Here is a 72,089-nt window from a genome sequence, read left to right as displayed (position 1 = left end):
GGGCTCAGATCACGATCTCATAGTTGGTGAGACTGAACCCCACATTGGGATCCGCTCTGACAGTGTGGAGTTTGCCTGGGATTCTGTCTCTCTCTCCCTCTCTCTGCCCTCCCACTTACATTCTCTCTTTCCCTCTTTCTCTTTCAAAATAAATAAATGTAAAAAAAAAAAAGGGAAAGAAATTTTGGCTATATTTCAATGTAGTATAGACAAGGTACAGAGATGACAGTTTCAGTTTGGGAACAGATTAAGGCTCTGAAGCAGACATGTTTGCAGCCAGGGAAAGACCCACACATGGAATTGGAAATAAATATAATCACAGCGACGATGGAGACACGGATAATAAAAGCTACTGTTTCGGGGGCAGGTTATATGTGTGAAGGACCACACTGAGAGCATCACATTTTCAGTCCTCCTCACCAGCCCTGTAAGGTAGGTGCTATTATGGTTACCTTAATTTACAGATGGGGAAAAGGACTCACAAAGTGAACATAACTTGTTCAAGAGAGTGCTGCTGATAAGCAAAAAAGCAGGGATTTGAACCTCTACACCCGTTTCCAATGGAAGATTTGCTGACAGGCCACTTCAGGACCTTGGACAGGTCACATCACTGGGGACCTTGGTTTCCCAACAGGCACAAAGAAGAGTCTGGGATGGTCATTGTCCCTTCCACCCATGATAAATAAAACTGTAGGGTTTCTTACAGTTTTTTGACACAACTTAGGTGGGAGGCCACCAAGCTTAAAATGTTTTGGTTATCCAAGTCCAGAGTAATCATTAGGTGTCAGGAAACAATCCATTACTAAAAATTGGGGTTTTCCTCACTGTATAGGAAAGCAGGTAGAGTGCGATGTTATTTTCCAGTATAGAAAGCCTCCCTTTGGAGTCAAGAAAGCAGCCCAGATCTTTGTGAATACCATCATTTCAGGAAGAAACCAGAAATTGACTTAAGTCCCAGGCTTAAGCTACACTTGAAATATCTCCTTTACTAATTCATATCCACACTGGTTTGGGGTGAATTTACAAGCTTTGTTTCTGAGCTTGAGGTAAGTTATAAATGGGTCAGCGGCTTCCAGAAACAAATCATGGACTCCTTCTTGCTTTTATTTGTTCCTAAATGCATCTGTGTTGCCTTCTCACTTGTATTTCTCTCGTTTTCAGAACATGACTTTCAGAATTGCTGAGAGCAATCACTGGCCTCCCTCTCACATGGAGAAATCAAAAGCAAATACAAACTGCTCTCTCAGCTCACTTCCAAATCTAAGCAGACCCAACTGCTGTTACATATTGCTTTGTACACTAAGATGCAGTGTCTCTTTGAATGTAATAAGCAAGGAAAACCTCCAAGTGGTTTGCTATTGCTGAAACATTACTGAGCTGGCAAAATTCATAAACTAATACTGCAAAGTAGCCCTTGGCACATGCTATTTTCAGCAATTTGTACTCTCTGTCACTATTTCCTCTTTCATGCCATCTGTAAAGCACACCCCGGCTTCCTTCTCAACAAGAAATGTGTCTTTCTAGAAGGTTGATCAGAAAAAAAATAAAAAGCACTTCCTGGACTGGTTAATTGTTGCAGAGGAAGCGCCCACTTTCACACCTGAGAGTCGGTAGTTTGGGGGTCTATAGGGCAGATATGGGAGATTGATATAAAAAATGGAAGCTGTCACATGCCAGCCAGGAAGACTAAATATTTCTCATCTTCATTAGAAGTGATCATGTTTAAATCCCCATTGCCTGATTAATTAGGATAAAGAGAAGAAGTATTAGTGTCATTAAATGAAAATCTCTCTGGTTATTGAAGGATAAACTTGAACCATACGTGCACGATGGCTGCATGTAGGGCATAGACTGGGAGCCTGGAGACCCAGGTCCTTCCACTTACCAGCTATGTAACATGGGAAAGTCCATGCCTCCCTCCCTTGGTCTGGTGTGATCAAATCAGAATGTTAAAAAGGTCTTTTTGGCTTAGAAGTGCTTTGGTTTGTGAAAAGGAGTATACATTTCTTCAGTAGATATATACTAAGCTTCTACTGTGTGCTGGGCACTGAAAAAGACTCCCGATATCACAGAGCTTATGTTCAAGTAGAGGACTTGAACCAGATAGCTTCAGGTGGGTGTAAGTGCCATGAAACATCAGAAGAACTTCTAAAAGAAAGTAATTGGCATGGGTTAGGACAGTAGTTAGTCATACATTGAGTAACAAAGCCTATTTATCAAGAGAAGTGGTTTTTAATGCAGATGGTAGTACAACCCCCCACTATTTTGGAATTTTGTGAAGGAGTTTGGTATTTTACTTATAGCGTATCAGTGCCAGATCATTGACATATGGAAATACAAGTTATTTTATTAGACATTACCTTTTTTAATTCTCTTGCATATTATGCCTTGAACATTCATTGTTTCCAAAACTGTGCAAGATTATACATTATTTATGAGTTTCACTTCAGGATTATAAAAGGGAAGTTAGATATTATTTTTAATAAGAGGGGGCACTGGGTCTGATAGAATTAAAAACCACTGATCTTAGCCATTCTGACAGGTGTGAGGTGATAGCTCATTGTCATTCTGATTTGCATTTCCCTGATGATGAGTGATATTGAGCATCTTTTCATGTGTCTCTTGGCCATCTGGATGCCTTCTTTGGAGAAATTTCTGTTCGTGTCTTCTGCCCACTTTTTAATTGGGTTATTTAGGTTTTTTTGGTGTTAAGTTGTATAAGTTCTTTATATATTTAGGATACTAACCCTTTATTGGATTTGTCATTTGCAAATATCTTCTTCTGTGGTTAATTTTGTTGATTGTTTTCTTTGCTGTCAACCCCTTTATTTTGATATAGTCCCAAGAGTTTATTTTTGCTTTTGTTTCCCTTGCCACAGGAGACTTACCTAGAAAGATGTTGCTATGGAAATTTACAAAACAAAACAAATGGAGCAAAGGAAAAAAGAGAGAGAGACAGAGAGACAGACAGACAGACACAAACTAAGAAATGGACTCTTAAGTACACACTGATGGTCACCAGAGAGGAGGTAGATGGGTGAAATAGGTGAAGGGGGTTAAGAATACACTTATGATGAGATTGAGTAATATACAGAATCGTTGGATTACTATATTGTACATCTGAAGCTAACATAACACTGTGTGTTAACTATACCAGAATTAAAACAAAAAAACTTAAGAAAAACAAATACACACAAAAAACCATTGATCTAGAACCCTCATAACCAGAAGCATAGCCAGGGGCATTCTTGTGCAATGGTCTATTTCTAGGCAAAGATGAAGACAATAAATTTCTACAGGGAATTATGGGCACATATTTAAAAAAGAGCAGTTTTGAGATGATCGTCTTCCCTGATAGGTACAGGCCTCTCTCACATTTTCCTACATCACGTGTATCACAGACACTATTCCATGTGTCCAAAATAACCCTTTACATGCTAAGATAGAACACCCTCTGGGTGCCTAGGTGGCTCAGTCAGTTAAGCATCTGACTCTGGATTTCGGCTCAGGTCATGATCTCACGGTTCTCTCTCTCCGTCTCTCTCGGCCCCTCCTCTTTTGCTTTCACTCTCTCTCAAAAAAAATAAACAAACATTAAAAAAAGAACCCACCTCACTATTTGCATGGCTACTTCTATTCTTATACTAACCAGCCTGGAGAACCATCATGAATAACCACACTTACACAGGTGATTGGTCCAAAGGCCTGAAGTAATTAGGGCTGATACAGGTTCATTCTCAAGATTCTTCAAAGGGAACTGAGTAGGAAATCAAGCATTCCGGAAGAGGAGTAGGGGTCACAAGGTTCAAGAACTATTGACAGCCATGTTTTCCTGCACAGAGAGGAAGCCTCTTTGAAAGGAAAGATCGAAGGTTACACGCAGAGAGGTATATTCATTCATATTCATCCAATCAATGACATTTTTCACACTACTATATAGTAGACATTTTGATCATTCTGGAGGGACGTGATGCCTACAGTAGGCTAAATAAAGGCCCCTCGCTTCACTGAAAAAAAAAAGTTATCCATACTCAAGTCAGCTGAACCCTGTGAATGTGTTACCTTATATGGCAAAAAGGACTTGGTAGATGTGATTATGTTAAAAATCTTGTGACACCTAGGGGCACCTGAGTGGTTCAGTCAGTTAAGCATCTGACTTCGGCCCAAGTCATGATCTTGCACTCCATGAGTTCAAGCCCCGTGTCGGGCTCTATGGTAACAGCTCAGAGCCTGGAGCCTACTTCAGATTTCATGTCTCCCTCTCTCTCTGTCCCTCCCCCACTCGCACTCTCTCTCAAAAATAAACAAACATTAAAAAAATTTTTGTTTAATCTTATGACAGGAAGATTATCCTGGATTATTCAAATGTATCCAATGCAATCACAGAAGCTCTTAGCAGAAACAGACCAGAGTTTCAGAGTCAGAAAGGCAGATCTGAAGACTCTACCTTCAAAGCTCCCTGCCTGGAAAATGGAGAAAGCACCACCAGCCAAGGAATCTGGGAGGCCTCTAGAGGGTGGGACAGGCAAGGAAACTACTATGAAGGGGCCTCAGAAGGGACACTGCCCACCAACGCCTTCACGGTAGCCCCATCCCCATGGAGACTCATTTCAGACTTAGAACCTCCAGAGCCATAAGAGAGTAAGTTAGTGTTGTTGGAAGCCACTGTGTTTGTGGTCCTTTGTTAACGCAGCCTTAGGACACTACTACAAATCCCTGTCCTGGAATCACTTCCCTTCTAGGACATTTGCAAACAAGTGACAACTTGTCTTGTGAAGTCCAGAGAAAGGCAAGCTGAAATGAGAGACCCAGACAGTGGAAGCCCCTGGTTACAGCCATTCCCCAGGCCCAGCTACTTCCCTACAGCCACGCACCAACATCCCCAGTACCTTCCATAAATCCAAGTGTCGAGATCCTATCCCTACCAAACAAAATAACCCTGCCTAATATAATCTGCATTTATGGTCCTATAGGGGCTCTGATGCTTGCTGTGTAAACCTGCAGGCAGTTTCTCAAGAAAGTCTTAATGATGTTTACCATAACTAGACTGTTCTTACTGGAAAATATGCTTCTCCAGCGTAGAAACACTTTCAGCAACAACGACAATTTGCTGTGAATTCCTCATTAGACAAGTAGTTCCACTAAGGAATCGCGTGATGCCTTGGGCAAGCCACTTCATCAAAATTCTACTGTTTTCATGCTTTCTGGTTCATCTCTCATGTTCAGTGAACACCTACTATGTACCAGGCCAGGGGAAGACAACAAGGAACAAAGCCCAAATCCCTGCCCAGACTTCAAAAGAGAGATTTCACTGAAAGAAGCGATTGTAAGACAGTATGAGAACCACACTGACCATCAATGCTTGTGACCACATTCTCCGCGCTAGCCAATGTTCAAAGCGATAAAAATGCCTTACGTGTTGAAATGGTCACAGATACGCTCTGTAGGAGGGAACACCGTGACAACTATATTACCAAGGAGGAAACTGAGGCAGGGTAAGAAATATGCCCAGCGGGCCACTGACAACTGATGGCATCAGGTTTGCTTGGCATCTGGGCTCCAGAACCTGGATTAATGACTCTAGTCCGCTGTCTTTGGGGAAAAAGGATGTCGAGCTGCAGACGCATAAGATAAGAAGCAGCTTGGGAGGCAAAATTACCGGAAGAGGAGACAACTGGTTTGAGTGTTTCTGGATGATTAAGAATTAATCAGGTGGGTAGAGGCTGGAGTTTCAGGCAGAGGAAAGCTACAGGGAGTGACTGTGGACTGAGGCTGAACGGGATTTTTCCGTTAAGCAACGGAGCTAGAGGAACAGGCAGACTCCCGGCTCTGAAGAGTCTGGATTCCTGGCTGAGCAAAGCCACTTCTGCCCTTCCCCTTCAGACCTTTGTCCGTGGCCCACTGATGGCTTCACTGTTGCTAAGCATTTTCTCAGCACCTGGGTCCTAGCAGGTGTCTCATTATCCCCACCCACAATGGAACTCTGTGTGCATCTCTGCCTTCTTCACCCAGCTAGCTGCTTGCTGTGGAAGCACCATCTCTTTGGCCACACGTTCTGAAAACCCAAGTGCACGGAACGAGTGCTGGTCCGAGATGTCAGATGCTGTTGTCCTGGGTATGATTTGACATTTTCCATCTTGGGTTCCATGTTCTCTTGCTGGCTCTGTCCATTCCCTCACCCATGCAGCCACTTAGTGAACACGTACTATGATACGATGCTGGAGTAATTGAGGACATGGAGGTGAATGAAACAGAAGCCTTGCTCTCAAATGGCTCATTGCCAAAGGGACAAGAGAGAACTATGATGATTGATAAACAGCATGATATGAGGGGCTGCAGGAGCGTGGATGAGGCTCATTGCTTTCAGCACGAGAGAGGGTATTGAGGGGGGTTCAGTGCCAGTTAATACGCTCCTGCCTCTGAGTCTCAAACCTACTTTTATACACCCTGCATTGTGCCACAGAAGCTGAGCAAACCACGTTTCTGTTTTGCTAAGTGGCTCCCGCTTAGGCTCTGCAAAGAGGGGTCCCAGAGGACCCCGCCAAGCTGGAGGAGGAAGCAGCGAGTTGCTCCTGCCTGTCAGGTTACCACTGTTTTCCTCTCTGCTTTCTGTTTCTATCTGCATCATCCCAGCTTGGCTCCCGTGATCTGGCTGCAGCGGTATGTTCCAGTAGCAGCCAATGAGTCCGCTTTTCAGTTTCTCCAAAGGTTCACAGAACTGGCCTCATTATACTCCCTCAGAGACTCAAACCCCAGTTGGCCAGCGGCCCCCTCCTCGGATTAGAGTGCTGCCTCTCTTCTGAGCTCAGAGATTCAGCACCAGCCAGACGGTGCCCTCAGAGGTCTGAGTCCCAGCTGGGCAGGACTCCTTCAAGCCTTTAAAATTTAATAATTCCAACCTCTCTTCTTTGTTCCTCCAGCCCTAGAGGTAGGAGCTGCTCTCCACCTGTGATAGCTCTGTGTTCTTCTGGCCTTTTTAGTTCAATACCTAGTTAATAATTCTTTATATTAAATTCCCTCTGTTAAGATAACTGGTGTGAATTCTGTCTCCCGACCAGACCCTACTGATAGAACCTCTGAAAGCAGTCTGGCTGACCAGAGTTCTAAGGGTAAGGAGACACCCCAAATAAGGAGAGGAGTTCAAGCCAACGCTTCACAGAGAGAGGGAAAATCATGTGTACAACAGGACCTGACCTGCCGCTCAGGTCCAGAAGGATTTTACCTCAAGTGGACCATCCTGCCTTCAAACAGCAAGGGCTCCCCAGTCCTCTTGCATTTGGCACATGAGAAAAATGGTAATATTCACACAACACCCTGGGTTAAATGGAGAATGCTGCTCTTCTTCAGAGGTGACTGTCCTATGGGCTGTAGTGCCCCCTGGGACCCAGGCCTCCCTCGGTCCTGAGGGGATTTCTATCTCTACACCCTAGATGGGGAATCCTGCAGCAGACAGAACATCTCAGAGTGGAAACCCTACCAGGAGCAGTGTGAGTGTGTGAATGTGCGCGTGCACCTGGGTAACATCAAGCATAGGACAACTTTGTAGCCTTAGGATCAGAGACTGAGAACCCCAAAAGAAACTTTGGGATAACTATACACATGCTCTCCCTTTTGCCAAAGAAGAAAGTAGGTTTGGAAGAAGAAAGGAATCTACCCAAAGCCATAAGTCATTCAGTTTGTGCTACTTTGTTATGGCAACCTTAGGAAACCAATACTAAGCTATAATTTAAGAAGCAAAGCAAACAAACAAAAAATAAGACATAACAATGCAGTGCCTGGGTGGCTCAGTCTTTTAAGTGTCTGACTCTTGATGTTGGCTCAGGTCATGATCTCACAGTTCATGAGATTGAGCCCTAGGTCAGGCTCTGTGCTGGCAGTGCACTGCTTGAGATTCTCTCTCTCTCCCTCTCTCTCTGCCCCTCCTTGCTCGTTTTCTGTCTCTCCCTCTAATTAAACTTTAAAAAAAAATCAAGAAATAACAAGGGTTGATGCATCGTGGAGAAGTCGGAACCCTTGTTCCAACCCTTGTTGGCTGCCATGGAAAACTACCTGCCCGTACCTCACCAGGTAACACAGGATCACTGTATGATATAGCAACTCTATCCCTAGCTTTATACTCAAAGGAATTAAAAACAGGTACTCAAACAAAAACGTGGGCATGAATGTTTGCAGCTACAGTATTCAGTTACCAAGAGGTAGACACAACACATGGCCACCAGCCAATGGAAGGGATGCACACATGTGGTGTATACAGTCAATGAATAAAGTACTGGTATATACTGCATCCGTGGACGAACCTCGAAAATATTAAAGAAGCAAACACAAAAGGTCATATATGGTATGATTCATATCATGATATGCACTGTCCTGAATAGCTAAACGCATAGAGTCAGAAAGCAGATTAATGGTGCCAGGGGCTGATGGAGGGACAAAGGGAGAAATACTGCCTAATGGGTGTGGTGTTTCTTTTGGAGGTGAAAAAAGGTTTTGGATGGAGTTGCAGGTGATAGTTGCAAAACACTGTGAATGCACTAAAGGCTTCTGGATTTTGCACACTTAAATGGTTAATTTTATGTTCTAAGAGTTTTACCTCCATACCAGAAAGGAAAACAAAGCAAAAATAATGGCCTAGGTTAGCCAAAGGGAAACAGCACGATTAGATCTTGATTTTAGAAAGATAACAGGAAGATGGAATGGAGAAAGATTGGCAAGATTGCGGAAAAAAGACACAACTCCTATAATCTAAGCAAGAAATCGAGGTCTTAGAATGAAACTATGGCAGTGAGAACAGGGAGAAATAAATTGATTTAGAAGATGTTCCCACCAGAGAGAACCAATAGAAGTGTTACAATGTAGCAACTAACTCCTGGGGTTCAGTCTGTTGGGTAGTGAATCCTTCCCTGCCTGCTCTGTAGACCTAAGCCTTCATCTCCTTATGTGAAAGCCAGGTGGGATTGTTGTTACCAATACGTCTTCCTGTAGATTCCAAGCTTTCTAGCAAAGAAGTCAAGAGATTCCACAGGAGAGACCAATAATATGTCCCAAAGGAGCATAGGTTCACAAAGACAACCCAATCCAGGACAAAAAGTACCTCCAGAAGCATCAACAAGAGTGACTTCACTCTGCTTCACTCTGGAGATGCCAAGTTCTCTACCGCTTGCCCACTAGAGGGTAAATTAAGTCTGCAACTGATTCAGAGTCCTTAGGCAAGAATAAAATTAGCAGGGGCGACCTGAATCAGTTCACTGAATTAAGAGAAGGAACAATGTCCAGTTCCCATGGAAACGTCTGGGGATTTAAGGTAGTCTGCCCTCAAAGAACTGTCACGTCCATCAGCGGTGAAGCTGATAAAACACTGTTCCTCATCATTACACTATGTCACCAAATGTTGGTTGCCTGTTGACATTTTATTGAGGAGGTGAATGAGTGGTAGCCTCAGCCGGGGATGGACTGATGTGTGGTGTCCATGGTGTACCCAAGTGGAGAAGTACAGCTAGTGGTCAGGTGTAGGTGGGTTGGCTTATGGATTCAAGTATAAGGGAGTTGATGAGATAATCCAGGACAGAACCTATAGCAACAAGTGAGGTACATGCAGAAAGGAATCAGTGAAGGCAATCCGAGGGAGTTAGGAGGTCTAGCTGGATGAGTGAAGAAGAGGAACCAATGGAACATGGTGTCATGGAAACCACGAAAGGAGAGAAAGGAAAGCAAGAATGGGCCACCCTGATGCCTGCCTTCTCCTATACCTGGTGCCTTCCATCCTGTGCATTAGCAATGAAAACTGTGCAAAACAAGTCAAAGAAATTAAGAGGAAGAAATAAAATCATATCACATGGAAGTAGGAAAATGAAATAAATTATCAAGGGGGAACCACAGTTCCCTAAGTGCTGGCCACCCCTACCACACTGGTAACGACATTCCTTGCCATTCCTCAGTAGCTGCACAAAGTGAAAATTGCATCCAAAAAAAGTCATTTTATTGTTACTTCTTTTAATGGGAGAGAAGAAAACAGGAAAGAAAGAAAACATCCCCTTAGCCTCACCATATGCAGCCTTGTCTTATTTTTTCAGGGAAGAAGCCTGGGAAATTGGATTTTGAGTGTTGAGGACACAGTTCAAAAGTTTCCAAACCTGGCGTGCCCACTTTGCTGGAGAAGAATAATGGGGTCGGATTGCCCAGGCTGCTGGAGGGTCTCACTCCATTGAATTGAATCAACTTCAGACAACTGGATTTGAACTGTGACTTCAGAACAGGACGTGGAGAAGCACGGGGCTGTGTGAACTTTTCAGGCTCTCCACTCCTGACATATTTCCACAGAAGCCCTCTCAGCTGAAAGGCTCCAACTCCAGTGAGAATGCATTTTAATAATGGTTGCAGGCCCTCAGTGTCCACACAGTGGCTCTGTGCTGGCTTTAAGGGCACCCTTGCTGACATTCACTGTTTAAAATAAAAAATAGAGACAAAAGCGAAAGAGAGAAGCAAACAACAAAAAAAACAAAACAAAAAAACAAAAATGAAAAAAAAAAAACACCCTCAAAAAACAAACTCAGCATGCACGCGCATTCTATTGGAATTGGGTATAATCAATTCCAGGAATTCAGGAGTAGGTAGGGCTCTAGGCCATCCACTCAGGGGGTCTGGAGGTTTATATAAATGGGGAAATTGGTTCTGAGAAAATGAAGCGAGAAATTCCTTAAGCCATATTCGGAGCATATTGGGGTTTTGTGGTTGTTATTGTTCATTTGTTTGTTTTGTTTTCAATAATACTGCGAAAAAGAATTTATTTGGATTTTCTCCACTCATATGTTTTCAGGAACCACCTACAGGAAAATTGATTTATATGCTCTTTAGGGTTGAAAACAAAAAAACCCACAAAAATTGTAGAGATGATATTGGCTATGGCCCCTTTGGGGTTATTTATTTAGGAATTTTCTAACCAAGAGTGGTGAGAAAGTCGGCTGAACACACTGGAAAGAGCACAGCTGACCTTGAAGTTGGAAAGTGTCTGTACTTAGGATTTTTGCAAGTGGTTTCTCTCTCTCTCCCTAATTCTTCCCCTATTTGATGAGTCCAAGGCTAAACAGCCCTTTTTCAAAAAGTTTCCTTTGTCTCCAATTTAATTTCCTGGCATTTTCCTCTGACAGCTCGACATCTATCTATGTGTGATTGTTTGTTTATATCTGTCTTAAAATGTAAACAGTTCCTCTACCTGTTTTGATCTGCACTAAACCCCTATGCCTAGTACAGGCCTAATGTGTCTGATATGCATCTGTGGCTTTGGCAAGGTCTGACATTCATCACCTGTGGCTTTGGGAAACTCAAGTTACCTCCCTAGTCTCCAATCTGTAAAGTGTGTATAAGGCTGCTTAGCCCACAGGTGTGCCTCACACGGACTGGGTATGAAGGTGTCATTACCCACTGGAGTTGCCTTTATTTATTTTACATTTATTTATTTTGGGGAGAGATAAGTGGGAGAGGGGCAGGAAGAGGGGGACAGAGGATCCAAAGCAAGACGACAGGCTGACAGCAGGGAACCTAATGTGGGGCTCGAACCCATGAACCATGAGATCATGACCTGAGCCAAAGTTGGACGCTTTGATCCCCACCACCGAGATGTCCCTGGAGTTGCCTTTTAAAAGACTTTGTCATGTGTCTTTATATTATTTATTTTACTTCAGTTTTCCTGACTCACCTAAGGAATGCTTGCTTCTTATGTGGAAAACATAGAAAACAACAAAAGGCAAAATGAAACTCAGGAACGTTGTTCCTGATTCAGAGATAATCGCCTATGTTTTTAAGCCACTACATTTGTGACAGTTGGTTACAGACAGTGGGAAACTAATACCGGCCTCTTCAGTTGATCACAGTTTTGTCTTTGAGTTACAAAGATGATGGAAAAGGTGGCTAACAGAAGATGAACACGGTGTTACATAATATCTTGGAGGAACAGCAAACTGATTCAAGTCCAGGTTTGACTCCCTCCCTCCACGAATATTGCATTGGCGTCAGTGCAGAAAGGTCAAGATGTTATTTCTTCACATCAAAGTATTCCATTTCTGGGGTAGCATCCGGCAAGGGCCACAGAATGTAATTAGAGGTGACAGGTGTTTTTCCTCCTAAATGAAGTATTCCTATCTGATGTCAGCTGCTCCTAGGCTCGGTTTTCTATTCCAACTGGCCCTGCCCACCCCCACTACCTTTATCTGCATTCCGGACTCAGTAGACATATAAAAAAATTAAGAACCCTTTTGATCTTTGTCTCTCTCTTTTAAAAGTTTTTCTTTGTTCCCAGAACAGAGAGAGACCTAGATGGTGAGAGAGACAGAGGAAGAGACAGGCAATCGAGTTTTCACCATATTTTGCAGTTCAAGGTGTCAGGAACCATTACAAGAAGGTGCAAAGAATCTGTCCTCTCTGGAATATGTCACCTCCCTTTGAAAGATGGGTGTTCTGAGATAAGTGGCCTCTCGCCTCTGATTTCTTTTTTTTTTAATTTTTTTTTTAACATTTATTTATTTTTGAGACAGAGCATGAATGGGGGAGGGTCAGAGAGAAGGAGACACAGAATCTGAAACAGGCTCCAGGCTCTGAGCTGTCAGCACAGAGCCCAACGTGGGGCTCGAACTCATGGACCGCAAGATCATGACCTGAGGTGAAGTCGGCCGCTTAACCGACTGAGCCACCCAGGTGCCCCAACCTCTGATTTCTTTCAGAGATGGAGCTGCTCACTTGGGCTGAGCAAGGAGCATGAGCTGAAAGCCCTTTCTGTGCCAGAAGAAGCAAGAGCAAAACTCAACTCTGGCCATGCAAAGGAGAGGAACAGGGATCTTTGGGAAGACAGAAGGAGCTCTAGTGGTGTGCATCCTGCCCAGCTTCTGAGACTTGACGTAAACAGGGTCATTGTCATAATTACTATAAAGGGCAAAAAAGCTCAGTAAGGGTTTGGTTTTGATTTCTTTGTTTTCATTTTTTTTTTTTTAATTCCTGAGTATAGTTGACACAGAATGTTATATTATTTTCTGGTGCACCACATAGTGATTCAGCATCTCTACAGGTTATGCTGTGCTAACCACAGGGGTAGCTACCCCTGTCACCATGCAACGTCAATACAATATCATTGACTACATTCCCTGTGCTGTGCCTTTTAGTCCTATGACTTATTCTGTCCATCGCTGGGAACCTTGTATCTTTCTCTCTCCTTCACCTGTTTTACTCACTCTCCCAGCCCCTCCCCCCCTGCCAACCATCCCTTTGTTCTCTGTATTTATAAGTCTGATTCTGTTTTGTTTATTCATTTGATTTTTTAGATGCCACACATGAGTGAAACCATGTAGTATTTGTCTTTCTCTGACTTATTTCACTTAGTCTAATACCTTCTAGGTCCATCCATGTTGTCACAAATGGTGTGACCTCATCCTTTTTCATGGCTGTGTAATAGTTCATTGTGTGTATGCATGTGTGTGTATACATCTATCTATATCTATATATAGATATAGGTAGATGTCCATCAGTAGACGAATAGACAAGGAAGGGGTGTGTGTGTGTGTGTGTGTGTCTTCCTTGTCTATTCGTCTACTGATGGACATTGAGGTTGCTTCTGTATCTTGGTCATTGTAACCAATATTGCAATAAACACAGGGGCCCGTATCTTTCTGAATCTGTTTTCGTTTTCTGTGGGTAAATAATGAGTAGTGTAATTATTGGATAATATGGTAGAACAAAACTTTAAAAATACATGAAGATAAATTAAATTGAAAACACAGTGGTCCAGCATCTTTGGAATACAGCGAAAGTAGTGCATCTTTGTTTTTCTTATCTGATTGTGGAGCATGAGGAAAGAACAAGGAAGGGCATTCCTGTCTGGGAGAAAGGAGCAGCATTTACGATAAGGATGTCAACAAGGCCAGTGTTTCACTGGAGTTTTCTTGAGTTCTGAGCTCTGGCATGACATCACACGGGTAGAGTTAAGCATAGAGAGCCCAGTGGGCTGGCGAAATAACTGAACTTCTTGCACAGGGAACAAGAAGTCAAATAAATTATCTCTAAGAAGTCAAATAGTTTTTTTAATTAAAAGTTTTTTTAATGTTTATTTGTTTTTAGAGAGAGAGAGAGACAGTGTGAGTGGGGGAAGGGCAAAGAGAGGAAGACACAGCATCCAAAGCAGGATCCAGACTCCAAGCTTGTCAGCACAGAGCCCAACGTGGGGCTTGGGCCCACCAATGGTGAGTTCCTGACCTGAACCAAAGTCTGACGGACTGAGCCACCCAGGTACCCCTAAGAAGTAAATTTTAAAATGCCCAAACAGTTTCCAAATCCAAGCACGCTTTGAATGGTCCCCAGGGCAAGAGTTACTGGTGGGGAGTGGGGGTGGAATCTTGACCATTCTATTCCGGGCCTTGTAAATGCTCACCTAAAGGCAAGACCAGCTCTCAGCCTCCCTGTGCTTCCAGACTGCCACTGGGCTCCTGGGGCAGCAAATTTAAGAAGGAATCAATTCAGGAGCAGCAAAGTCCACTCCAAGCCCTGTCCATGAGAAGCCTTTTTAAAGGCTCAATAATGTACAAGTTTGAGAAACTTTCTAAGTTGCCTCCATCTTGTCTCTGCCCAAACCAACACAACCCTATGGCACAACAGGGAGACAGATGAAAGTTTCTCTAGGAAAGGAAGGTGTAAGGTGAATTGTTCTTCTTTTCTCTGAAAAGACTCACCTATCAAAATTCTATCACTGACTCCCCTAACGTCCATAAGCTAAATATAAAAAGCAAACACAAATACAAAACAAAACCAAAACTCCATAAAGAGAAACCCACTGTTCACCTTTTTTTTTTTTTCTTCACCTATATGCTTATTTACAGGAGTACAGAACTGGTGGGAGACTGAAGGATTTTTTTTTTTTTCTGTCCTAATTCAATTAGTTGGCAATAAAAAGAACAAAAGAAAGCCATTATGCAAATCTATGGCCATTCTAAGTCAGAAATTGGGGTCAGGAGGTGGAGGGTGGGAAGAATAAAGATTTGGAGAGTTTTTTTTTTTTTTTTTACTTGTCAGAGTTCAACTCTTGTTTTATGGTAATATTAATTTTTTGAATCATTATTGATATTCAAACTCAACATACGGGATCTTCAGTCTTATCTCCCACCTTCCAGCTGTACTGAGTAACACACTTCCTTAAAGGACACCTCTGCCTTTTTTTTTTTTTTTTTTTTCTTCCAGATCCAGACCCGGGATTGGCAAGCACTTTCTCCAAAGGGCCGGACAGTAAATATTTTAGGCTCTTGGGGCTGTATGAGCTCTACCACAGCTATCAACTTTGCGACAGGTTGTATGAAAGCCGCCGTGGTCCAGACCTGAGCGTGTGTGGCTGTGTCCTAATAAAACTTAATTTGTGGACACTGACATTTAAATTTTATGAAATGTTCATGGGTAATGAATGCTATTTGTATGTGTATTTCTTCCCACCCCATCCCTGCCCCAATCATTCTTAGGTCCTATAAAGTATGAAAACAGGCAGCAGGCAGAGTGCGCTGACACCTGCTGTATTCCGGTCCGGGGATCAGGACTGGCAGCATCTGGAAGATTTTTTAGGAAAATCATCATCTCGGCGCCCCTCCCTTCGCTTCCCCCCACCCAGATTTACAGGATCAGAACCAAGATTCCAAGTTATGTACATCAAAGGTTGAGGCGTATTGCTCAATACTCCCAATCTGACCTTACCAAGATCCCCGCCAGGAGGACCACCTTTCAGACCTTTCAGTGCCTACTCTGGCCACACCAGGAGGAGGTACTCTCACCGGCAGGAATGCATTCCCTCCTGACCATTCTAGACTTTCCTGCCTCCTCCCAACGCACCCCCTTCTTGCACTGCCTGCAGGGAATTGAGTAGATTACCAAGACTTGATAAAAATGGGCCAGCATCCCTGGACTCCAAATAAATTTAACTAGAACCCTGGGGAGGACAAACAGTTGTAGGTAGGAAAGAGAGAGAGAGAATGAGGAAGGGAGGGGCCGTTAGAGGAAAATGGCTCACCCTTGCTTTAAAATAGCATGTAACAACGAACCACATCTGGTTTTCATCAGCACTGAGAGCAGGTGTATGGTATGCCGTGAACAATCACCTCTGGCTGATGGAGTGGAATATGGCACATTATCAAGAATAAATGAGACAAAATATTCCAATTACAGACATCCTACTTCTCTCCGACTCACGCCAAGTGTTTGTCTCAATCATTCAAGCTACAAATTACCCCCACGGTAGAGGAGGACTGCCGAGCGAGCAAACACCGTGGCTTCTTCCTGGAAAAAAACGATGGATGATTTTCTTTTCCGTTGGAGGGTTTGCGTCTCGGGAAACGAGGTGGCTTGAGCAGTTTGTCTTTCCCCGCCAGGACATCCCATTGGGTGGGGACATCCCAGACGTGTCGAGGACGGGGGAGGCAGAGGACATGGACATCAACATAAAGCCGGCTCGAGAGTAACGCGGAAACTGCAATATTATCTAAGTTATTAGAGCTCAGAAACATCCAGGACCTAATTAGGACACAGGTTACATAAATGATGGTATATCAGAAAGAGATGAGGCAACCAAAATAAAGTCATGTTTTTAAAAGAATATTAAATCATATGGAGGAGAGGCTCACAGGATGATAAAAATAAACAGCACTAGTTTTCAATAAAATAACGACCAGTGATTGGATCCTTACCACACACCAGATGCGCTGCTAAACCCTGTCTCTACATCAAGGCCTAGAATTCACCACAGCCCTGGGAAGTAGATGGAATTTCCCTGAAATCTTGGAAGATCGCCTACCTGGCCCGAGGGCAAACAGCCCTTGGGTGGTGGGGGTGGGAATCAGACTCCAGCCGGATTCCAGCCGGATTCCAGCCTGATTCCAGCCGGATTCCAGAACTGGGGCCTTGAATCCCCTTGTTCGGGTCCCTATCTCGCTTTCAGTGAATTTACAGCAAACAGGAAAAGATGGGAACGGTGGTGGGTTTTGTTCTGTTTTTTTTGTTTTGTTTGTTTTTCTGGGTTGGCTAAAGTTTTCCCCCTCGGTTCTTCTACATTCCCACCATTATTTTCTACAAACACATTGTATCACGGACACAAATCTTTCATCATCTGAAAGACATTAACGAGAATTAAAAAAAAATAAATAATAAGCCTGGCATAAAATGTTTAATTTCTATCATTTTATATTTCCCAATCTTTGATTGTGAAAACGGTGATCTGTGATTTTAGTTGCAACAGTCTGATGAACTGAAAAATAATCGATGTACGTTATAATACATAAAATAAAATAAAATAAACCATGTTCCCGGCTGGAACCTTTGTCACCTTCACAAACAAGTAAAACAGGCCACATTTTGGGTGAAACTGCCAGAGGGGTCAGGTCTGGGACAGACCTGCCTCAAACAAGCACAGCACTGGTGAGCACTGTGCTAGGGACCTTTTCCTTTCCTCCCCACATGGGTCATGGGAAGGGAGATTAAATCGTGCTTTAATTTAACTACCAACAACAACAACAAAACACACACACTGCAACACAGATTCACCGAATGACCTAGCTGTATCACTCCTGGGGATATACTCAAGACAAATGAAAACACACATTTGTGCAAAAACTTCTACTGGGACACTAGGGCTAAATGTGACTCTATACGAAATGTCCAGAAACAGATCGATTAGTGGTTTCCAGGGGCTGGAGGTGAGGGGGAAAGGGAGTGAATGCTAATAGGTATGGATTGTCTGGGGGGGGGGGGCAGGTGATGAAAATGTTCCAAAATTGTGCTGACATTTGCACAATTCTGTGATTATATTAAATTACATATTAAGTTATTAATATTAAATTAAATCCATTTAAATGTATACTTTAAATAGGCCAATTGTATGCTATGTCAGTTCTATCTCAATAAAGCTGCTATAAAAAAAAAATCCATGGACATCTGGGTGGCTTAGTCGGTTAAGCATCCGACTCTTGATTTCAGCTCAGGTCGTCATCTCGTGGTTCATGGGTTCAAGCCCCGTATCGGGTACTGCGCTGACAATGCAGAGACTGCTTGGGATTCTCTCTCTCTCTCTCCAAATAACTAAAAAAAAAAAAAAAAAAAAAAAGAAAAAAGCCAAAGGCAAGGTCCATGGAATCTTGGGGACAATTTCTAAAAAATAGTCTGGTCTCAGTTTCCTATGGTAGGGTCCCTTCCTTCAAGAAAAATAGACACTAAGTTCATGTTTAGGAAGTGGTTTTTATTATTTCTTAGAGAGTTGGAAAGGATGCCAGAGAAATGTTTCAGAATGGAAACATGATAAAAGCAGAGATGTGGGTACTCAGAGTATCTGGAATCCTTCAAAGATGGGGAAGGGATGTGAACAGCACAGCTGGACAGTAGGAGAGTCTTGAGAAAGGAATAGGAATGAATAGGTCAGGTCTCAGAGAGCCTCGACTGTCAGGGGAAGAGATCTGTATCAGGGCAGAAATGGGAACAATGAAAGGTCAGGGGGCAGGATGGGGTTTCTAAATACAGAAAAGCGGTGGTAGCAACAATGCCTTGGAAGGAAATAGATACATTCCTTCCTGATTTCAGAAACTGTTTAAGGTTGCTCACAAGGATGGGCCAATTTCCTGGTGATACAGAAAACAGCACCAAGCCTTGTACAAGACCCAGAGGCCCAGACCTCCCTCTGCCCCTTTCCACCCTCTCTAGGGAATGCAGGAATCTGCTACAAGCCACAGCAGGCAGGAATTAAGAGTTGGGTACACACACACACACACACACACACACACACACACACACACACACACACCTATACCACATATACATACATATATATATATATATACACATATAGAAATACATGCTATGTGTATATCTACATATATATACACAGAAGATGCTATATACATATACTATATACGAAATTGACTTGATAATTGGCTGTTTCCATAGAGATAAAGAGGGCTTCAAGTTTCTTCTTCAGTTAAGTTTTGTTTGTTTTTTGTTAGTATTTAAAAATTTTCAAAAGCAGGATGCTTTTTTTACTCCAATGTTGTGAATGTCTGGAATAAAGCAAAAACTCCTTGAAAGATCCAAAGGAGAAAGAAATTGTCTAATATATATAAACACACAGAGACGCTATGAGTTGACAAAAATATGTCTGTGTGTGAACACCAGCTTCAGAATGCCCTCCCTTGAGGGCTCCTGGTTCCCGGAATCTGCCCTTGATTCTGCTGTGATTGAGGAATGATAGAAAAAATAGAAAGCATCTTGGTCACCAGACCCATCCTGCAGTGGCCAACTAACCGAGAATCCCAACAGCCTCACAACAAAACAGGACTTCTCACTCCTGTTCTTTGTCCCACAGGGTCAGCAGTGAGCTTCACTGGCTCAGAAATCAGACTCATGGAGGTTCTACCATCTCATGATGCCACCATTTCCACGTGGCTCCCACAGCTGCCACGGCAGCCGAGCAGAGCGCTTCAAGCACACGCACCGACTCCTACCCACCTACCTGCCTCTGCCCCAAGTGACCCACGTCACCTCTGCTGGTAGCCCACTGGCCACAATGAGTCACACGGCCCCAACCTACCCGCAGGGGTGGCAAGAAATGCAGAGGACACATGAGATACACGTGGCGGTGATCGTGGTCTCTGCCTCCTCCTACTGAGACAGTTACTATTAACTGAGTGCTTACTATGTGCCAGTCACTGCGCCTTGAACATGCTATTTGATTTAATCTTCCTGGGACTCTGAGAGCTAAGCAACTCTTCCTGCTTAGCTGGCGACCCCCATTAAATAATGGACCCTCCAAAGAAATGAGCAGGCTGAGATTTGGTGTCAGGTGCCTAGCTCCCCACCAACCGTCTTGCAGCTCCCCAGCCCTGGGGAGAGGCCAGTTTCCGGGTGACCTAGGAAATAGTGGCAAGCCTTGTACAAGACCCCGAGGCCCAGCCCTCCCTTGGCCCCTCGTCACCCTCTCTAGGGAAGGCAGGAGTCAGGCTGTCCTGTCCTCAGTGTCTTCCCTTCCGGCTGGACATCCAGGTTTGCCTCAAGAATGCAGCACTGGGCTGCTTCAGTGTTCTACTCGAGTACCATGCATTATTTAGTAGCAGAGTTTGAAAAACATTGAAATGACCCTTGTAAACACAGTTAAAACGTTTTCCTTTCAAAAGGCCCTGCTTCTCTCTGTAGCGGTGGGATTTCGGCACGCAGAAGCAGCTTTCTCTTTTTTCCTTTGGTGCCAGATAAATCTTAATTTCGTTTGGCATGTGGTAAATATTTAGTCTCACTCTTCCAGCGCTGAGAGACATTTATACAAGCTTTTGGGTTATTTGGAAATTGTCTTGATAATTGGGTATGTTTCCATAGAGATCAAGAGGGTTTCACATTTCTTCTTGAATTAAGTTCTGTTTTGCTTTTTGCTTTTTTTTTTTTTGTTTTTTTTTTTTTTCAGTGAGTATTTAAACATGATCAAAACTGGGATGCTTTTCTTACTCCAGTGTTTAAGTGCCTGCAATAAAGCAAAAACTCATCTAAAGGAGAGGTTGTCTAGATGGTGACATTCTTAAAACACCATTTCTTCTCTCCCTGTATCTATCATTCATCCTAAAAATAACAACATACATTTGTTAAACAAATATAGGGAACAATTTTGGAGTGCAGAGTGAGAACCGGAGTCCTTTTTTTTTTTTTTTTTTAAGTTTATTTATTTTTGAGAGAGAGACACAGCACGAGCAGGGGAGGGGGAGAGAAAGAGGGAGACACAGAATCTGAAGCAGGCTCCAGGCTCTGAGCTGTCAGCACAGAGCCCAACGCAGGCTCCAACTCACCAGCCACGAGATCACGACCTGAAATGGACGCTCAACAGACTGAGCCACCCAGGTGTCCCACGGAGTCCTTTTTTTCAAAGACTGCTTAGGGTTAGGATAGGCGACAAATTGGAGTGAGGGACATTTTTCTTCTGTTTGTTTCAAAACTTGCAGAGAAAGCTTCATGTGAACACAAGCAAGGCTCAAATTGATATAACAGAGATTTCCGGAATCGCGTAGAAGCCAGCGGAACAGTCAGATTACCTTCCATGCAGGAAGCATGAATATTATTTCAGGAAACCTTCACACATGGGAGCGTGAGGACCATCCTGGCAGTGAGGGATCACAGGAGAAGGAATATGCGCTATAGGCAGAGAGAAGGAAGTCTGTGAGGCTCTCTTTCCCTTTTGCTGTGCTGTGTGCCTTTGGACATGCTGGCTAACCTCTCTGTGCCTCCGTTGCCTTTTCCAAACAATGAAGAGTTGGTGATCGTACAAGTCTCTCACCTTTTTTGTCTTTTATCCTTCCTTTTTTTTTTTTTTTTTTTTTTTTTTTTTACTCAACTTATGTCACGTGTTTCTCTCGGTCCCAGCAGTGCCCATGGAAAGCAATTACAGAGGTTACATGGAGAGGAGTAAGCCCATGAACAGACAAACAAGAGAATAAAGATCATTTTGGGTAACGGTGGGTACTATGAAAAAGATAAAATAGGTTAACGGGGTTCTGACTGTTGGAGAGGGTTGTCACTGTGGATTCGACGGCTTGCGAAGACCTCTAGAAAGATGCAGTGTGTCAGCCGACAGCTGGGGGGGGTGCGAGGGGCCAGAGGTGCAAGGACCTGGGGAGAGGACACGTGGGGCGAGAGGAGTGCAGAGGGGCCCGGAGGTGGGCATCAGCTTGTGAGGCTGCTCCGCGGTGGCCATCGCCGATGCAGGCACGGAGCTGGGCCTGGAAGCCGGCTTTCCTGCCCTCCGTTCTTTCTGCTCTCCCAGTTGGTATCTCATTTCGAGGTATCTGCAGGCCCTATGGTGGGGGACTCTCCAGGGACAGCCGGCCCCCGGACACGCCCCAGCACGCTTGGCTCTGTCCATGGTTGGAGCTTCGGAGGACTCTGTGAGGGGCAAGAACGCTGCTTGCCTTCTCACTCAATGGGAAGGCAGGAAATTCTTCTTGCCAGCTGTTTTGGGACAAGACAGCCCCGTCCTTCCCCACTGGTGTATCAACGACACTGAGAACTACCAACACTTGTTTTTACAAAGTGTTACTTCCCAGGGATGTGAATGGAATCTGAGACTTTACTCTGAGCCCCTGGGCTGTACTCTTCTTTGGAGGGGCCTACAGCTTAGTGATGAGGGACATGGTCACTGAATGTGGAAGTCCTGGGTTCGAATCCTCATTCCTCTCCTTGTTACCTGGGTGCACCTGAGCCAGTAAATCAACTTCCCTGTGCCTCAGTTTTCTCCTGTTCAAAAGAGTATGCATTTCCCATACTCAGTTTTCAGTTCAGGGAGACAATGGGGGTAAAGTGCTTAGGGCAGTGCTTGGCATACAGTAAGTACTGGATAAGTACTATTGTTATCACTTTATTCATCCTAAGAAGCAATGGGGGTCCAAGACTTAATCTCTCTTTCCTTCCTTTCTTTTCCCCACCTCTTTTCTTTATAAAGATCCAGAGTCTATTATTACCGGTCTTCTGCCATCACCCATTCCCAGGCCCTATGTCCGACGTGGGGACTGCAGAAGCAATGTGGGGGGGCATGGGGTAGTGACATAAGATGCTGGGATGTATGACCACTCAGTTCCTACCTGTGTGTCCCTGAATCTTTCACTTGAAGGATTCTTTGAGCCTTAGTTCCTTCGTATACAAAGCGAGAGACTGATATCTGTGCCAAAAAATTTATGTGAAGCTTAAGCCATGTATTTATTAATTCACAGCCATATCCTCAGCACCTAAGCACAACACTTTACCCACAGCAGTCAACAACACAACCACCATCACCAAAAGAAATGATCAAGTCGTGATGTATCATAGTCCGGAGATGCAATCTAGGAGCAGAGGTGGGGGATGGGGGGGGGCAAAGGCTACTTTATTTGTCCATGAATGTGACATCCACCACTGCCCGTGATATTTCCATAATTCAAAAAGTTGACATTGTTTCCTTTTTTGACCCTATAAAGCATGTTATTTCTCCTTTTCCATCCCTTTATTTATTCACAAATACTGAGGTTTATCAGGTGCCAAACCGTGCTGAGATCACAACAATAAACGAACAGAGATAGAAACCTTCAGTCAAGGGGAGCAAATGGATATGAATGAAAGAATCATACATCGATGAATACAAGGTGTGGGGTGAGTATTGATCTGTATTTCCTTAATGACTAATGACATTGAGCATCAGTTTCCTGCACTTCTTAGCCATTGGTACATCTCCTTTGGAGAAATGTCTATCCAAGTCCTTTGCCCATCTTTAACTGAGGTTGTCTTTATGTTGTTGAGTCATAAGAGTTCTTTATATATTGTGGCTACCAGGCCTTTATCAGTTATAGGATTTGCAAACATTTTCTTCAGTTCTGTGGACTGTCTTACTACTCTCTTGATAGTGTCCTTGCAAAACAGTAAGTGAAAGGAACCAGACAAAAAATCCTATTATATGATTCCATCTATACAGAAATAAATAGGATAGGCACATTCATCAGGAAAGCAGATTTGTGACTGGTGGGGACCGCAGGAGGGGCGAACGTGGAGTGACTGCTTCGTGGACATGGGGTTTCCTTTTGGGGTCTGAGATTCTGGAACTAGACAGAGGTGATGCCTGCAGAACTTCATGAATGTACTAAATGCCACTGAACATTCACTTTAAAATGGTCAGAATGGTAAGATTTACATTATGCGTATTTTACCACAATAAAAACAGAGGGATGTAAGTCATGCTGACTAAAAGGAGACCCACTTCCCATGGTGAATGGACGAAGGTGGCCTTGAGTACAAGAGCTTGAGCAGTTAGCTCATTGTCATCTTGCTAAAGGGTCTGGCAGACAGAACAAGGACACTTGGTGGAGACGGTTGATGGTGCAGAGAGAAGATTCTGTGTGGAAGGGACAGCATGTGTAAAGACCCCCGGCCCTGCCCTGCTTGGTGCACTGCCAGCACACCGTGTTCAAGGCTCTCACCTTCCTGACAGCACTAACCCTTACGGTTGCAGGTGAAAACCCTACAACCACTGCTTTATTGCTGCTCCTCCAAAAGACAGTAATATGGGAAATGGGAACCTAGATATGAGCACTTAGTATCACCATTTACACTATCCATTCCTTTCTTTAAAAAAATTTTTTTTAGGTTTATTTTTGAGAGAGAGAAACAGCATAAGCAGGAGAGGAGCAGAGAGAGAGGGCGACACAGAATCCGAAGGAGGCTCCAGGCTCTGAGTTGTCAGCATAGAGCCCGACGCGGGGCTCAAACCCACAAACAGCAAGATCGTGACCTGAGCCAGAGTTGGAGGCTCAACCGACTGAGCCACCCAGGCATCCCTATACTATCCATGTTCTAAAATGAACACCCCCCCAAAATACTTTGGGGTTGTTATCCCCACTTTCAGCAACCAGCTGATTTTATTTCTGGTCCTTTCTCATTATGAAATACTTCAAACACAGCAAAGCGCACAGGACAGCAGAGAGCAATCACCCATGTACTAAACTCCAGCTTTAACAAATGCTTATAATGCCAGCTGTAAAGTGAAAAAGAACAGAGATTCGCTGACGCCAGCCAGTCAAGGTGTCACCTCTTCGGCATTGTCCAGTTGTAGGGACCTAAGCTGGGACTGAGCATCAGGAGTCGGTATCCTCATCTGTGAAATGGGGATGTTTTCTTAACTACTCATCTCACATAGTAGTTGGTGTGTCTACAAGTGGAGCAGGGGGTAAGGGGACAGCCAAGGAGATCCCAAGAAGCTTCCCCTGTATGGAAACCATAAAATGGTCTGCAAACAAAAGAGTCACTGATGTTTACAAGGTATTGAATACCCTCCTCCATGCTGCCCTTCTGCCCTCAGAAAGCAAATCTGATAATCCACTTTATTCAGCATCTGTGCAGATAAGTATTTGTTAGTTCCTTTAATGCTGATGATGGTCATTTGCTACGTAGACACCCTACTAGACCCTTCCCAGTGCAATCCCAGTGTGTGTGTGTGTGGGGGGGTAGTGCAGGCCAGTGATTTTATAATCACCCCCAAATTTCTTGAAGAAATAAAATGGATGAGGCCTCGTGTCCCCCACTCCTGAGCCAGATTCCAACCCATCCTGTGACAAGGTTTCCATTTTACTAATGGTGTGTGCCCCAGCGGATGCCCTCCATTGCCCAAAAATATGCAATCACTTAATTGCCATAGCAATCCTATTATATTACCATTATACAAAGTCTAGGAGGGAAGGCTCAGAACATGTTATTAGTGCTGAAAGGGACAATTTACTGGATTTCACTAAATGCCATCGCTTCCCAAAAAATGAATCAGAATTACTTGATTATGCACATCTTGCTTTAAATATCCTGATCAGAGAATGATGGGGAAGCAGCCATGCATGGTCTGAACTGCCTTCAGCAACCCTGGCTTTGTGGCAGCCATGGGGTGCAGAGTCTTGCCTGTGTGCACTCCAATGTGGAAGCTATAAGAGTGCCTACCATGTCCGGTGTTGGGGTACACTAAGCACATTTTCTTCTCATTACACACTCCTGGGTGGGGCGGTCATCAGCACACTTTAGTTCAAAAGAATGCTGAATTTGCAAATGGGTTCTGTATTCCAGAGGCACTGTCAGGAAAACACAGGCAGATCCCAACCTCTGAAAATTAAAATATCAAACCAACGGAAAGTAAACAGGGGGCATCAGTCTGAAGAGAGCGCAGATTAGTAAAAAAGGATCCAACACAAGCCTGGAAAGCCAGTGCTAAGCTCTGCGGGTCAGAATGTAATCTTTATATGTGAAAAATGTCCTTCACGTATGAAGATTATGTTCTGACCAGAGAGTCTCCAATACTACTTGGCAATGGCTCCACTTGTCCCTGCTTGGTGCCTGTTTTCCCATCGCTATAAATTGGAGCAGTGGTAACAATAAACTGTTTCTGAGGAGCAAAGCTGGGTTAGATATATATATAATGTATATAAATACACACACACACACACACACACACACACACACACACACACACACACACAGTCTTGTCCCCCACGCCTTCCTTCCCTGGCACTTGCCATGTGGTTTAGATTTTGCTGGACAGGTCTGTCTTAAAGTGCCATAAAGCAGAGTTAAAAGCCATTTAGGTCAATTGTGATTAACCCTTTGCCTGGAGCAGATGACAAAGAACTGAAAAGGCATGTGAACAGTATCAGGACTCAGGGTGCAGAAGCCTCCAGGGGCAGCAATGTCTCCAAGCAGACTAAGAAGAATTTGTACAAGCCTTTGATTCTCTCTGATTTTCTGAAAGCACAAAGAGGCTTCATATTTAATTTATAGCGTTATATAAGCCGCTCTGCGTGCGTGTGAATTTCCCAGCATAATCCTGACTCTGGTAGTTTGGATTTTGCATTACGGAGGCAACAACTATCCCAGGATCTGAATTCTCATCCTGGAGAGCTAAATCCGGGAGCGAAAGTGTAGCGGCAATTTTGCAGGGCTGGTGGCATTTCCCTTGCCTATAAAACCAATTTTAACTGCACAAAACCCTTAGCACATTGCATCTGGGAAATGCAGCGGCTGCACATTATCTGTTATGAATAACTGCCGTTGGAATGGAATGAAATGGAAACAAATCTGCATTTTATTTGCACTCTTTCTGCAATCCCCATGCCATCCAGACTGCAGTTACGGTTTGTGCTGCACGGCGGAAAGGGGCGAGCTTCGCCGGGAAGCATTTCCATACTTTGATTTTTAGCCACGCGATCATTTGAAACCACGACTCCTCTTCCCTGCCGCTGGCCACTGAGCATTATAATATAGATGGTTGGCTTCTATGGAAGAAAATACAACCCATGTCAAGTTTAATTTGACTCAGGCACACATCTAACCCTCCCCTTCTAATTCAGAGGCAATGAACCTGGGGTAAGAGCTGTCAGGCTGGCCTCTGGAACTGTGAATATTCCTTTGCCTAAGGAGCCATGAGAGTTACACTGGCTGATTTCGGCATTTGGCTTGTAACTGCCCGGCAACGCGCCTCCATTGGACGTGGGCGCTTTGACATAATCAGTGTTCACGGTATAAAGCTGTAACATTCTGGGGAAGAGAACCAGAATGATCCTCAACATTTGCCCCGTGATAGGGGAATGAGTCGGAAAAATCATAACACAGACTAGACTAGTAAAGCCGCCTTTCAAATGATAGTTGTAAGACCAGGTATTAAAAACGAACAAACAAAAAACCCCAACATGGTAAATGTGTCCATCCACGTGGCAATATTAAGGTAATGTTCATTCATTTGAACTTTCTCTCACCTGTCTACCCAGTTCTCTGCTATGTTGGATGCCAGGGACAATGCAGTTTTGATTTTCCTTCTAGGCACACACAGACACCGAGTTTCTCAGCTGTGGCTTGCAACTAGGTAAAACCATGTGACTAGTTTGGGCCAAAGGAAGTCTGGGTCACCAGAGACCTCGTAGTCTCATCACTGGTGCTAGAAGCAGAGCCCCAAGGCGACACGGCCACAGCATCAGGGGCCCCTGGTCCCCACATACCACATGGAGGACAGACGCTCAGGAGGGCCCCCTGTGATGTATAGGAAAGAGGAAAAACAAGTTTATGAAGCTACTGAGATGTTTGCGGGGGGGGGGGGGATTTAAGTAGTGTTAAGGTACTCTGAGTCATAGATTCAAATGTTTTGCCTTTTCGATGCTGTGGACAAAGCTTCTGCCTTTATTTATTTTTTTTTTCAACGTTTATTTATTTTTGGGACAGAGAGAGACAGAGCATGAACGGGGGAGGGGCAGAGAGAGAGGGAGACACAGAATCGGAAACAGGCTCCAGGCTCCGAGCCATCAGCCCAGAGCCTGACACGGGGCTCGAACTCCCGGACCGCGAGATCGTGACCTGGCTGAAGTCGGACGCTTAACCGACTGCGCCACCCAGGTGCCCCAGCTTCTGCCTTTAAAGATGGGAAGTAGTGACATTTTTGAAAATCGTCTGGGGGAAGTTGGATTGGAAAGTGAAAGCAAAGTGCCCTGTTTAAAACCTGGATGACGGTGGATAAGAATAAAACCAGCTACCATTTATGGAATGCATGTCCCCATTATAGACATTTGGCAAACAACTTTGTGGAATCATCAAGACCACCCCACAAGAAGACATTATTATTCCATTTTAATTATCGGGAAACTCAGCATGAACTATGTAAGGTCAGGGGCGCCTGGGTGGCTCAGTCGGTTAAGCGTCCAACTTCGGCTCAGGTCATGATCTCATGGTTAGTGAGTTCGAGCCCTGCATCAGGCTCTGTGCTGACAGTTCAGAGCCTGGAGCCTGCTTCAGATTCTGTGTCTCCCTCTCTCTCTGCCTCTCCCCCACTCACACTCTGTCTCTGTCTCTTCAAAGTAAATAAACATTTAAAAAAATTGAAAAAGAAAAAAAGGTAAGGTCAAAGTCACACAAACTGTAAGAAATCCAGGATTTGAACTCAGGTGTGTCAGAGACCAATGTCTATGCTTGTTAGGACTGCCAAACTGAGACACAGGATGTCCAAGCCTCTGGCCAATAGGTACCAAGTAGCAGGTGCAAAGAGCATAAGCACTGGCTTGTCACACCCAGAACTTTCTGTGTCCATGGCATGGGGCAAGGTGTTGTGAGCTGAGAAAACAAAACATCATATGGCCCTTAAATATTTTAAGGATTGCAGGAGGTGACAGCACAGATAGGATCTCCCCTCCCCGGTCACTTCTGCCTCTGCCTGACCCTTTGCAGCTCTGTGCTAAAGGGGAAGCTGTTAATTTCATGAATCATAGGCCAGAGCTTTCACTGGACATTGGCTTGAGTTGCTGGGCTGCAGGGAAAGTTTATACCCTAGCAACTAACTGAGAGAGGGCTTGTGTGTCTATCCCCATCCTCCCACCTTGGTAGCTGTGTGCACTTGGACTAAGAGACCCCATCTCCCTGAGTCTCTGTTTCCCCATCTGCAGGATAGGGATGATGATAACAACGGTAATGACTTCATAGAATTGTAAGGCACATAGAACAGGGTCTGGCACAGAGTAAGTGTGTGTGTGTGTGTGTGTGTGTGTGTGTGTGTGTGTGTGTGTGTGTGCGCGTGTGTGTGTGTGTGTGTGTGTCTGTGAGCACTGGGAATACTGAGCCAAGTTTGGCTCTTCAGGTCTTTCCACCTTTTCCTGAACATGCAGCTGGTAGGATGACCTGTCAAGGTCATTCTTGATGACCTAGCTCTCTTTCTGTCCTCTTTGTCGTTAGTAAGTCCGGCTTATAGGCTCAAATCACGGGGAAGAATGCAGGAGTCGCCATGGAGACCTCAAGATCCAAACCTGCCTAACCTGGGCTTCCAACACTGGCACTTTTAAGGCACAGGTTCCAATATTATCTAAGTGATTCTTTAAGTCTCCATCATAGAAGGCCACTATCTAAGATGCCCCCTAGTGATACCTACTTCCCAGTATCCACGTCCATTACATGATCCTCTCTCCCCTTCCCCACTCCCCAAATGTGGGCTGGACCTAAAGACTGGCTTCTACTGAGTAGAATAAGACAAGATGGCAGAATGTCACTTCTGAACTAGATTACAAAGAGAGCCCTCTCTTTGCCTATCTTCCTTGCTCCCCTCTCTTTCTCTCTCCTAGTCTGATAAGCCAACTGTCATGTTGCGAGTTGCCTTCTGGAGAGCCCGCATGACAAGAAATGGAGGTGGCCTTCAACCAACAGGCACGAGGAACTGAATCCCGTCGGTCATGGGACGTGAGAGAGATTAGAAGCTGATTCTTCCTCAGTCGAACCTTGACATGAGACTCCGGCCCCTGGCCAACACTCTGACCGCTGTCTGCGGGAAGTGAGTCAGAACACTCAGCTAAGCTAAGCCCTAATTCCTGACTCACAGGAATTCTGCTACACAGCAATAGAGGACTCATACACCCTTCTCCAATCATTAGAGGGTTCTCTTGAAGATTCAGAGAGGATAGAGAGTAGCAGACATGGCAGTGTTGAGAAATTTCTTAGTTCCTGGCAAAAGACCATCACAGTGGCAACCAAATCTGCTTTGATATAATGAAATTGCTATGAGCACAGAAGGTCCTCCTTGTCGTCAGCAGTTAGGGAGGCTAAGACCAGGTGGATGCGGAAATCAATTAAATTCGGCCTAAACCAAGTGCAAGGCACATTAAAATATTTACTTTGTGTCGTATTTTATTATACATCTTTTTCTTTTGTGAGGATGGTTACGTTTTTCTGAGTGCTTTCTATGTACCAACTTGTTTTTATGGTATCTGGTTTAATTTTTGCAAAATTCGGTATGCTTTGATTGGTTTTCTCATTTTAGAGACGAGCATACAGAGGTGGGAGTGACAAGTCACTTGCCATTCGGCCAGGAACCAGTGGCACTTGGATCAGAACCTAGGAATGTTGGATTTTTAAAGCCTGTTCCCTTCTCTCTACTCCAAGCCACCCTGAGGGCAGAAAACATGTCTCCATTTATCTTTGCCTTCCCAACAGCATATGGTCCCTTCCCTGATACACAGTGGGTGCAAACATTAATAAAATATTTAACAAAGGTTGGCAAAAAAAAAAAAAAATCCAAAAGTCTCCTGTTACATTGCCATATGTAGGTCAATTTACTTCTGTGTGCAGAGAGGGAGATTTTCATCTATCACCTGAGGTACTGACACTGAGTTCACATCTTCTGGTTCTGTCCCCAGATTTCGTCCATTTTGGAGAAGAGCATAATTGGGTTACATTGGTCATCTCTCCTCTAATATGCTTCAAGAACATAAAGAGGTTTTGATTCTGAAGAGAGGTCTTCACAGGAAAAACAAAAGGCAAAGCCATCATTCCTGACCACCTTCTGGTTAGCTCCATATTGAATTCCAGCTCTTGTAACACACCCATTCACCCATTCATTCATTCATTCATTCATCACCCTACAGGGTGTTATCTGCCTGAACTCATCTCAGTGCTTAGATGTGACAAAGAAATACAAAACAGTCTTTGATCATGACAAGCTCAGTCACCCTGAATGCATTTTGTTCTTGGATAGGACTTTCCCCAATACAGAAGAATATTTGCTAATTATCAAAAATGATGACAGAACACAGAATCAAAACATTAAAAAGCATCTCTGTAACTCCCCACTGAAAGATTCATGACTCATTAACATTTGTATTTCCTCCCACACTTTTCTCCACATACTTTATAAATACGGTATAGTATACAAACTTATGACTTTGTCTTAACACACATTGTTTATATCTCTTCATTTTATTAAATATCCTTCTACACTGCCTTTCTTTGCCTGCCAAGTGTTCCACTCAATTGCTCTACGATACTTTCTTAAACCATGTCTTGAAGGTATTATTCTTAATGGTCCTATTCTTATTCTTAAAAGAAAATACAATAATGAGAAACTGATGTTGGCAAAGGTGTAGGGAACTAACCTACCTCCCCAAGTTTCACCTGATTTATTTCTTTTGCATTAGTTTCCCAAATTACTTTTGGGTAGCTTGACACATCTTTAATTTAAGTCCTAATTATTGTACATAATGCAGCTCACACCTGTGGTGATAATGCTTTTATTAGCATTAAAACTAAAGACATCAAAGAATCATATCAGGATAAAATGTCTATTTCTAATTTAATAGAATTGCAATTAAAGCAAATTTGATCTGAATGAAATCCCATCATAACTGGTTTTTTTTTTCCTGCACAGTGAGTGAAATTATTCTCCCCTAAATTGAAGATTAATAACATGCTTTTAATGTTAAATGTAGCAATTCAAGCATTAGGTTGCAATTCAAGTTCAACATCACTGAACATTTTATAAACTTCACATTTTAACATCTCTGGGAAGCGCTCTGAGGTAAATGCATTAGCGTTAAATGCATTAATGTTATTTTTCTTTATAAATGAGCTTATAACAGTGTTGTTACCTTCATTTGAATATTTTAATGAAGGGATAATATAGGGTGAGTGTTCCATTTTCACAAGGTAATTGTTTCTTCCCTGAGTGGCTAAACTTGGGCAGAAAGCAGAATTTATCTCATTGAAATTCTATTATGGCTGCATTGCTGTTTTTACTTGTTGGAATCTCTCATTACCTGGTAACTGGGGCTTTTTGTTAATGCTCTCTTTTCCCATGGTACCTAGTCTTCTGCCTTCCTGTGGTGTAATCCTGTCCTAAGGCAAGTTACAACAGCAAGCCCTTGATATCCTGCTCCAAGGATACATGGGCTCAGCACTTAGAACTTACCTGGATGGAGAACTCTGATTTAGCTAAGTTCAGACCAGACTGGTAATAAGTAATCCAAATTTGCAGTAGAACCTGAAATGAGGGACGGATAGACAATCGCTTTCAAATTACTCAGAGCTGGGTTTGTGCCTTTGGTAGATTAATTGCAAAAATGGCCCCAATTTTCTCTCCTTCCCAGGATCCACTCCATTTTCAATGTAATCAATTTACGATATTCTCCTATCAAAAGATGAAGTCTATCTAACTTGTTGAATCTGGGCTGTATATGGCAAAAGGGATGTCTTGTATAAGTCCACTCATGCTCTTGGCCCCATGCCTCCATCGTAAGAACAAGCCAGCCTACCAAGGAAGATGAGACCAAAGGACTCCACCCAATAGACAGCTGACTCTCACAAGCAAAGCCAGAATGTAACTGGTAACAGATTCATGAGAGAGCCCAGCCAAGGTCAGAAGAACCATTCAACTGAGCCCAGCCTAACTTGGCCACCTGCAACTCTGAGCTAAATAAAGAACTGTTATTTTAAGCCAGTAAGTGGTGGATGTTTTTTACTCAGCAACTGGTAGCTTACATAGTATCCTCCCTCCACCAGACTGTATCTGAGTGATCATAGATGAGCTACTAACCTCCTTGAGTTTTGTTTTCCTCCATTATAAATGAAAACAAGACTACTACATAGGACTGTCTCGAATTAAAGACATCTGACATAAAATATTTATTTCAGCCCATGCCACAGAAGAGTGCTCAGCATAAATGCTAGCTCTTAACTGCTGATGTTACTGCTGCTACTTTCTGTAACATATATCCAAACATTTCAGGAAGTGGCTGAAGCCACTGAATCCTGGACCCAGGCTGCCACCATTGGATTCCTGGCTCAGTCATTCTGAGCCGTGTGACCTTGAAGGCTTACTTGGCTTCTATATCTCAGTGACCTCATCTGTAAAATGGGAATAATAAAGCACCAACCTCACAGGATTTCCGGAATCATTAAGTCAATGAAAACAGATAAAGTGCTTAGAATCTACTGGCGTATACTAGGTAGTAAGCAAATAAAATTATTATTATTGGTAATAATAAAGAAATACGTAGCTTATAGTTCTCTCTACACATCTTAATTTTTTATAACTTTTAAAATGTTTATTTATTTTTGAGAGAGAGAGAAAGAGAGAATGAGCAGGGGAGGGACAGAGAGAGAGACAGTCACAGAATTCAAAGCAGGCTCCAGGCTCTGAGCTGTCAGCACAGAATCCAACATGGGGCTTGAACTTACAAGCCATGAGATCATGACCTGAGCCGAAGTTGGACACTTAAACAACTGAGCCACCCAGGTGCCCCATCTCTACACATCTAAGTGGAAAAAATCCCTATCAATAACGTCTACCTCCTGGGTCTTCATTTTGTCTTTGAGACCAAGATATGAGGATTTTTCTAAAATATGTATTACAGAAATTTGAAAATACATACACAAAGAAAAGAGTATAATGAAACTAATTTACTTATCACTCAAACTCAATAATCATCAACATGTAGCCACTTTTGTTCTTCTCTACCCTCATTCTCTAGATTATTCTGTTGCAAATGCCAAGTATTATATAATTTAATCTACAAATATTTCAGTACATATATATTCTCCTTAAAAATAAATAACCACATTCCATTTCCACACCTAAAAATTAACAAAAATTCCTAATAACATCAAAAATCCTCTTTGATCCAGAGGTTCCTCCCCCTCATCTCCTCTACCTTTGATTTTTGATAAACAAGGTAATTTTCATGCAGAATTTCTCAGTCTGGATTTTACTGATTATATTGCCATTATATATTTTAACCTGTTTCTTGGTCTCCTGTGTGTCCTATAAATTTATGTTTCGACTTAGAGTTTTGCTCAAATGATTTTCTTTTGGCCAAGAATACATCATAAATGGCATTGTATACTTATATTAGAAGCATATGATGTCTGGTTCTATTTTTGTATGTGTGTGTGATGATATGCCAATGATGATTGCTGACCAGACCCACTCACTGACTCAATTGTGTAAATAGTGATAGCTTTATTCTATTCTGACTTCCTTGTTCACTAGAATATAACTAAATGAGGGGCGCCTGGGTGGCGCAGTCGGTTAAGCGTCCAACTTCAGCCAGGTCACGACCTCGCGGTCCGTGACTTCGAGCCCTGCGTCGGGCTCTGGGCTGATGGCTCAGAGCCTGGAGCCTGTTTCCGATTCTGTGTCTCCCTCTCTCTCTGCTCCTCCCCCGTTCATGCTCTGTCTCTCTCTGTCCCAAAAATAAACGTTGAAAAAAAAAAATTAAAAAAAAAAACAACTAAATGAAATTTCCCTTGACATCTACTTGGTTACCTTGAGATAAAGCACATTTACTTCCACCTTGTCTTTTGTAAGTTAAATTATTTTCTAGAGATAATTGCATGGCAACACAATGAGGTATTTCTCATTCCTTTTTACAGCTGCATAGAACTCCACTGTGTAGATACATGGATAGTCCAATCAGTTCCTCAATGATGAACATTTGGTTTTGCTTGCAGTCTTTTGATATTGCAAACCATGCTGTGATAAATAGTTTTGAGCATAGAGGGTTTTTTGTGTGTGTCATGGTCCATTTTTATAGCCGGTAGCTTTCAGAGCCTTATTGGAGATAAAGAAGGTTGTAGGGGATAAATCCAGTCATTTGTCTCTTCATGGTAAAGGCAAGGGAATTCTGACATTCATGGATTTCATCATTTCAGCTTCAACACCTTTCCGAAATCTCCAAATCCCCTTGTCATGTCTATATAGTCATTTGCCCTTTCAATGAAATTTAAGGAATCCAGATTGTGGGAGGGAAAAGTGACTCATGTAGCAAAGGAGCGAACCCCCCCCCCCTTTGACTCAGCCTCCCCTCTCATGGTGCCTCTGCCCATCTCTCTTCAACACAGATATCAGGCTTTGCTTCTCATTTCGAAGAGTCCACAAGAGAAAGCCCAAAGCTCATGCTGTTACTCAAAGTGTGTAGAAAGCAAGGAGTTCAGAGCAAGGGGTGGAAAAACGGGGGAGGGGTCATTACCTCTTACAGAGATGGAAGCATACACAGGGAAGCGTAGCATTCCCAAATGTCATGGACCTCCTCCAAAGGGTTTTTCAGTGATCAGAATCCATGAGATCATAGGATTGGAGGCAAGTTGGAAACTCAGGAGCTCAGCTCAGCCTCTCACCTAGTATTTATTATCAAACACAGGGATCTGCTGAATAAATACCTAGAGCAAAAGGCACTCCTGAAGAGGAGTCAAAAGAAAGGTCCTGCTGTTCACTCAAGATTGAGTCCCTGTGCCCATGCCTGTCACTCAGTAGTGTTTTATCTGCCTCATTTGTAACCTCGTCTTCAGGGTTTACCTTACTCTTTTCCAAGGGTCCGGCTACTCAACAGCCCAAATGTACTTACTGAAAGGTATATACACTTTGGGTTAGTATCCAACTGGAAGAATGGTAAACCTTGCCTCTTTGCCAACAAAGCTGACTCTCCCTAATGAGAAGCCCAGAGAGACATTCAAGAGGGTCCAACATGGGTGAAGGAATGTCATACGTATGACTTTACATCTGTGAAATCATATTACAAAACAGACGACAAATTAAAGCAGTACAAAACTCTTGACAGCAAATGCTATTTTTCATGACATTATTTAATATTACTACTACTGATAATACAAATAGTTACCAGTTATGGAGTCTCTACAGCTGACAAGAGTTTAAAAATGACATTCACTCCAACAGTTCTGCAAGACAGATAATATTGGTTCCATTTGACAGATGAGGGAAGATTAAGAACTTGCCTGAATTTGGAGACAGAAAGCAAGCCTAACAGTTTTCTGACTCAAGTCCTTTTACTCATTGTTCTCTAACACTCTAGAAACTTCATTTATGGATTTGAATTGAACCTGAGCCTCACACCCACCCCCACAGTTGACATTTAAGCTGTTAGGTTGGTACCCTAAACTTAGTGAGAGGCTTGCATTAAACAGGGCTGTATCTTGACCACAGGCTTCCAGTGGGCATCTGAAAAAGTAGAGAGCATGGCCTGCAATACACTCATTGCAGCATTTTTATGCAAAAGGATTGCTCCTAATTAAATATCTTTCTCATGTTTTGATTTTTAATTTTCTCCTCTAACAACATAATGTGCCATTTAGAGCAAGGTTCAAATCAATATGACATTTTAGTACCTGTTAAATGTCTTGGCAACTAAACTTCATTGTTATCAAATTACTTGTCATTTAATAAACACATTTCCACCTTGAATCAGGGAACAGCACAGGGGTGACTCCCCCACCCACATCCTTCTTCTCCTTCTTGATGTTTAGTAGACTGTAGGTGCTGGCTGATTTCCAGGTGCCTTCCTCCAAACCCAACATGGCCCTGTTCTATTTGCCACTTTCGTGTCTCATTTTGCACAGTGAGAAATCAACACACAAATGTTCTTCTCTCTGCAACGCAGCTTTGCCCCGTGATTTGTTGTTGTTGTTTCTTAGTGGCACTTAGCCACCTCATGGCTTACAACAAAGTATGAAAATAATTTCCTTCCTCCATTGGTCGTAGCCACCTGCTTTTCCTTCTTGGATTTTGTTTTCTCTAACTCCTTTTTCTCACCCGATAGTCATCTCAAGGTTCGTTTCAAAAACCTCTTATGCAGATCGAACTTTCTTTCTCCTTTTTTTCCCACTTCTACACACTTAAAATCAAACCCACACATAACAGAGAGGAGTTGGGAAGCAAAGTTAGCAGCAGCTACATGTACTGTGGCTTTTATCTTTAGAATTTTTAAGAATTTATTTTTTATTGGGATGCACCATTGGAATGGGATGCTGAATTGGGAATTTATACTGTAAACATAAACTTAGCTTTTATCAGATGTCAGCCCTGACTCTAATATTCGCCAGCAGAAACTAAATAACCTTGAGAAAAACTCCACCCCCCACCCCCCTCCCTGGACCTCCATGAATACATGTTTTAAAATGGGATATGTGTGGAGGAGATCCATGATTCTTCCTCAGAGTGATCCATAGGTTCTCCAACAATGGATAGTACCTGCGTTTATAATAAGCAAGTGGTCAGCCATGATTTCAGAATGCTGGGCTTGGTGATCTCCAAGTTCCCTTCCAGTGTTCAATTCTGTGGATCCCTTGTTTTTGTAAGGAGAGAGAAGACATGCAAGATCCCAGCACAGTACCCAAGACAACCAGCAAAATGAAGAGAAATAACTCAATCACATGATACATCAAGTACAACTATATGCTTCCCAGGGAGGAGAAAGACATTAGCCCTGCTGTTGAGGATCACATCGTCAGCTACAGAAGCTACTTGAGTACCATGGACAGAGTAATCTTGACTCTACCCAACAGCTGAGAGCTACTTCGGCTAAGATGATGTATCAGAGTTACTAAAGTAGTAGTGAAAATAGGTAGTTTATTAATGAATATACCAACTGGCAAATCTTTTAACATCTCTGTATTCAATTTTTTTCTTTTACCAACTGGGGCTAAGGACAATACCTACCACATTGGGCTATTTAGAGGATTCAATAAATTTATATATGTAAACCACATACATTTTAGCTATTACCATTACTATGAAAAATACATTTCAGATGAAAAACAGGACAAACACAAAGCTATCTCACCACTGACCCTCTGTTTATTTCACTTCACTGAAGGGTTGATACATGCAGGACACACAGGTTTCTTTCTGCCCTTCACCTTTGCCATTAAGATAGGTCTGAGTTGTAGAAAGATGTGGTTTAATGATTGGATTTATCCTCCAACGTGACAACAGCTAGACAGACAGAGAGCACCATGGGAGCCATGGGAATTTTAGCACTTAGAGACCTCTAATCTTATTTAATCAGATTTATTGATCATTAGTTTAAGATGTTGAAATACCAATGGGTGGTAAATGCTTTATTCTATTCTGTTGAATACCATAATGTCTCATCCAGAGCATATGAATTCTTCTCAGTAGCCCCCTCTCTGTCCCTGGACCACCAGGCAGTTCCCACATAAATCAAACCTGAGGATAGGCCACTGATTTCTTTATGTAAAGAAATTCAGTAAAATAGGATTTTTAGGACCATTCTAATATAACCTGTCTTACTATCTATAAAGCCAACTGAAGTTTGTCTCTTTTTTCCCAAATCAATTTTCTTTTCCTATCAGGAAAAAAAAAATGAATTATCTGTCACCATTATTTCCACAAACACTGACTATCTGTTATGCATCTATGAAGACAGAGAGGTACAGACGCTCCTGACCTCAAAACAGTCACTTCTGAGAGTGTTCCTGACCTCAGAACACTCACAATTATTAAGCATCCACTTTTCACCCATCTCTGTGTTAAGAGCCATTGCATATGTAACAAGATGTTAAGAGTAGCTTCATCTTATCTTAATATGAAGGTCTAAGGCAATGAGTGCCATGAATCTCACATTCCTAATTAAAATTTAACCCAATGGATGAATACAGAGCAAATGGAGAGTAAGCACTCTTTCCTGGCACACCTAAAACATTTACAACAAAGGGCACCTGGGGGCTCAGTTGGTTAAGCATCTGACTTCCAATTTGGGCTCAAGTCACGATCTTGCAGTTCATGAGTTCGAGCCCTGCATCAGGCTCCATATTGATGATGCAGAGCCTGCTTGTGATTCTGTCTCTCCCCCTCTCTCTGCCCATTCATGTTCTCTCTCTCAAAATAAATAAGTAAACTTAAAAAAAATTAAAAGTTAAAAAAATCACACATTTACAACAAAAGTAACCATGCACTGACTATAAATCAAGCATTGCCAAGTGCCAAATAATTGGTGTTACATGGACTACATTTTTTTTTTTGGAATGTAATGTAATTAAAGTAGTAATTTGTTACCAAAGTTAACAAAATAAATATAGATTAAGATATTTTAAAAATAATTTAAGCCACCCATGCATCACAGAAGAAAGAATTTTGGATATTTAACTGCATTATAATAAATATGCTAGATATTAAGAGATTAAGGATGAAGCTAAAGTGATACTCAAAGGGAAATAGTTTTGAATGTTTACATATTAATATAATAACCATAAAATACGTTTGTATAAATAAATGAGGTTGACACCTAACTTAGGAAGTTTTGAAAGAACCAACAAAATGAAATCAAAGGAATTAGCCAAAGAAGAGATAACAAAATTGAAGGCAGAATTCAAAGAAATGAAAAACAAAATTCATGTCTAAAGGATCACAAAGACAAAAGTTGATTCTTTAAGAAAGACTAAGTCCTTTAAGAAGACAAAAGTCCTTCAAAGCTGATTAAAATTATGTCACAAATACACAATATTAGACATGAAAAGAGACATCACTACAGACACAGGAGACGTTGCTTTATTAAGGTTACTCTGTTACTAACGTTCATGAAAAATGAGGTCACCACTAGGAAGGGAGATGGTGAAAGCCAGGGGAGATCAGGAGAATGACTCTTCACTGTAGACAGCCTGTGTGCATTGCCCATTACAAAGCAGAATTTAAAAAAAATTTCCCTAGACATAGATTTTATAAACAGCATTTGCATTGTGAATTTCCCTTTACAAAGACTTGAATGTAGAATGGTACAACCAATCCCCACAATGATCCTGTGAGATATATTTCATGATTTCCATTTTGTGGGTAATGAAATTAAGGTTTAGAGAGTAATACACACGGTTAGAAGAATGAGGATCGATTTTTCCTAATTTTTAATGTTTAATTGTGCAAAATTTTTAACTTATTAAAAAGGTGAAAAATGTACAGGGAATCCAATTAGCATACCACCTAGATTCTAAAATAAATATTTTATCATATTTTCTTTATCACATAATTAGAGGATAAATATTTGAATTTAGCATCTGGGACCTATAAATTCTATACCTTTCTACCACACACAAAGATTCACTATTATTAAGGCATTTGGGTGTGTCCTAAAGTCAGATAGCTGTTTGCAAATGGTACTTTCAGATGAATAAAGAGCCTTGTCAGCATCTTTGCAATGAGCATATAGCTTCCTAAAGTGACTATCTTGAAAGCAACCAGTCTTTTCACTATTTCTGATATGTATGTTGATCATATGTAATGTTACTTTTTTTTCTCTTCCCTTTTCTTTGCGCACCCTTGACACTTGTGGCCAGCCTTCTCCTTTTCTCTTTCTCTCATTTATTCTGCATCTTTCTGTAGGAATTACAGAAATTCCCTGTTTATAGCATTCTGTAAACCCAGGTTGGGCCAAACAAGAAAGAATGGCCAACATTACAATGCCTTTGATGGCTACTATTTGATCTCTGTCAGGATTCAGCCATGATTATGTTCTTATGATATTATATCTATATATTCTTGAAAACAATGTAAACTATTTCTGCCCTGGCCTAAACAATGCTATGGTAGTTAATTTTACATGTCAATTTGGGCTAGGTTAAGGGATGCCCAAATAGATGGTAAAACATTATTTCTAGGTATGTCTGTGAGGTTGTTTCTGGAAGGGGATTAACATCTGCATTCATAAAGAAGATCACCCCATCAAGGTGGGTAGCCATCATTCAACCCACTGTAGGCTAGAATCGAAGAAAAAAGTGGACAAAGGGTAAATTTACTATCTTCTTGAGCTTGGAGACCCACTTTACTCTGCCTTCAGACATTGATGCACATGGTTCTCCAGCCAACAGACTTGAACTGGAACTACATCATGGGCTTTCCTGGACCTCCAGCTTGCAGATGGCAGACTGTGGGACTTCTCATTCTATAATACTATGAGCTAATCCTCATAATAAATACTACATATCTTTATATGTAGAACCAAGAGGATACTTGGTTCTGTTTCTCTGGAGAACAATGACTAATACAAATACAAACATTCTTTTATTGTTTTAATGAATCAACCACATTTTCCAAACTTGTAGATAGTGTTTTTTTAAGGTTCTCATGTAGATAATATTTTATTAATGTTAATCTTGTCTTTCACCTAAGCATTTATTGAGTGTCTACTTGAAGCTAGCCACACTTGCAAGCATTAGGATCAGAGCTCCTACTTCAAATAAAAATAAGGTTATTGTCCTCAAAACTAATGGTCATCTGCTAAGAGTAGCCACAGCAGAGATGGGACACAGAGAAGACTAGCTCTAAACCCCAAGATGTCTCGTCAGTACACAAATGTTCTCTACACCACCCTGAAAATTTATTCTGAGACTCACATTTAAGCCATTGTTTGGAGCTGGACAAGCCAGAGCTGTATCTTCTCTATGCCTGGCCCCTGAGCTAAGAATCTTTCCTCGAATGGTTCAAGGATCGTAAAACAGCAGAAGCAAAACCAATAAAAATAAAAGATAATGTGCAACAGATATGGACATATGTGAAAAACACAAAAACGCTTCTTCTCTGACCCTTTACAGGAAAAGTCAGCCTGCTCCTGACCTAGTGCATCGGAAGCACGCCATCTGCCTATAGTTGTGCTTTGCTTTGTCTTAATAACATGGCTCTTGTGCTTCAAAAATAACCACACCATCAATTACTGCACCCACTGTTCCCTGAGTAAATAGGGAATGCCCCACGCATTCCTTGGGAAGGCGGTTTCACACAGTTATGATTCCTGATGAGAGGAGAAAGCTGATCCCCCGCGACGTGGATGAAGAGGAAAGCCATGCTGCTTGTTTAAAGCATCATGGCCAGCTAATGGAATTTTCCTTTCTCGACTGACAGAAATCTGCACGGGAAGGGGTAGTTTGATGGAATCAGCACTTTCAGAGACATCGACAATGACGACATTGGAAAAATGCACCAAAGCCTGGGTTCTGGCGGGCTACTGACTTCACACGGATTGAGTTAGGAAGAAAAAGCCCAGTGCCCAGTTTGTCCATCCCACCTTCTCGGTAAAGTCTTGGCTATGGGGTAACTCAGCAGGCCTGTTTCTCCCCAGCTCCCAGCTGAATGAATCAGTCATGCAAGGGGTAATAATATACCATTTCATAGCATTTGGAAGGAACTGTCATAATTCAGCTTGAAAACCCACTCTGATTACAAAAATAAAGCCTGCCCATGCCAACAGGCACTTGGCTTTTCCTTCGCTGGCCACTCCTATCCCTGTCTCGGAGCAGGTGACCCCACACAGGGGGATAACAAATAACAGCTTCACCACTGCCTCTCCTGGCCCGCCAGCCACCCGATTATTTAATTACAGTGTTCTACCTTCAGCACTGCGCCCTTACCTGGGAATGTAAGTGAAATGTGTCAGAAATAAAGAAATAAATTACAGGCTAAATCAATAGGAAAGAAGTACATAAGTTGGCATCGTGGTGGAGATCTGTTTATCCAAAGGCTTTCAAAGTCATTTAGACCTTCAAGGAAAAAAAACAAAAGACAAAAACAGGGTAAGTCGGAGAGGTGATGGGAACACGAGGGAGATGTCTGTCTGCAGACAGCCTGGTCTATCTGTCTTGGCTTCGTGCAGAGCCCCTGAGGTCAGCCCTCATGTTATTCTCCAACGTGGGTGCCAAGACGCCGTTTCCTAAGTGGAAAATTTAAAAGTAATTTTTCACCTTGAGAGAGAGGTTTCCTTCTGTTTAATGCTTACTCAGGCAAGACAGCAAATCTCAAAAACAAACAAATTGGAGGCGCTTCTGCCAAAACTCCACTCAGACAGAAAGGAAGATGAGAGGACACCCCTCCCGCTTGGCTCAAGTTGGAAGGGAGGCCTGCGGTGCTGTTCTGAAAACCAGGCCTCTTTCCCCAGACTTATCTCAGGAGGGAGCAGCAGCAGCAACCCCCCCTCCCCCGCCCCCAGCCCATGTCCCTAAGGCATTTTGCTTATTATTTTTATAAATTAAGCAGAATGGAAATGTGAAGGGCATGCATGTGTAACCATTCCCAGTGTGGGTTCCCCACCCCCCACCAGTTCTCAGACAGCAGCTGGGTGTCTGACAATCCAGATCAATTCTGACACCATCTACCTGGAGACAACATTGGATCCCACAGGTTAAGGGCTGGGTCTCACAAGACTCCTCCCACCCCCAACCCCACTTCAGATGCCCATCCTAAGTCCAGGTCGTCATCTGGGCTTCTGACTGACCAGATTGGAGGTTCCAATGATCCCCCCTCCTTGGGTTTGATTAATTTGCAATAGTGGATCACAGCACTCAGAGAAATATTTTACTTACTAGATTTGAACAGGCAGCTGGGAGAGATGTGGAGGGCAAGGTGTGGAGAAAGGCACACCCCTCTCCCCAAATCTCCAAGTGTTCACCAACCCACAAGCTCTCTGAACCCTGTCCTTTTTGGGTTTTTAGGGAGGCTTCATGACATAGGCATGATTGATTAAACATTGGCCGTTGGCCATGGATTCACTTCAGCCCCTCTATCCCCACAGACAGTTCCAACCCTCTGATCACATGGTCCGGATTCCTGGCAAGCAGCCCCCTCTGCAACACCACGTAATCAGTACAACCTCAGGTGCGGTTGGGAAGGGTTTGTTATGAATATCAAGACCCTTTAAAAAAATGTTTTAATGTTAATTTTTGAGAGAGAGGGAGAGCTAGTGGGGGTGGAGCCAAGAGAGAGGGAGCCAGAGAATCCAAAGCAGGCTTTACGCTCTCAACTCAAACTCATGAACCATGAGATCAAGTCAGATGCTCAACCAACTGAGCCACCCAGGCACCACTCTCTATCAAGACTCTTTTTTTCCTTTAATTTTAAACTAAGTTTATGTATTTATTTTGAGAGACATAGAGATCACAGGAGGGCAGAGAGAGAGAATCCCAAGCAGGCTCCTTGCTGTCAGTGCAGAGCCCCACGTGGGGCTCACTCCCATGAACCATGAGATCATGACCTGAGCCAAGATCAAGAGTGGGACGCTCAATTGACTGAGCCATCCAGGCACTCCAAGATGATTATCACTGAGCAAGTTCCAAGGGTTTTAGGAGCTCTGTGCCAGAAATGGGATGAAGAGCCAGTGTGTGCTTCTTACCATGAATCACGACATCATAGCTTGTACGTGTGAGAGTTTCCAAACCAAGTTCTGTTTATGAGAAATGAGGGATTTAGGCCCTAAAGATCCCCCATCAACAGTGTATTAGCCAGGAAATACTGATATCTAAGAGGGAAAAAAAAGCACAACTCAATTTAGCTGCAACCAACCACAGCAACATCAGCTGGGGAGACCACTTGGAAGAAAAGGGGTATCTCTACGAGTTCAGGGGTTCTGTTTCACTAATTTGTCCTCTCCCCTTCCTCCCCAATCTTCTCTGCTGCTGTCCCTTCTCCACTGTGTTCAGAGTCTCTGTCTTCTTTCCTTCTTTTTCAGAGAGCTTCTGCCAAGAGCTGAAGCCAGGTTCACCGAGCTCCAGGCTCATATGATGAAACTTAGAAGCCCTTTCTTTCTCCTGATAGCAGGAAATAACCTCCTGGGGAGGCTTGGTGATTCACCTGCCGGGGTCATTGTCCTCCTCTATGAACACTCCTTGTGGTGCAGAGAGTGAATACCCATCTGCAAGGCTGAACAGTCATGTCCACACCATAAGGCAGCCATGAAGACTCAATGAGATCCACAGTGAGCCGGCCAATTCGGGTCTTACAGACATCACACTAATTCTGGGCTCCCTAGACCTCTTGTCTCCCACTAGAGAAACCACCTGTCCCTGCTTGCCCATGACTGAAGGGTTTCCCGGGACTTGGAAATTTAGTGATGCATTTCCCTGATTTGGCCAAAATGAGGGATATCCCATAGTGTGGGACTTTCAGTACTAAAATTAGGACAGTCCTGGGCAAACAGGGTTGGTTGGCCACCCTGCCACTAATTTGTATGTCCTAGAATTCCCCCCTTTGTTATGGATCATCTTGTGCTACCATAAAGAAATAAAACACTATCCTCTTCTCTTGATAGGGCAATAATGGTAAAATTTCCATTCAGGAGAGCCAAGCTTCAAAATAAAACCTGTTTTATAAAATCATTAAACCCCTAGGGGATCTTTTCCATAGAGGCCTTTAAAGAACACTGAGGGATTGTATATACGCACGCCTTTCTCCTGAAGTGATCTATCAAAAATGCCATCACCTATTCCGAGGTTTGACATTACACAGATCAATACCAAATTAAAACCACGTGGTGACCAGAATAGCTGCATTCTTAGGGAATTTCTTCTTCTTCTTTTTTTAATCAAAAGGAACATTCACCAAGGGGAACTTTCAAAATATATTACGGGCATCATATATTTAAGGACAGTCCTGTTTTCATAGAAGTTGAAGTCCAAATTAAAAGTAATCAAAATTTTGGGGCGCCTGGATGACTCAGTTAGTTTAGGTTCTGACTCTTGATTTCGGCTCAGGACATGATCTCACAGTTCCTGGGGGATTGAGCCTGCCTCTGACAGCACAGAGCCCGCTTAGGATTCTCTCTCTCTCCTCTCTCTGGCCCTCACCCATGCATGCATATGTGCCTGCACATTCTCTCTCTAAATAAATAAACTTTAAAAACATAATCAAAAATATTAAAGATGTATTGGTGCATTTATCACTTGAAAACTATCACTGCCTGCAACAGCATATAAAGCAGTTGTAACACTAAAAAGGGGGGGCATGAAGTGAGAGAGGAGGGAAAGGAAGAAGGAAGAGAGAAAAGCATGGGGGACAAGGGGACATGGGAACAAGGGGGACAAAGAGGAGAGGAATTCCAGAATTAAAAGAAATGAATGAATTGGCAAGTGAGAAGACAAGAGAACACGAGGAGGTGGCCGACAGAAAGTCCCGGGGCTCTGCATTTTCAACAAGACTCTGGGGAGGGACTTCCTGCATTAAGACTGTTTAAAAAAAAAAAAACAAAACACCTAACATTCTCCTTACAGAAGTTGTAATTTAAATTTCTTGATGAGATCTAGGGGATGCCTTTATCCTTCCAATGGAAACATCACGTATCCGAAGGAGTATGGCAAGCATTCTTTTTAGAAAAAGCTATGTTAAGAAGTCAGATTTCTCAAACGGCCATTGGATTTACATAATGGGAACTGCCGAAATGTACACAAAATCAGGTAAAATTATATTCTGCTCTTCCAATCTGTAACTCTTAAAAGCTTATTTAAAAAAATTTTTTTTTAATGTTTATTTTTGAGACAGAGAGAGACAGAGCATGAACGAGGGAGGGTCAGAGAGACAGGGAGACACAGAATCCAAAGCAGGCTCTGAGCTGTCAGCACAGAGCCCAACACGGGGCTCGAACTCATGGACTCTGAGATGACCTGAGCCGAAGTCGGATGCTTAACTGACTTAGCCACCCAGGCGCTCCTTAAAAGCTTTTAATAATATTTACGAAAAAAAATTGATGACCGTAGCCCTGACTTTATTCCTGGAATGCTGCTGTAATGCTTTGAGGTAGAGCAACCATATTGTGACCAAGAGGATGAGAACCATATTCTAAGAATTCAAAAAAGAAATTTAGAAGTAATCTTGGTCCTCATGATACTAGGGATATAGAAGTTGTGGACTCCCCAAACTCAGACATCGTTTTACATGATAAAAATAAACTCTGACCTCCACTTCTGAAAATGAGGTCATAAGAGGGGCAAGCCTTAATCTCCCGCTGTTTAGCAAACTATAAGAAAGTTATACATACATATAATATATGGTATATGTCTATTATATATATGTCACCATTACAGAAAAGAATCTCACCATATATCTATACCTACATTACAACTATGTTCAGACATTCATGTGTCAGACAATAGATTACACAGGTCTGGGATACTAGACAGAAGGGAAAAACAGGAGTTAATCTCTAGCTGTTTCCATTCTCTGTGGGAGGAATATCTAAACTATGCTTAGAGGGAGAAGGAACGCACAAGTATCCAGTGGCCTTGATGATTTGAGGATATGGAGATCAACAAATATTTGGAGACGCTGATAAGCCTGGAGGTTGTAAGGAATAGTCTGGGGAAGAAGAGAGTGATGCTGTTGGTCAAAGGATGCAAATTTTCAGGTGTTTCTAATGTTACAAAGTTCTAGAAATTGAATGTACAGCATAGTGACTACAGTGAACGATACTGTATTGTATACATGAAATCTGCTATAAGAGTCAGTCGCGTTATCATACATGCAAAAAACAGTCACTATGTAAAGTTGTGGACACGTTAAGATTGTGGATACAATAAGCTTGATGGCAGTAATCATTTCACAGTGTGTGTATATATATATATATATCAAAACATAAAATATGTATTTTTATATCTAATTTTATAATATATAGCTTATAATAAGTATATATTTGCCATACATTATATAATATATAATGTACAATTATGTATTACAGTGTGTATAATTTACATTTTTATACTGAGATTAAAGGCTGAAAAGCAATATGTAATTTACAGTTATTATAAAGATAATGAAAAATAAATAGATACGACAATTAGAAGTCTATTCTAAAACTGATTTTTTCCTGAAATTAAGCTGTTGGAAGTTTGTAGCAAAATCTCTTAAACAAGAAGAAGGAGAAGGAGCAAAGAGGGGAGTAGGGAGAGGAGGAGGAGGAGGGGAAGGATGAAGAGGGAATTAGGTTGAAAATGAATGCCTCAAGTGTGCATAGCGGTCCCTTTGAGTCTTTGCTGAGCATGAAGCCACCTATGCACAGAGGAAAGTCACAAAAGTTCTGACAAAGAACAGACGAATTGTAAGGATAGCAATTCGCAGAGATCATACAGTGTGGGGAGATGATCAAGCCTTACTCAGAAACAAAACAACAACAAAACAAAAACAAAAACAGAGAGTCTTTGGTGTTATCTGGGGCATTCAGTGAACACTCCAGAAGGATCATGACTTAGTAATAATGCTGCAGTACCTCTGAACTTGAGATTTCCCAATACTTGCCCCAGAAAAGCTGGATCATAAAACAAATCTCAAAAAATGTAAAGGGACTTGAATCTGTAGGTTCAAGAATATCATAAGCCCAGCCCTGTTGGGATTTTTCATGGAAATTGATTCTAAGATTTGCAATCAATCTTAGAATCAATGTGGAAATTCAAAGGAACAGAATAATTGAAGCAGTTTTGGAAATGAGGAACAGAACTGGAGGACCCCCACTATGTGGACATACACTATCAACAATCAAGGAAGTGACTAGAAATAAAAATGGAATAAAAATGGGCATGAGAATGAGGATATAGGTTAATGGAACCAAAGAGAGCATCTATAAACATAGTGCATATCAAGTGATTTTCAACAAATATCCTGAGGCAATTCAGGGTGGGAAAGGTTGATAGTTCCAATAAATATTACTGGAACAAGTGGAGATCCATTTGGAAAAATGTGAACTTCACACTATATAAAAATGAGCTAAAAGTGGATCATACACCAGAAGCCAAAAGCTGGCATTATAAACTTTCTTAAAAAAAAAAAAGTTAGGACAATTTTTATGGCTTTGGGGTAGACAAGATTTCTCAGGTCATTAAAAGCCTGAAACATAAATGAGAAACAATGATTGGGCTTGATCCACATTAAAATCTCCCATCTTTTAAGAGCCACTGCTGAAAGAACAAAACAGCAGTTAAACTGAGGGAATATATTTTAAACATATTTGAATATATATTTTTCATATTGACAAATATTGAAAATCCTTAAATACGTATATAGTAAAACCTGGGTTTGCGAGCATAACTCGTTCCAAAAACACGCTTGTAATCCAAAGCACTCATGTATCAAAGTGAATTTCAAGAACCATTGGCTCAGTTGTGATCATGTGATGTTCAGCATCATGTATGACTTGTGTTGCAAGACATCACTCATTCATCAATTTAAAATTTATTAGAGGGGTGCCTGGGTGGTTCAGTCCGTTAAGCGTCCAACTTCAGTTCAGGTCATGATTTCGTGGCCCATGAGTTAATCCCTGCATCAGGCTCTGTGCTAAGAGCTCAGAGCCTGGTGTGTGCTTTGGTTTCAGTGTCCCCCACTCTCTCTGCCCCTCCCCTCCTCACGCTCTGTCTCACTCTAAAAAATGAGTAAAAGTTAAAAAAATTTTTTTAAATTTATTAGAAATGTTTGCTTGTCACACAGAACACTCAAACACTTTCAGAACAAGTTACTCCCAATCCAAGGTTTTACCATATATCTTTATAAATATACAAATATATATATATATATGACACATATACGACATATATATCTGATGTATATCTTTACATATCTTTTATATAGCCAATAATAAGATAAATGACCCAATAAAAAATAGGCATAAGTTTCAGATACTTTTGGTGAAACAAAAGTTTCACCAAAAAAGATCTAAAATGACCAAAAAAACACATAAAAATGGTCCATATTATTAGCTAGCTGGGAAGTGAAAAATCAAACCACAATAGGCTATCATTCCATATCAGTTAGAACGGCTAAAATTAAAAACACTGGCAACACCAATTTCTGGAAAGGATATAGAACAATTGGAAGTCCCAAAGAAGGTAAACTGATATAACACTTGGAAAACATTTTTGAGATTTCTTATAAAATTAAATATAAACTTACTATATGACCCATCAACTGTGCTCTTAGAAATTCATTGGAAAAAGAATGAAAACATATGTGCACACAAAGACTTGAATGTAAACATTCACAGCACCTCTATTTATAATACTCTAAAACTAGAAACATCTCAACGATCCATCAACAGATGAATGGATAAACAAATTGTGGTATATCCATGCGATAGAATACTATACAGCTATAAAAACGCAATGAACTTCAGACAAACACAAAAATATCAAAACATGATGCTGACACAAAAAGCTACAGACTAAATGAATCCATTTATATGAAACCCTAAAAACAACAACATAATCTGTACTGACATAAAGCAGATCTGTGGTGGCCTGAAAGAGAGGGAGGGCTCAGGGAATTACTAAGAAAGGGTATAATTAAGATTTTTGTGATATGAAAATTTGTAGATATCGATTGTGGTGGTGGTTGACTGATAGGTTTATATTTGTCAGAACTCATAAAATATGCGCTTAAGATGAGTACATTTTAGGGGCGCCTGGGTGGCTCAGTCAGTTAAGCATCTGACTTTGGTTCAGGTCATGAACTTGAAATCTGTGAGATCAAGCCCTGTGTTGGGCTCTGTGCTGACAGCTCAAAGCCTGGAGCCTGCTTCAGATTATGTATCTCCTTCTCTCTCTACCCTTTCTCTGCTCATGCTCTGTCTCCCTCTCTCAAAAATAAATAAACATCAAAAAAAAAAAAAAAGATGAGTACATTTTATGTCTGTAAATTCCATCTCTGAGTAGATTAAAAATTCTATGGAGAATCATGACCAAACTTCAAGCATGTAAATCAGAATATGAAACAATACAAACTTCAATCTCATCATTTGTAGTAAACCCACCTACACCTATAGGCACAGAGTAAGGTCTGAAAGGAAAGAACCAGAATAAATATATTTAAAATTATTTCACATGGGCAGAATTTTGACAACGTTATTTTCTGTTAAAATTTTCTTATTTTGATGTTTTCTGCAATAAATGGTGTTGGTTCCATAATTCAGAACAGTAAGAGAAGGATTTTCCTAAACATGATCATGTCATACATTTCCCGATTGATACTGATCTTTAAGTTCCTGGTTATACCCAGTTTAGGACTTAGATGACCTGGCCACTGAGTAGACTAACCAATGTTGAAGTCTCTCCCATTTCTATTATTGGTGGTGGTGTTTTCTTCTCGGGCTCAGTAATCAATGGTTTCCAGTATCACTTCCCCAGAACATAGGCTGTCACTGCAGTGTGCCTGTGTTACCAGGAGGGCACATGAAAACACAGATGGCTAGGACGTCCCCCCAGGGTTTCTGATTCAGTAGATGTAGAGCAAGGAGAGTCAGAGTCAAAAGTGTAGTTCATTGGTATCACAAATAATAGCCACATGAAAATAAAGGGTGGGTATTATGTTTCTACTGTGTTTCAAGTCATGAGCTGAGGCTTTGCATAAGGTTTCCCACTTAGTCCAGAAATAGAGTCCTAATTCAAGAAGTGAATCCCCATCACAGTCTTCAACAAAAGAAAGAAAAATAACACAAATACAAATTCACCTAACTATGTAGCACTACACTTGAAAAATAAGACTTCATTCATAATCTGTAGCAACTACACAAGCAGCTTAAAGTGAGTAAACAACTGTGTTTTTTTTTTTTTTTTTTTGAGGAATGTTCTGAGCTCATTATCTTGTTAGTATTTATTATTCTCAGTACACAGGAGTTATTTCATCAATGACCCTGGAGGCTAAGCTTTAAATACAAGAATAGTAAACATAGCCCCATTATCTCCAGTGTCCTCATGGTTTTCCATTTTGGGTTCTCCCAACAAAACATTTGGTACTGACTTACAGTAACAGTATTTACTGGGGCACCTAGGGACTCAGTTGGTGTGTCCAACTTCTGGTTTCGGTTCAGGTCATGATATCATGGTTCATGAGATCGAGTCCCATGTTGGGCTCTGCATTGGCAATGTGGAACCTGCTTGGGATTCTCTCCCTCCCTCTCTCTCTCTCTGACACTTCCTCATTTGCACATTCCCATAAATAAATAAATAAATAAATAAATAAATAAATAAATAAACAAACAAACATACATACTATGTGTGTATATATGTGTGTGTGTGTGTATATATATATATATGTATGTGTGTGTATGTATATATATATATTTATTAAATGCCTACTGTAACCAAGCATTATTCTAAACCCTTCACATACACTGATTCACTTAATCTTCAGACCCACATTGTAGGACAGGTACAATTATTCCTTCCTTGCCCCCATTCTTAGTGGTATTTCTTGACCCTCAGTTCAGTAAGCGTATACCTTACCTGGCTGCCTGGCCTCGGATTCAACATGTTCACCTCACAACTATTCTTTTTCTATTTCACTATACTACCTCCTGGAAAACACCATGGAGAATTTAGAGCAGTGGAAATTTATATTTAATGGGAAAAAGATGGGGCTTAGATGAGAAACTTTTAAGAGTAATTTTGAGAAGCATTTAACACTCCATTTCTGAATCCCTTGAAATCTTGGCAAGACCTTCAAGATGGAGTTTCCTAACATATATTGGATCAGAAGTTGGACATGACTTTATTTAAACATTAAAAGACAAAAAAAAAGATGACACCCTCATATAACTGGGGGAAAGGTATTGGGAACATGTCATTCCAGTCACAAGGACAGGGGAAAGCACGTGGCACCTGACTTCAAGAATGGTGCACTTGGTTTTGGAGTTCAGGAGTTTGGGTTGGATTCAACATGAATTAGATTTTTATTTTAGAATTTTTTCCAGCTTTTTAGAGGTATTAGTGAAAAATTAAAATCATGTGTATTTAAGGTATATCCATCAGCTACTGAAGTCACTGTGTGTGTGTGTGTGTGTGTGTGTGTGTGTGTGTGTGTTGACAACTCTTGAGATCTACTTTCTTAGCAAATTTCAGGTCTATAAGACTTTGTCATATTAGTTATAACCACCAAGCTGTACATTAGGTCCTTAGGGTTTATTCATCTTACAAGCAAAAATTTGTATCCTTTGACCAATATGCACCCTCCCATCCCCAGGCCCCGTCAACCCCCATCCTGCCCTCAATCAACTTCGATTTCTTGCAACTTCCTTGACTTGGGTAAGTAGAAAGTATAATATTGGGTAAAACTCCCCCCCCTTCTTAGTTTATATGGATTGCCCTTATAAGGAAAGGGAGACAAGTAAAAACATTATAGAGCTATATTAATATCAAATATTGGAAGAAAATTCAAGGTGGTTTGGGGCGTATATAGAAAGAGAACATTACTCTGTGACCGAGGGGCTCAGAGAATGATTTCATTTCAGATCTCTCGTCTGAAATGAGTCTTGAAGCATGAGAACAGATCAAAAGAAGAGGACGCAAAAGGAATACGAGGCAGAGAGAACCACATGGACAAACGCATGGGGGCAAGAAGTTGCAGAGAGCATTCTTTCGGAGACCTGAAATTCCATTAGCCTGCCGAGGGGGTAAAATCTGTGGCAAGAGATGAGCTGGAGAGGGGGTGAGAGCCAGCTCCTGAAAAGCCTTGCGTCCCTTCATCTCTACTCCTCGGCTACAGGGGAGGGATGAGAGCACTATCTTCTAAGCAAACCCCTTCCTGACCATCTCTGGGGAGGTGTGTCTTACACAGCAGGTCCGTGTATGCAGCCAGTATTTGAAAAGCTTTTCCTTCATGTTTCTTGATAAAGAAGGTTTTGCAACATCACTCACTACATTAAAATGCTTTCTTAGCTTCAGGGGACTGAAAGCATTTTTATTATGTTCCAACATTATTTATCCTTCCTGTACACAAGAGTGAAAAGCAGAAATCCAAAGAGAAAAATCCTTCTAATGTCTAAAACACAGCCGTGGTCCATTTGTCTCCTACAGCAGAGGTAGATGACAAAATATGTTAAGAGAGGGCTGTGCCTGCCCCCAGTCCCCTGGGGTATGTAGACAGGGGGAGGCACATGGAGAAGGAGATGTCCATGACTCAAAACTCAGCCCTTATCCTCACCCTAGAAACCTCATTACAGCAGAATGCACTGCAGACCTGCCTTCCTCTAAGAGGCCCCATCCATCCAGGTCACATTGTCTGCAAGGACCTCCAAGGCCAGTGTATGATCAGAAAGAAAATCATCTCACAAGTGTCATAATTAGTGCCTGTAGACACTAATTCATCGGCAGGAAATGCATAAACTTCTGTTGTTTCATAAAAGAAATTCATTTTTCTCAAAAGCCTCCAAATGGCCTTATGACAGAAACTTAATCCAAATCAATTTAAGGTAACCTGAGTGAAATTAGCATTTTTTGGACAACTCAGGGTTTGCACCTATGTATTTCAAAAGGGTTATATATACATCACGGGGGGGGTGGGCTGTTTCAACTACCCCTAAGGTGGAGGAGGCTGTGATGGCTTGTTCATCATTGTCTATCCACACTAGAAACTGCCTGATGGACTTTGCCATGACCAGGGCCAGCTGCACGCATCTCCTATTGGTGCCAGCTGTATACATCTATACCAGCTGGAAATGGTTGAGTAGTAACAACTTTCCATCAGTCCCCAGGTTCTCTGGCCATTCTGTGCTTTGTCAATGCCTCGGTGGGTCAGCCACCTGCCTCCCGTTCTTCCTGCTATCTCCTGCCCCCCCCCTCCCCCACCGCCCGGGGTCCAGAGCAGGTGAGGTAGGTTTCTCTTAGACTTTCCGCTTTGCACACTCTGGTGCTTTTCCACTCTCCTGATGACAAATGGAGCCGTCATAGCTATCTGTGTGTGAGACCAGATGCCTCCTTGGATTTCACTAAGGAAATAATGCACAACCACCCCACCACCCCATAGCCTTGGATCCCCTCCCCTAGCTGGGAGTTTTTCCTTCCACAAGTGGGCTTGTTGACTTCAGGAAGGGTCTTCCTGTGAGACGCAACTGCCTCCAATTCTAATTTGCTTTGCTGCTTTCTCTTTTGGAATCTGAGCTGCTGTGCATAGAGATAATATCCCCGTTCAGTACCCAGCATATAATCACGTGTACCTACAGTTTGTATTTCTTCCTTCATTTGCTCATTTGTCTATTTCTTGTTTCTTTTCCCATCAGACCACCAAGTGTGGTTATGGTGTATCTTTTTATTTGTATCTTTCCTTGCAAATGGCAGAGGACTGCTTTGTGTATGTGCATTCTAATTTATATAAATACTTTGCAGACTTAATTTTGTCCATTCTTTTTTCATTGACTAGAAATCTTTGGCCTTCCTTTCCATCTCTCCTTTTGTCAGTCTTGGGAAATCTAACGTAGTTCGGGCAAGAGATAAACTGGGCGAGGCCTCAGCATTCTAAGAGGCGTAGAATTAAATTTTGATATTTTCTATGATCTCCCTTTCCTTGGGTGGTGCAGGCCTGATCTACTGTATTTATTTTTTTAACGTTTATTTATTTTTGAGACAGATAGAGACAAAGCATGAACGGGGGAGGGTCAGGGAGAGGGAGACACAGAATCCGTAACAGGCTCCAGGCTCTGAGCTGTCAGCACAGAGCCCGATGCGGGGCTCGAACTCCCGGACCGCGAGATCATGCCCTGAGCTGAAGTCGGCCGCTTAACCGACTGAGCCACCCAGACACCCCAGGCCTGATCTACTTTAAATGAGAGGGAAAGAAATAAGGGACAAAAAAAATTAATTTCAGGGGCACCTGGGTGGATCAGTTGGTTGAACATTGACTTTTTTTTTTTAATGTTTGTTTATTTTTGAAAGAGAGAGAGAGATAGAGAAGGGAAAGGGAGACAGAGAGGGAAACACAGAATCTGAAGTAGGCTCCAGGCTCTGAGTTGTCAGCTCAAGCCCGACATGGGGCTCAAACCCACAAACTGTGAATTGATGACCGGAGCTGAAGTCGGACGCTTAACCGACTGAGCCACCCAGGCGCCGTGGGCACTAACTCTTGATTTCAGCTCAGGTCATGACCCCAGGGTCTCTAAAACAATAACTAAAAATGAAAATAAAATAAAAATTAACAAGTTATTTTCAAAAACCAAAAATCCCAGAAGTATAAAAAACTATTTTACCACGTAACTATCGGACAATCACGCGGAGTCCAGCCCTTTCTAGATGTTTCTGATACCAGAGTATCAACACAATTAGCAAACATTTTCCTTGCTTGCACAAACCACCTTTCATACCCTGATATAGCACCGATGTATTTCACTTAGATGAAAGGCTTTCCACCATTCAACCTAATCAGGTTGGGGCACGAACATTCCCAGGTCTTGTCAGCCACACAGTTGCAGACAATCTCTTGAGTCACTTCCTCAAAGGGAATTTAAATTAACACATGAGTGTTGATTCTCACTAATCTTGCTCTCATCTGATTGCTAAGTTGGGTAAATTCCTGCCTATGCTCCTAAGCGCATTGATGCATTAAAACAAAACCACAGACTTTGGAATAAGACAGATCTAGTCGCTAAACTTAAGCTCTGCATCTTACTGAGTCGTTTCTCCTCCTTGAAACTATGTCATCAATACTGAATTACAGATAATGATTAATAGCACTGTAGTGGGGGGCAAATGAAACAATGTATATACAATGTTAACCTGGTACCTAGCACATAGTAAGAACTCAGTGTTAACACTTGTTATTATTTGCTACATTATTCAATGGCCTTTGTTTTACCTACTTCATTGATATGTAATCCACGTCTAGAGTGACGAGGAAACGAGGAAACGTAACAGGCTGAGAACCTAGTGTGTTGTGTGACATTTTTTTTCCCACACCAATAGAAAAATGGCCTCCTTCTAAGGAAGGGCCTTCACCTACGGAACAGCTTTAAAATACTGTGCCAGACACTGCAAGCAATGAAGTCTGAGATGTCGAGAAAACCTTGGCAGGTCTATTTCTCTGGAGGCCCTAGAGGATTCGAACAGGTGCACAGTCTTGACCTTACATAGCAACGGCACTATTTTTCTCAAGCATGAAGCATGACTGCACACTTCGTCTAAGACCTGGAGGCCATGGCCCCGGGAAATTGGAAGCTTGGAGAATAAGCACTCAAAAGGTGAAATGCTTCATCTGGTTATTAGGGGAGGAGAGAAAAATGTTTGCCATCGGGACTGCCTCCAACACCCACACGGATAGGCTGAGGGCACCCACCACGGTGTCCTTGGCTTGTTGTTTGAACTGTATCACCCCATGGGAATGGCAGTGATAGGAGAGTCCTATCCTCACCACAGCGGTCTGCTGATTCTGACAGTGGTTTCAGTGCGGTGCAGGTGATGGCAGTTTCTCTCCCCATTATTCAAAAAATGTGTATTCAAATAGAGACAAGAGAAATATAGAGAAACGTAAAGAAAATAATCCTCCATGATCCTACCACCAAGAGACAGTAACGGATAACCTGCTGTGAGCTCTTTCCCTGTCTTCAAACAACCTCATCCGGGTATATTTCTACACCATCAATACCACCTTCCTAAATGGTCCAGAGCAAAGACTTTTTAATAAATTTACTGAGTTGGATGGCCATCCCCATAGTCCAGCTCCAAAGCCTTTTCACCACCCTCATTAGACTCTTCACCCTCATTTAGAATTAATAGCTTTCCTTCCCAACCCCAGGTAACCATTGATCTATGTTCCACCTTTATGGATCTCTCCTTTATGATGAATTTCATACAAATGGACTCATATAACATGTGACACTTTGTGTCTGCTTTTCTCACTTTGCAAAAATGTCACTAAGGTTTATCCATGTTGTAGCATGAATCAGTACCTCAGCCCCTTTGACGGCTGTGGGGAGACACCACCCTTTGTGACTCCATTCACCCACTGGTGGACATTCTTGTTGCTTTGAATTTGGGGGTTACTGTAAATTGTGCTTCTAAGAACACTCATGTGCTAGTCATATGTTTTGATTTCCCTAGAGTAAATACCAAGGTGTGAAATCACTGGGTCACCCGATAAATATGTTCAACTTTTTCAGAAATTACTACCCTGTTTGGCAAAGTGGCTACATCACTTCAGATTCTTAACAGCAACGTAAGGTTCCCACTTCTCCACCTCCTTGCCAACTGGTTATTGTCTGCCTTTGGATGACAGTCACTCTAGTGGGTGTGAAATCCATTTGTACCTCTATATGACTTTATTTAGTCAAAGGACTCATTAGGATGGAAACTACAAATCCTTCCCTTTCTTCTCACAGAAGCAAACAAGTCATGTTTTTCTGCTCATCAAGAGACTTTTGCTTCCATTTTGCTCAGTTCCCCCAGCCCACACTCCTCTCCATTAATATCCTCCTGTGCACGAATACATACTGTATGTATCATAGTTTAAATTATTCTGAGTAAAGCCGGCATGGCAACTGCTGCACAGGTGGACTGTTCCCCCTCCTCATGCCTACGCAGACCTTGCTAATGGTTTCTGCTGGGTGCACACAAGACCTCAGAATCTTTTTCAACACAGAGCTCTGAGCAGCTGTTATCAACCAACTGGCAATGACATAAAGGGTGGACTCAATTTATCATGCTTCATACATCAAGTCCTGAATATTGCTTTTTCATCAATTTATATCATAAGCGCATATTAAACACTCTTCATGAAAATAATTTTAATGGTCTGTAATATTGCATCATACGAATACACTATAATTTATTTAACCATTCACATATTTTGAATACATAATGTCTCACTGGTTTATCTCTATGATAAATAATGCTGCAGTGAATATATTGTGTATTTATATATCCTAGAAGTGGAATTCTTGCATCAAAGAGTAAAAGGTTTTTGAATTTCTAGATACATCACTGGGGTGTTCTCAGAGGGTAATGTTAAGTTTTTGCCCCATTTTTCTGATGGATGCGGATCCAGGCTGGTAATAGCTTAGACTTCCACTGAAATGCCAAAAGACTGTACAGTTTTCTTAAGTTCTTATTTAACCCTTGCAATTAATGTGATCTGCCTGGAAGTTCTTGCTTGGTTTATCATATAAATACGTCTGTTTTTTCTATTCAAAATGGCAAGGGTATCATTTCTCCTTTGCTTGTGCTATGCTAAGTCCCTAGCCCTGGAAATAGTCCTCCTCAAAAGCTGGGAAAATAGCTCAAATCCCAGGCTCTGTTGAGTGTGCCCTTAGGAGGATGCAGGCAGGGAACAGTGGAGAGAGCCAGTTTCTTCTTCCAGGAAGACAGACTGGGCTTGGCCCAGTGTCCTGCCTCCCCAGCAGGATTCCAGCCTGGAGAGGAACACAAAAGCTACTGTAGGAAGCAGCTGCACACAACTGGTGGGGGGTGGTGGGTGGCATGGGCCATCCTAGTGGGGTCAGATGCCTCCCTCTCTCCCCACGCTGCATGCTCTGGGTTCACTTCCACTTTCCAGGAACGATGCCAATTCCGAGTCAAGCCCCGGTTGCTCTGGGCCCCTTGCACCCCTGACTGTGCATGTCACCCTCTCTCCAGGATCCTAAGAAGTCTGCTACACAACATCCAAGGGCAGAGTTGTGGGCAGCACGTTTCCAGCACATGTTTTCCCCTAAAATCCTCCTCTGCTGTTTAGTAAGAGATCTCTAGTTCTCCATGCCTTCCTTTTCCTATCTTTTTTTTTTTTTTTTTAAGGTGTGTTTATTTTTGAGAGAGGCAGAGCATCATCGGGGAGGGGCAGAGAGAGAGGGAGACACAGAATCCGAAGCAGGCTCCAGGCTCTGAGCCGTCCGCACGGAGACTGACGCGGGGCTTGAACTCACAAATCTCAAACTCATAAACTGTGAGTGGAAGTTGGACGCTCAACAGACTGAGCCACCCAGGCACCCCCATGCCTTCCTTTTCTTAAAGAGTTCTAGCAAACTGATGTAGCAAAATGTCAGTTGCAAGAAGGGTCACTGTTATTCTTCAGTCTTGAAGGCATTATAATGGCAAATTTAATTCAGCTATGATTTCGGGATTAGGTAGTCAATCGAGATTATGGCAGAATGCAAGTGCCAGGAGGCTAGGGTGCTGCGCTCCGGATGCCTGTACCCTCCAGCACATAGCAGGTGTTCTATAAAGACTGTTGAGTGACTGGGACAATGTATATAAAGATTCTTCCCAGCCTTTTACACAAGCGAGATATACCCAGGACACAACAATTTCTCCCCAGCAGAAATGAACATTGATGTTCTCCAAAAGACATGTGTGAGACTGTTTATCATAGCATTACTTAAAATATCTGTAACTATAATAATCTTAATTTTCCTCAACAGTAGAATGGGGCTGATACATTATGACACATTGAAAATATAATCTCAGGGACACCTGGGTGGCTCAGTTGGTTAAGCGTCCAACTTCGGCTCAGGTCATGATCTCAGGGTCAGTGAGTTCAATCCCTGCCTCGGGCTCTGTGCTGACAGCTCAGAGCCTGGAGCCTGCTTCAGATTCTGTGTCTCCCTCTTCTATCTGCCCCTCCCCCTCTCATGCTCTGTCTCAAAAATAAATAAACCTAAAAAAATAAAAAACAAGATGATACACAGTAGTTAAAAAGAGAACTAACCACAATAAGAGAACATCACCATGGAGATAATATTAATAAGAGGTCAGACACAAAAATGTATATGCTGCATTATCCCATTTAGACGAAGTTCAAAGACAGGCAGACATAGTATAGTTGACCTTTTAACAATGCAGGGGTTAGGGGCACAGACCCTCCCATGCAGGAGAAAGTTCAGGAATAACTTTTGACTCCCCCAAAACTTAACTACTAACAACCTACTGTTGACCTTGCCAATAACATAAATGGTCTATTAACATATATGTTGTATGTTCTATGTATTATATTACTGTATTCTTACAATAAAGGAAGCTAGAGAAAAGAAAATTTTATCAAGAAAACCTTAAGGAAGAGAAAATAGAATTACAGGACTGTACTGTATTTATCAGAAAAAATAATCACGCATACATGGACCCGTGCAATATAAATCTGTGTTGTTCAAGGGCCAACTGTATTTGGTGACAGAGATCAGAAGAATAACCTTGAATGGATATTGATTGGTTTGGAGCAAGAATCAATAGCTGAAAGTCTCCCAAATGTCGATTTAAGTGATATTTCCATGGATGCATCCCTACATACGAACACATCAAGCCATGTGTTTACATGGACATGTGTTGCTGTATGTAAGTTATATCTCATTTTTTTTAAAAGAGTGCTTCCTAGTATGGCATCTCAGCTTTTCATGACCCAACTCTTACCTCCCTCAGTGCTCATATTTTGCTATGCATTTAAGCATATTTTGCAACTTATTGCTAACCAGTAAGTCCCTGAATACATCCCATGTATTACCTCACTATCAGGATTTTGCATGTTCTATTTCCTCCTCACTACTCCTTTAAGCCTGAAAAACGGCTCCATAATCTTCAAATACCATTTTAAATGTCATTACTTTTCAGGATAATCTCTTTGTCACCTTTCCCCCAAGACTGCATTAGGCAGGTATGCTTCGTCTTCTTAGCACTGAGTATTTACTCTGCCCAAGCTGATTCAAAATCATGTGGTCTGGTTTGTCTCTTCTGCTAGATTCTGAAGTCACCAAGGGCAGGGACCCTTTGCTGAGTCCCAGATTATGGTACCTTGCCAGGCACTTAGCAGGGCCACAAATGATGCACCTTGGGTTGAATGCTGAATCTTGCCTCTCAAGAATGAAGGTGTACCATTGGCTGCCTGGATTTCTCCCCTCCCAGGAGTGTTGGTGTTTATAGGGCTTTTGCTAATGCCACACTGACACGTTCTTTGCAAAGGGCCTGTTGGAAAATTAGATCAGGTGGCTTCCCCACTGTAACATATGACACTTTTCTAATTAGGGCAATGTTTAATTTACTGTCTCATGGCTTTTTGAATAAATATAAATTGTCATACTAAAGTGACAGGTGTAAACCCAGGATGGCTGTGTTAGAGAGGTTAATCTGCTGTTAATCAAATCAGTTCTGCTTGACTTTCTCCCGGGGAGTGAGAGATAATGGCCCTGTTTAACTGGAGATTAGCCAGCTTTTGGCTGGAAATCCCTCAGGGCTCACCTGAGCCTCTTTGTGTCTTGTTCAGAATGAAGATATTCAAATGTGCTGATAATTAAACTTGGGACCTTCTCCCTCCTTTGGCATCCCACGAAGCGAGGACATTTTCCATTGGGCCTTTCCATTTACCAGAAGGATTTTTCTCTTAATCCAGTGAGTTCTGGAATATTCTAGAATATGACTACCCTCCCCCAATTCTAAATTACTGCCAGCAATAGAGTTGGAAGTTTTCATACCCATTGCCGCTCACCACAGCGAAAATGGGGCACTTGGGCATGACAGGGAGGTGGCCTTGTTGTCGATGCGGTCCATGAACGTGTCTCTGGCTAGGAAGAGAGAGGGTCTAGCCAGAAGCTACTGGAATTGTTGTCACAAGGAATTATGAGATTGGGACACACAAGCAGCATGATTTGGGATCTAGGAGACCAAGTAGGGATTCTCCTTAACCTCTGTCAGGACCACATCTTGGCTCTGGCACTAGGAAGATAAGGGCCATGCTTTGTAACCTCAGGGGTCTGCAGCCTCTAGGGCACTGGGGTTCTTACACTTGTCCGAGCAAACATCAACACTATGATGGGTGCCGGCTCTAGGCAGGAGCCAACCATAGTCACGGGCTTTGCAGTCAGTGAGGCAAAACAGATACAAGTGACAAACAATGCCCTGTTCTGGATTCCCAGAATTGTCTTACGAAGACCTTTGGAGAGATTGAAAGCTTCATTATGGAGATAATGGATAAGCAAATAAAATATGAATCATGATTCATCTGAATGGCGCATTAAAGGAAGGTAATGTAATGGCATGATTAAGACCAAGCACTACAGAATCAGAGTTCTGGGTTCGAATCCTAGTTTACTATACAAGTTATGTAGCCATGAATAAGTCATCTAACCATGGAGTCTCATTATTCCCATATGGTAAATGGGCCTGTTTTGAATAAATGAGAAAATATGTATAATGCACTTAAAACTGTGCCTGGCTATAAAGACAGTAAATAAATGTTACTTTTCACCATTGTTATCTCTCAATCATTATCATAAAGTCATCATTACCATCATCACCATCAGCATTATCATTGCTATCAGCATACCATCAGTATCACCATCAGTCTCATTATCAGCATCACCACCACCAGCATCATTATCAGTATCATCAGCATCATCACCACCACCATCACCATAGCAGCATCATCACCATCAGCATCACCATCACTATCAGCAGCATCATCACCATCAGCATCACCATCAGTCTCATTATCAGCATCGCCACAAACCAGAATCATTATCAGTATCATCAGCATCACCACCACCACCATCACCATAGCAGCAGCATCACCATCAGCATCACCATCACTATCAGCAGCATCATCACCATCAGCAGCATCATCACTATCATCAGCATCATCACCATCAGCATCACCATCAGTCTCATTATCAGCATCACCACAAACCAGAATCATTATCAGTATCATCAGCATCATCACCACCACCATCACCATACCAGCATCATCACCATCAGCATCACCATCACCATCAGCAGCATCATCACCATCAGCATCATCATCACTATCAGCAGCATCATCACCTTCAGCATCACCATCAGTCTCATTATCAGCATCACCACCACCAGTATCATTATCAGTATCATCACCACCAGCATCTCCATAGCATCAGCATCACCATCATCAGCATCAGCAGCATCATCACCATCAGCATCATCACCATCAGCATCATCACCATCAGCATCACCACCATCATTGTCAGTATCAGTACCTGTAGAATGATGAGGACTAAGGAAATTTAAATTACATTTGTATTATCATCTCCACGTTATAGATGAGGAAAGCACAGACCAGAAGCTTGCCTGAGCCACAGAGTTAATCAAGACCAGAGCTAGAATTTGAGCTCATTTTTCTCATGTCCTAAAATCCAAAGTTCTTTCCAAAAAAAAAAGGGTTGACACAGAGCAAAGCACACATGAAAGAGTATATGAAAGAGAACAACAGTAAATACTGTAAAATTATATGATATGGCATTATTACATGGTTGGTGGGTTTTGAAAGAAAGAACATGTTCCTAATTGCTTGCATTTGGGGATTTGTTTTTATTTCCCACCTATAGATTAATGATGTAATAAGAACAGACACATTGTCTTGCATCTTTCCAGCTAACATTGCATTGTTAATCTCCCTTGTGACCCTGAATTGTCTCTGGATTTTCGGAGAGGCAAGACAATGTATCCACTTATTCTCCCGTAACTCAGCCAGCATGTAAAACAAATAACTGGGTTGACACGTCTGAAGTGGTGTGTCGTGGGCAAAACAAGGAAGCAAGACAGGCTTGCTCTTCTATTTATGGACTATAAACCCTTTACGGTGGCAGTGATGAAGGGTTTATAGTCAGTACACAAGCTGGTTACACCATAAATTGTAATGTTATATGATAAACTGGGACTTTATAGCAGTAGTAGATATCAAAGAAAAAAATGAGTTGGAGTCTGAAAGGATCTATCATTGAAGATACTTGCTCCAAGTTTAAATATTCAAGCTTGTTTTTGTCTTCATTTTGTTCAAGCATTGGATAATTCATGTTCTTCTGAGTGGGGATTTATAGATTTACCTAGAGTTCAACTCTTTAAAAAGAGGGGGGGAGGGGGAGAGAGAGAGAGAGGAATGGTGAATGGCATAGTCATGAGTTGGATAAGAAACAGAAGGGAAACACTGAATTATTCAAGCACTTGGGCTTTCTATTTTTATACTGGCAGATGATAGGTAAGGCTCCCCCCGCCCCCGCCCCATTTTGGCAACGGCTAATACAGCACTATTATAAGACATCTTGGTTACTATACTGAGAAATGGAAAATATTTACAAGGGAAATGTGTTGAACGTAACTTAATTGCCTTTAGTTTACATTAAAGCTAAAAGCAGTGAAATGTCAACAAATGTTAATTTCCTGGCCTCTCTAATGGGCACGCACTCTTTCAGTTCCCAATTCTGTCCTTATTCATTACCAAACCGAAATTGCTAATATTTACTTATTACTTATTTATATTTTCATTTGAAAGTAAAAATAAGCTCATTTGCCATAATAACAGCTTAATATTTCCAGTGCTAAGAAACTGTCTTTTTAAAGATTTCTATTAATGGCCTCTCAAAGAAGAAATCAGAGAGTTTCCACTTTTTGCATATGGAGTATGAGGAAAGTATCATTAACTCAGAACATGATCATCATTCACCGTGGGGCTTACTTTGTGCTCTGGAAAATAGGGTGCCTGGAATTCACAGAGACAAGGAACGGCTTGATCCCGGCCGAGGGCTAAAAGCAACCTGCCAAGAATGAGAGCTCAGAGGAGCCGTCCCAGAGCTTGGGAGTTGAGCCTCCTCTCGCCTTGGCGAGCCTGAGATTCTTTGGGGTTGACCTGCTGGGACGTCCCACATAACTTGGCCAGAGTTGGGAGGAACTGCCTTTTTTGAGCTAGGTGGCCCGAGTTCTGCCAGTTAAGTCAGTAGATGCTCTTGGCACGTATCAGAGCCTGAATTCTATCCTTTGTTTGTGCCTGGATTCCTAGAGGCCCTGAGATGGATGTTCCCTATGGGCTCCCAGTTTTCTCAAACACCTTGCACAGACTGTAAGCTGGAGATCATCCCCCTTGCCCTTGGCCCAGTCAATGGACTTCCCTATCAACAAGCAACCTTGGCCAATAGCTTAACCACTTGTAAGTACTTATAAGCCGAGTGCTTATCCCATAGTGATCGTCCCAATCCAATCCAACCTAGAACATCCACCCCCTCTAGTTTTCCTGAGACCTAGGACATGTGACTTTATCTTTTAAATGCATAAAATTTCCAACAATGTGTTTGTCATATACCAATAGTGACCCTGAATTCCTAGGAGCAGCTAAGATACAGAAATCCAGTTAGCAGCCGGAGGGACCTGAGTGAGGCTCGAGTGGGTGATGAGACAGGTGCACAGGTATCTGCATACAGGTGAGGCTGCGGGTAAGGAGGCATCTGGAGCAGGGATGAGAAATCAGTATCGCCTTGTACAACAATTCTGATGCACTGGAAATGGCTGCCTGGGGTCACGTGTTGAGGAGTATTCTGAAGCAATTTAACAAAAGAAACATGAACAATCTACTTTACGGAGTGAAGAAGGGTAGCAGCAAGGCGTTACTGAGTACCTCAGATGTGGATGGTGAGAGACGACTGGCCAAGAACTGGATGTAATAATGAACATTTAAACATTGATTTAAGGGGCGCCTGAGTGGCTCAGTTGGTTGGGCGTCCGACTTCTGCTCAGGTCATGATCTCACAGCTCTTGAGTCTGAGCCCTGTGTCGGGCTCTGTGCTGACAGCTCAGAGCCTGGAGCCTGCTTCTGCTTCTGTGTCTCCCTCTCCCTCTGCCCCAAACCCACTCGCATTGTCTTTTTCTCAAAAATAACTAAACATTAAAAAAATAAAAAAAACCACACTGATTTAAAATGAACTTAAAAAAAATCTTATTAAATAAACTAGAAGCAGTTGGAGACAGTGCAGGAAAACGAGAAAGCAATCCCGACTTTTATACAGACTAGGCTATGTCCTTTCTTCTCTGCAGAAATATATTCCAAACAAGTAACACTGTTTATGCTGTTTGTCAAGCTATTTCTTTTGTTTGTCTTGTTTTCTGCAAAAGACAATATTGCTGAATAATCTCTCTGTCATTAAATACCATTCTGCCGCTTTATTGCAGAGGGCTACAGAGTGTATTATTACATGGAATATGCCCCAAAATGGCTTAACAGCACTCCCATCACTAGACATCTGATCGCTGATTTTCACCCATTCTTGACCTACAAACATGGCAGGTCCCTAGGATTCCACCTAATGACACATTTGCTCCTACCCCAATCCACTAAGGCACTTACTGTACGAGTAACGGCCACGTGCACAAGAATCACACACTTCCCTGGCAACGGCTTTAGGAGAAATTCCACAAAGTGAATTTACTAATTCTAAGGATAAACTTTAATCCTAAGGACAACGCATTAACTCCTAGGGCTGGAGGGGATCCGCAAATGTAGCCAGGACTCACTGTTTAAAAAACAAAAAGGAAAAGCTGTCCCTGAGGCTTGGTGACTTGTTCAGCGCTAGGGACAAGCACCAGGGACAAGTCCTTCCAAAGTCACCCCTTCTAACTGAAGTGTGGTCCTACCACGATGCCCAGCGCTGCTCCTAAAGGCATGAAAGGACCTAATCCTCTTGCCAATGATAGGGGGCTGGTGAAGGCACAGATGGGCCCAGCATTTGGCGGACGGAGTTGGGGAGGAAGGGCATGGCTGGACCACTCTGTGACTCGACATCAGAGCAAGGTTCTTCCGACTGCAAACATTCTACCTTCATCAATTCATTACTGCACTTACATGTATTACTTAAGTCAGAGCACAGAGGGTGTATACAAGGTTTTTACACTGTTTGACTGTTTTCATTTACATAAATGCATTCAAAAACGTAATTTAATGTCAACGCCCCAAATCTGCTAGTTTTCTCATGTATATTTAAACAGGATTCTGTTTTTAGGTGTATCCCTAGGCCACCCGAAACCATCCTATTTATCAACGGGGCACGGCACATTCTGGCAAACACTACCTGCAAAGATGTTCTGAGGTCTCTTTTCAGTCTCTTACTTTTTAAGAAGAGTAAAAGCTGATGAATACGGTTTTTGTTTTAACAGAACTGCACACTACAGGTATTTAGAATTGAATTATAATTATAGCAACTGCCTTGGAGTCTCCAGCTTGGAAAAGCTTGTGCTGCCCAAGGGTGAAGTGTTATTAATAATTTTGCCTTGCTTTGCTACAGAACTCTTTGGACTTTGCAGACAACCCACGCATTGCTTACTTCCCTTCATTGTCAGGCAGGCAGGGGTGGGTTTGCAAACTGGCCCCCAGCTTGCGGGAGAGGGTGGAGAGGGAGACATGCCACTCCGGACCAGCAGGCGGCAGGGTTCATAAGCAAAGGGGACTTAATTTCAAGGCTTGTCCTGGGTGCTGCAAGACCAGGGGAATCTCTGCACCTGCTGCCGGAATCCTGACTTTACAGAAAGGCCCTAATGGGGCTCAGCCACGATAGTCTCCACCACACCTCACTCTCCAGGCTGCTTCCTTGCGCTGGCTCCCACCCTGGGGCAGTGAGCAGGCGCACATTCCCCCCAGCGCTCGCGGGTCACCGGGGTCATGCCCTCTGGATGACCTCTTGCATCGCTTCCCGGGGAGCCCACCTATCCGCGCTCAGATCCGGCTTCGAAGGGCTGGGACCTCAGTTGCCGGGGCCTGTGCCCTCTTAGCTTTGCAGAGGGCCCCCGAGGACTCCAGCTTCTCCTCCCGCTCGCCCACCTCGCGTGCCAGCCCCGGAGCCGCCAGGTCTGGGCCAACCCCGCCCTCCAGCCAGCTCTCTCACCGAGCTGCAGCCTGCTAGGGCCCCTGGGGCCGCGAGCCCACGGGAGACGCCGGCCCACGTGTCCCGGCGCCTCCCTTCCCCCCGGCGGTTCCAGAAGCGCGCAGAAGCCGACCGGAGGCCTTTGCCCGCGTCCCGTGCTCGCCGGGTCCGCCGGCACCGAGGGCCGGCCTCCCTCCCCAGATAGAGGTCACGGCCGCCTCAGGATTTCCCAGGACCGGTTCCTCGTCTCCTGGCCGCCCGGCCACCGGGCTCGCAAACCAGCCCCGGACGCAGGGCCGCGAGGGCAAGAGCGCAGCGGGTCGCTGAGCGCGCGCAGGTGCAGGTGGCACGTTAACAAGCGAGGGGACTTACCTGGGAGGCTCGGCCGGGGACACCGCCAGGGAAGCCGGTCTCCGCACCCGCCGTCAGGATCCTGAGTTCGTGGAGGAGCCTTCACGGGGCTCGGCCACGTCCACAGGGCGGGCGGTCTCCGCCAGGGTCCGCACCACAACTCGCCCTCTCCTTGCAAGGACGCCGCGGTGGGAACCACAGGTGCAGGTGGTATTCCTAGATTCGGCTGACAGGTCAGCGGCGGGTCACGTCCTCTCCATGACCTTCTCCAACAGTAGCTAAAGTATTAGCTCCATTTTACAGCCGAGAACACCGAAACCCTGGATGTTTAACAGCTTGTTTGTGTTTGCCCAGGAAACTCGTTGGGGATCTAAGATGGTAAGTCGTGTTTCCTTCTAATAGTATTGTGTACCTTCCTAAGGAACAATGCGAGAATGTGGTTTATAACCAGCAAAGTCTTAATTCTTGTCTTGTAAATGGAGATGGCTTGAATCTGCTTTCTGTTGCCTTCTTGGTTTATATCACTCATAGGACACTCGGCTGACTCGTCCTGCTAAGATTTTTCGTTTCAAGCCAATTGTTCTGGATGTGTATTAGAATAACTTGGGGGTGCTTTTAAGATACACCAAATCTTTGGCTCCCCGCCCCTCAGAGATGCTCGTTTAACGGATTGAGCTGATGCCTAGAAATTGGTGTTTAGAAACACAAGCACCCCAAGAGACTCTAAGGGGTGCCCTGGTTTGAGAACCACTGCTTTACCAGCCTTGATATTACCCAGGGTCTCATTAGAAATTTAGAATCTCAGTTCCTCCCACACTTTGCCATCAGAATCTGCATGATAAGTCTTCCATATTGTTTGTGCTGGCATTACAGTTGGAGAGGCAATGCGTTGCGAGGGGAGGGATCTCCCGGCTGCACTTTCATTGGTGATGTAGTTTATCTCTTACAGTATTCCCACTGAGGTTGACAATTGAACTCGGGAGAAAAGCCAGTCGGCCTGAAGAAGCATGTAGGATCTACCTTGACTCGTGCAAAAGAGCTGAGTGCTGTGAGAAAGCATTCCGACGCTTTGCATATGACTTTGAGGAGTCTGGAGCCATTAAAGACTGTTCCTTCAACATGAACCCCAGTTGGGGCCCTAGATGGTTTCCGTCTTTGCAGGAGGGGAAAGAGGCGTGGGCACGAAGCAACCTCCCTTCTTGCTGCTGATCCTTAGGTAAGTGAACTCAATCCCACTGAGCTCACCTGCTCTCATGAGAAGGAAATAGATTTACATACACGAGGTGCCCAATGCATGATGGGACCTCAGCGAGTGGTGGCCCAGACGCCACAGGTAGTAGGATCTTGGGAAAACCTGTTGCAAATCTACAGAATTTCTTTCCCTCAATCTTAAAATGTGGAGAAAGGTCGGTAGAGATGTCTCAGTAGTAAATGAGAAAACACACATTTTTAGAAGTGTATTTAGCAGGATGCCTGGCCCTTGGAAACTGCTCAATAAATGTTTATCTTCATCATTATTTCCTTCTATTTATGGCATCTGTATTTAGATTGGTCTTGATTTCACAATTTTGGGCCTTAAAAAAGGAGGCACAGGGAAATTTGAAAGCCTGATGTTACTTGCCAACTTTTCTGCTTTCTCCTTCCCTTTTCTCCCCATCCAGAGAGTTGTATTTTCTTTGTGTCCTGCGTTTCTCTGATGTACCTACAAACTAATACCCTCATTCATTCAGATGTCACATCATTTTTGTGTCCTTAATGATCCTCTTTCCCAATTTTTGGCATCAGGAAGGAAGAGGGTTTTGACTTGGTAAATAATCTTGGTAATAGGCCAAGATTTTAATCACCTGGAAGAAACTGGCAGTGATGAGGGTTGCCAGGAAAGCGTGCCTGAAAAGCACGAACTGACTTCGTCCCACTTAGTAATAAAAATGGAGGTGGAGTTGGGGCCAAGATGTGGAAAGTCAGGTTTAGAGATGAAGGGTGCTAGAAGAAGCCCCTCCCCCACCCATCGACTCCCCAGCTCCAAGCAGCTGCCTAACACATTAGATCACGTTTCTTAGCACACATCCCTTCAGAGTGAATATTCCGCAACTTTCCGTATATGGCTTTTTTTTAAATAGACATTTCCAAAAGAACAAATTAGCCAGCCGCTTCCCTCCTCTCTCCTCACTCCACCCAAAGTTAGAGAATCATTCCGCAGCCCTTCTCTCCTGCACAGAATTACCCAATTATCTTCTAAATTATAAAAGGGAAATCTTCTCCACCAACTGTTAGTGGCGGGGCTAGGATGCGCAGTGTTGCAAAACTGTAGCAAAAAAAAAATGTAAACAAAAGAATCCCGCGGAACAGGGGGGCAAGCTGTCCACATATGCTGATCCCAGCGGCTTCAATCAAAGGCAGAATGCTTCCCCAATAAATGAAGCCAGTGCAACTAATAAACTCAGGCGCTAATTGCTGGCTGCAGATGTATTAACTGAAGCAAATATGATGCTGGCAACCATTAATTATCTAATGAGGCCAGCAGTCTTCTGATGAGGTGGGGGCTGATTAAATATTAAAGGGTAGCATATGGAATGTGCCAGGAACAAAAGATTTCAGTCTGGAAGGAAAAAAAAAAGAATGAACGAAGAAAAAAAAGTGAGTTCTTTCTTTCTTCCTTTAAACAAGAAAAAAAAAAAAAAAGACAAGAGCCATCCCTGTGTGTAAGAAAGGTAATTAAAGTCCCATTGCTAGCAAAAATCTCAAAGTGAGTTCGGGGGAAATCTGACTTCTGAAGCTTTAGCACAGATGAAAAGGTTTCACTTTAAAAGATGGTGACAAAATTTTCCCATGTAAAAGCGGTTGCTTTTGTTTAACCCTTTGAGCCAGGGTGAAAGCCTGCTGTTTGAATTATTTCTTCTCGTTTTCATTGGGGGAAGTGCTCTTCCTGATTGACTCAAACCAGGGGGCATGTTCATGGGACCCCACGCGCGGAAGCTGGTCCCAGCTTGGTGTTTCACTCCACTTATAGGGCTTGCATATTAAATCACAGGGCGAGTCGTGCGTTAAAGGACACTAGTGGCACGCCTGGCCCCTGCCAACCGCTTGACACGAGTGATCTCGTTTCATCTACAGAACAGGTTGTAAGGTAAGCATTCTCCTTACTTCAAAGCAAGACATTTCGAGGCTTTAAAGGGGGTAAAGTGACTTGCTCAAGGTCACACAGCTAGTACGGGGCAGATCTGAGATTTAAATCTGGGAAATCATTTGAATGTCTTAGTTTGTAACCGTTACACCATAGGTAAGGACAGTTTAATGGCCAAGGGATACCTGAATCGTTTCTTGTGAGACACCTGCTTCCAGGGGAAAAGTGGGGAGCAGATTTAAGTGGTTTTCTGATTGTCCTTGAGGAACATGATGGTCCAACTGTCAAGAGTGGTTGAAATATAAATACAGTTATGTGTTTTGTGTCGTCTCTGACCCCTGGAAGATTCTGGGTATCGGATGACTGGTTTGGTTTTTGGGCCTGAGGTGCATCCTGGGCAGTCGGGACTTTTGGTACTC

The 72,089-nt window shown here is 42.7% G+C and overlaps 1 long non-coding RNA gene across 1 annotated transcript; it reads right to left on the bottom strand.

Annotated features, from left to right (window-relative positions):
* Window positions 1-26,458: 26,458 nt before the first annotated feature.
* On the bottom strand, window positions 26,459-68,700 carry LOC123382604. The gene is made up of 3 exons (XR_006591205.1): window positions 68,568-68,700; window positions 32,240-32,311; window positions 26,459-26,804 (listed from the first exon to the last, which is right to left on the bottom strand). It is a non-coding gene; the product is annotated as an uncharacterized LOC123382604 (long non-coding RNA).
* Between the last annotated feature and the right edge of the window lie 3,389 nt (window positions 68,701-72,089).

The sequence above is a fragment of the Felis catus genome, chromosome E3 (assembly GCF_018350175.1).
Source record: "Felis catus isolate Fca126 chromosome E3, F.catus_Fca126_mat1.0, whole genome shotgun sequence".
Lineage (NCBI taxonomy): Eukaryota > Metazoa > Chordata > Mammalia > Carnivora > Felidae > Felis > Felis catus.
The sequence above is the reverse complement of the archived record's forward strand: the minus strand, read 5'-3'. Positions and strand labels throughout refer to the sequence as shown.